Genomic DNA, 72,089 nt, shown 5'->3' with positions numbered 1-72,089 from the left:
AAATTACGGCTGGCACTCTGTTCAGAGGTGCTAAGTACCTTCGGCCGGCAAACGCTACCGGTGTGTCCGTGCTCAACCACAGCGCCGGCCAATACCTCATTGCAAGAAGACCATCAGCAATCACTACTACACTCAATGGTAGGTTGAAGTGGTTGAAGTGAATATAAATCAAATTACTCGTTCCCATGCCTCCTAGGGGACTTGTTGTCTAAAAATCCTACTGAGGGGATTTGAATATGAACAGAGCCTGAGGCAGTGGACAATGCACATGGTCAATTGCAATGCAGGCCAATATCCTCTTAGAGAGAGAGAGAGAGAGAGAGAGAGGGAGAGATACAGGATGAGGGGCTGCAATGTGTTATTTCACAGGGATTCCATCTACTCTGCAACTTGCAATTTAGTGAATTTCCCTCGGCATCAACAGCCACTGAAGTCACACACAAAGGAGCGGGGCCAAATTAGGAGCACAATGAGTCCACTGTGGGAGCTTCAGAGGAAATTAATGAATGCTGTTGATACACATTCTCACACTGTCAGTGTTCTCACCTCCCAGTCCCCCCATAGCCTCAGCTGAACCATTGCAAATCAACAGGAGAGTTCCATTCCATTGGTTTTCTTAGAACTCATCTATCACTGTAAGAAGGAAGGCTCAGCTACCACTGTGGTAGACCGTAAACAAAGCAAAAAAATTAGGCCTACCTTGGAGAGCGTCAACAATCTATTTCTGCATGAATGAGAATGATGCTACTCCTGTTAATGAAGGACTGTGCGATATGATATTATGAACATAAAAGACAATGACTGCAGCTTAACAGTCTCCAAGACAACATGGGGGCGACTGAGAGTCCTCTATCTATACTGTCTGTCCCATCTGTCACATCAAAGCCCTTAAGTCTGCTGGGAGCCTTTAAGAAGTATGTTGCTGAACCTGTGGCATTGGCGCCTAGCTAGCTCTCTCCTCCCAGGCAGGCATCCCCAGGGTGGCTGGGAACACAGATGGACAACACTTGGGACTGAGTCAGAGAGCCCAGTGGGACACAGGAATTACAGCCCAGTACAACTACTCCCAGTCCCAGTTCAGCCCTTCACATCGCACGGCACAGCAAAGCAAAGCACAGCACAACTTGCCCAGAGACTGAGACAAAGTAAAGATGATGGAGTCTATGAACTCCGAGTTTGTTTTGATATCCAAATGACACAGCATAATGGATGTTTTTGTTTATAAACTAAAGCTGAAAATCATCCACTGTCTGCTCACACAACTCTGAAACTCATTAGTAACAGCTGTACTGAGTTGCATACCCAGATGTCTTTAGCTGCAAAAAAAATAAACACCCCTAATCATTCAATACATCAGTCATCAATCTGAGGCATTTCTATAGGCTATTGGAGAATGCCTTTGTCTGACCAATCAATCAACAACAGACAAAACAATTTCATGTTTCCATCAAAACCAATCTACACAGGAAAATTCAAGTTGTCATTATAAACATGGATTTGTGATCAATAAGCCAATTAGTTAGTGGTTGAGAAACAAAGGAGCAGAATGTGGATCAATATACTTATACAGACAGCTGATAGTGACTTGGGTTGTCAACTCCTGTTGGAACTATCCAGCCCACCCCGAGCTGCGCTGACTGTAGGGAAATCCTTTCAGACTTATCTCCCTCTTATCACGTTGCACAAGTTGGTCAACTACTCTTTAATGCTGATAGCCTAGTAAACCGGGTCAGATCAACATTAATTGGGTCGAAACGTATTGTAAACATGACAATTTAAGATGCGCTTTGCGCGGAGAAAGCTCAGTGGGGGGACCAAACAGAATCAACAGGCATGGCAAAAGTTGTCATTTTAAAATGTAAGTTTTAACTCAAACAGAAAAAGGAATTCATATTTAAATAAAAACGTACCCATTTTTTTGTTTCCCAGTTTCCGAAGATGAGGTGTCTGTTGAAAGTTCAACTAACGGGCGATGTTGCGTCCGGAGATGCACAGCGAACGCCAGACTAGTCCACTGAGTTGCTGCTGCGCGGCGTCCCGTTTGGAGACAGGCTGAGTGACGTCACCACTGGAGGATTGGCGTGTAGGACTGGTTAGGACAGGTCAGTTTAGTTTAGTTTATTAGGATCTCCATTAGCTACTGCACATGCAGCAGGTACTCTTCCTGGGGTCCACATAAAACGTACTAAATACATGACGAAGTACAGAACAGTAATAGACAAGAACAATATAAGATATTAAATAAAACATATAAATAAAATAAGAGTTAAAAATAGGAAAGACACCAAGAGACAACAAAAATACTATTTATATATACATATTCATATCCTCGTATACAGTAAAGTTAAAGTAGTTCTTTAGAAAGAGGAGAGGCGCTGTGATACAATATGTTTTTTAAATCTGTTTTTTAGAGCCAGGACAGGACAGCAAAGCGTTTGGGCCCCTCACCTCGCCCCTCTTCAGAGGACAGAAAAGTTTGTTGGTCAATCAACCCTGGATACTTTATCTTGGTTAATGTTATACGCATTCTTCTGCTGGTCCAGATCAAAGACCACTGTCTAAACTTAGATCAGTGCAGGTTTGCCTTTGCCTGAGTGAAGACAAGATCTGGGTTAATCTATCCACATAATAGAGCCCCACAGTGGAGCTGTCATAATACCCATAAAACCTAGCGGTCAAACAAGGAAATGGTTCCAATCGTTTTTCCACCATTCATTTTTACCATAGGGAATTTTAGTAACACCTAAAATAAGGGCTGTGTTTTGTGTAATCTTACCCTGGCATGATGTTTTGATAACCATGTAAATCTCTCTCGGACAAGGTAACTTTTATCAATATACAGTAACCAGTCAAAAGTTTGGACACACCTACTCATTCAAGGGTTTTTCTTTATTTTTACGATTTTATATCTTGTCAAATAATAGTGAAGACATCAAAACTATGAAATAACACACATGGAATCATGTAGTAACCAAAAAAGTTTTAAACAAATCAAAATATATTTTATATTTGAGATTCTTCAACTAGCCACCCTTTGCCTTGATGACAGCTTTGCACACTCTTGACATTCTCTCAACCAGCTTCACCTGGAATGCTTTTCCAACAGTCTTGAAGGAGTTCCCACATATGATGAGCACTTGTTGGCTGCTTTTCCTGCACTCTGCGGTCCAACTCATCCCAAACCATCTCAATTGGGTTGAGGTCGGGTAATTGTGGAGGCCAGCTCATCTGATGCAGCGCTCCATCACTCTCCGTCTTGGTCAAATAACCCTTACACAGCCTGGAGGTGTGTTGGGTCATTGTCCTGTTGAAAAACAAATGATAGTCCCACTAAGTGCATACCAGATGGCGTATCGCTGCAGAATGCTGTGGCAGCCATGTTGGTTAAGTGTGCCTTGAATTCTAAATAAATCACAGACAGTGTCACCAGCAAATCACCCCACACCATCACACCTCCTACTCCATGCTTCACGGTGGGAACTACACATGCGGAGATCATCTATTCACCTACTCTGCGTCTCACAAAGACACAGCGGTTGGAACCAAAAATCTCAAATTTGGACTCATCAGACCAAAGGACAGATTTCCACTGGTCTAATGTCCATTGCTTGTGTTTCTTGGCCCAAGCAAGTCTCTTCTTTTTATTGGTGTCCTTTAGTAGTGGTTTCTTTGCAGCAATTGGACCATGAAGGCCTGATTCACACAGTCTCCTCTGAACAGTTGATTTTGAGATGTGTATGTTATTTGAACTCTGTGAAGCATTTATTTGGGCTGCAATTTCTGAGGCTGGTAACTCTAATGAACTTATCCTCTGCAGCAGAGGTAACTCTGGGTCATCCATTCCTGTGGCGGTCCTCTTGAGAGCCCGTTTCATCATAGCTCTTGATGGTTTTTGCGACTGCAAAAGTTCTTGAATTTTTCAGGATTGACTGACCTTCATGTCTTAAAGTAATGATGGACTGTCATTTCTCTTTGCTTATTTGAGCTGTTCTTGCCATAATATGGACTTGGTCTTTTACCAAATAGGGCTATCTTCTGTATACCCCCCCTACCTTGTCACAACACAACTGATTGGCTCAAACGCATTAAGAAGGAAAGAAATTACACAAATTAACTTTTAACAAGGCACACCTGTTTAATTGAAATGCATTCCAGGTGACTACCCCATGAAGCTGGTTGAGAGAATGCCAATAGTGTGCAAAGGTGTCATCAAGGCAGAGGGTGCATACCTTGAAGAATCTCAAATATGAAATATATTTTGATTTGTTTATCACTTTTTTGGTTCCTACATGATTCCATATGTGTTATTTCATGGTTTTTATGTCTTCACTATTATTCTACAATGTAGAAAATAGTAAAAAATTAAGAAAAACCCTGGAATGAGTAGGTGTGTCCAAACCTTTGACTGGTACTGTATATATTTTAAGTGTTTCTAAAATCACCTTTGGGAAAAAGAAATGGTGGAAAAATGATCGGAACCATTTCCTTGTTTGACCGCTAGGTTTTATGGGTGTTATGACTCATACTGTGCTCTATGCCTTAGCTAAGCTGTTTTGAGGGAAGTTAATACATTTGTATTCTCAGTGCTGTAGTATCCTGTCTACCCCTGAAGCTCCTAGTAATCCAATGTTTTGGATAAGGTGTTATCATGTCAGCTGGGCTATCCTGTGCAAGAAAGTCAACAACGACAAAGAACCAATGAGCGCTCACCACAGATCATAGGTTAGCCCCAGACATGCAGAGTCAGTGAATCCAACCTGCTGTCCAATAACTCAATATAGAAATCGAAAGAACTACAGAAAATACAATCCCCATAAAGAGAAAAGACTAAACATCAGAGGGCAATGGCTGTAGTCTCTAAGGGCTGGATTCAATCTGTATCACTGAAGTATCGCGGAAGATCCGAGTTAAAATAGTAAAGGTAATTTTTGATTGAGCCTACATCTGCACCGTGAATGCAGTTTCCGCTAACGCAGGAACATTGCCTTTAAATTTCAATCGAGCTATAACGTATATATCTTGCACGATACATCTGCGATACGGACTGAATCCCCAACTACATTCTATTATCTGCCTTTTTTAATCTTATACAGACAGTGTGGGTCCCCAACTACAATCAGCTGCGGGACGTTTTTTTGTTGAGCTGATGGTCAGTGGGCAGGAACATAATTACAAATACTATGTACATTGCAAATTGACCGCAATAAGCCCAAACAGATATAGAATTTGACAAAAACATAATAATTTCAAACCTTGATTACTTTGAGATAAGATCACAGAGTCTCTCTATTTAGCCTATGCTTGGGAACAGATTTCCTAAAATAAAATCCCTTGGAGCTGATTTCCTGGTGTTTTTACAGTGTTTGATGTCCAACCCAAAAAAATTATAATAATAATTGGTCATAAAACTTGGGGGCCAAATAAAATCACCAGAGGGGCCAATTCGGCCTGCAGGCCGCCAGTTGGGGAACCATATCGTCCCCCTGCTTCTAACTAAAGAGGGGCCGCTGTGGAGAAACACACAATGCCAATCAGCATCGATCCAGTGCATTGGTATCCGGTATCCAAGGAGGCCACAGTGTTCTGCATGACCAGTCTTTTCACTGTCGGCCAAATGGCCAACCCTCAATGGGCCACTTGATGGTCAAGCAGGGCTTCCGCCCAACATGGCAAGGACAACACATAGAGAAAGGAAGCTTTTGGTACCCCTACCAGCTACTGTATGTCTCACTGAGAGATAGAAGGAACATCTACTATTCTTAACTAAATATTATGAAAAATGAATTGATATGGTATTTAGGAGTAGTTGCTGTTTCAGAGTAAAGGATTGACATCAGGCACATTTTGCCATTAATATCAACAGGACTGCAATGCATAAAGAGTTCCCTTATGAATCATGAGCAAAACTTTTAGAACACAGTAGTCTGTGAGTGACAGCCTGTTGTTGTTCAGTAGTATGTGAGTGACCCTCTGTTGTGGTTCAGTAGTATGTGAGTGACCCTCTGTTGTGGTTCAGTAGTATGTGAGTGACCCTCTGTTGTTGTTCAGTAGTATGTGAGTGACCCTATGTTGTTGTTCAGTAGTATGTGAGTGACCCTCTGTTGTGGTTCAGTAGTATGTGAGTGACAGCCTGTTGTTGTTCAGTAGTATGTGAGTGACCCTATGTTGTTGTTCAGTAGTATGTGAGTGACCCTCTGTTGTTGTTCAGTAGTATGTGAGTGACAGCCTGTTGTTGTTCAGTAGTATGTGAGTGACAGCCTGTTGTTGTTCAGTAGTATGTGAGTGACAGCCTGTTGTTGTTCAGTAGTATGTGAGTGACCCTCTGTTGTTGTTCAGTAGTATGTGAGTGACAGCCTGTTGTTGTTCAGTAGTATGTGAGTGACAGCCTGTTGTTGTTCAGTAGTATGTGAGTGACCCTCTGTTGTTGTTTAGTAGTATGTGGTGACCCTCTGTTGTTGTTTAGTAGTATGTGGTGACCCTCTGTTGTGGTTCAGTAGTATGTGGTGACCCTCTGTTGTTGTTTAGTAGTATGTGGTGACCCTCTGTTGTTGTTCAGTAGTATGTGAGTGACCCTCTGTTGTTGTTCAGTAGTATGTGAGTGACCCTCTGTTGTTGTTTAGTAGTATGTGAGTGACAGCCTGTTGTTGTTCAGTGAACACTATATGTATCTATACCATTGGGTTGCACATGAAAATAACCTCTCGTAGCTGTTTTATAAGATTGGGTATCAACACCATTCCTCATTCCACTCTTATGATGTGAATCCAGAGAGCTGTGTGGATGTACATTCTGTCTGTCTGTCTGTGTGTCTGTCTGTGTGTCTGTGTATGTATGTATGTATGTATGTTCTTTATGTAGGCTACTGCATGTAGTACAGTAGAACAGCAGCTGACAGACAGACCAACAGAACGACAGACCAACAGAACGACAGACCAACAGAACGACAGATCAACAGAACGACAGACCAACAGACAGACAGAATGACAGACCAACAGGACAGACCAACAGAACAACAGACCAACAGAACGACAGACCAACAGGACAGACCAACAGAACGACAGATCAACAGACCAACAGGACAGACCAACAGAACAACAGACCGACAGAACGACAGACCAACAGAACAACAGACCGACAGAACGACAGACCAACAGAACAACAGACCGACAGAACGACAGATCAACAGAACGACAGACCGACAGAACGACAGACCAACAGGACAGACCAACAGAACAACAGACCAACAGAACGACAGACCAACAGAACGACAGACCAACAGAACGACAGACCAACAGAACAACAGAACGACAGACCAACAGAACGACAGACCAACAGAACGACAGACCAACAGGACAGACCAACAGGACAGACCAACAGGACAGACCAACAGGACAGACCAACAGAACGACAGACCAACAGAACGACAGACCAACAGAATGACAGACCAACAGAACGACAGACCAACAGAATGACAGACCAACAGAACGACAGACCAACAGAATGACAGACCAACAGGACAGACCAACAGAACGACAGACCAACAGAACGACAGACCAACAGAACGACAGACCAACAGAACGACAGAACGACAGACCTACAGAACGACAGACTGACAGAACGACAGCCCGACAGAACAACAGACCGACAGAACGACTGACCGACAGATCGACAGAACGACAGACTGACAGAATGACAGACTGACAGCCCGACAGCCCGACAGAACGACAGACCGACAGAACGACAGACAGACAGACCAACAGAACGACAGAACGACAGACCGACAGAACGACAGACCGACAGAACGACAGACCAACAGAACGACAGACCAACAGGACAGACCAACAGAACGACAGACCAACAGAACGACAGACCAACAGAACGACAGACCAACAGAACGACAGAACGACAGACCTACAGAACGACAGACTGACAGAACGACAGCCCGACAGAACAACAGACCGACAGAACGACTGACCGACAGATCGACAGAATGACAGACTGACAGAATGACAGACTGACAGCCCGACAGCCCGACAGAACGACAGACCGACAGAACGACAGACAGACAGACCAACAGAACGACAGAACGACAGACCGACAGAACGACAGACCGACAGAACGACAGACCAACAGAACGACAGACCAACAGAACGACTGATGTTAAAACAGTGGGGGGACCCTACTGTAACAACAACATACACATCAAATTCATCAATCAATCAATCAAATGTATTTCATAAAGTCCTTTTTACATCAGCAGTTGTCACAAAGCGCTTCACAGATACTCAGCCTAAAACCCCAAAGAGAAAGCAACGCAGAGTCAGAAGTTGCTTATAATGTCTAAAGACAGATAGTCAATAGTGATTTGTATTTGCATTCATTAAGGCACTTACAGTGCATTCAGAAAGTATTCAGACCCCATGACTTTTTCCACATGTTGTTACATTACAGCCTTATTCTAAAATTGATTAAATAGTTTTTTTCCCTCATCAATCTACACACAATACCCCATAATGGCAATGCAAAAACTGGTTTTAGGAATTTTGGGCAAATGTATTACAAATAAAAAATGGAAATATCAAATTTACATAAGTATTCAGACCCTTTACTCAGTACTTTGTTGAAGCACATTTGGCAACAATTACAGCCTTGAGTCTTCTTGGGTATGATGCTACAAGCTTGGCACACCTGTATTTGGGGAGTTTCTCCCATTCTTCTCTGCAGTTCCTCTCAAGCTCTGTCAGGTTGGATGGGGAGCGTCGCTGCATAGCTATTTTCAGGTCTCTCCAGAGATGTTAGATTGGGTTCAAGTCCGGGCTCTGGCTGGGCCACTCAAGGACATTCAGAGATTTGTCGTGAAGCCAGTCCTGCGTTGTCTTGGCTGTGTGCTTAGGGTCATTGTCCTGTTGGATGGTGAACCTTCGCCCCAGTCTAAGGTCCTGAGTGCTCTGGAGCAGGTTTTCATCAAGGATCTCTCTGTACTTTGCTATGTTCATCTTTCCCTCGATCCTGACTAGTCTACCAGTCCCTGCCGTTGAAAACATCCCCACAGCATGATGCTGCCACCACCATGCTTCACGGTAGGGATGGTGCCAGGTTTCCTCCAGACGTGACGCTTGGTATTCAGGCCAAAGAGTTCAATATTGGTTTCATAAGACCAGAGAATCTTGTTTCTCATGGTCTGAGAGTCCTTTGGGTACATTTTGGCAAACTCCAAGCGGGCTGTCATGTGCTTTTTACTGAGGAGTGGCTGCCTTCTGGCCACTCTACCATAAAGGCCTGATTTGTGAATGCACTGTACATCACAAATAAAACTTAAGATAAAACAATATATCATATAACATTATTACACCACTACATGTCTACAATACAAAATGTATAATACCACCAAACAACAATATTACAATGTGCATGTGTGTAGAGTGCATGTGCTGTTGTGTGTGTGCATATGTGTGTGTCTGTAACTGTGTGTGTGTCCCTTCACAGTCCCCGCTGTTCCATAAGGTGTATTTTTTATCTGTTATTTAAATCTAATTTTACTGCTTGCATGAGTTACTTGATGTGGAATAGAGTTCCATGTAGTCATGGCTCTATGTAGTACTGTGCGCCTCCCAAAGTCTGTTCTGGACTTGGGGACTATGAAGAGACCTCTGGTGGCATGTCTTGTAGGGTATGCATGGGTGTCCGAGCTGTGTGCTAGTAGTTTATGGACAGACTTCTCCCCATCATAGCTACTGTTGTATGAATATGTTTTGACCATGACAGTTTACAATCCAGGGTTACTCCAAGCAGTTTAGTCACCTCAACTTGCTCAATTTCCACATTATTCATTACAAGATTTTGTTGAGGTTGAGGGTTTAGTGAATGATTTGTCCCAAATACAATGCTTTTAGTTTATGAAATATTTAGGACTAACTGATTCCTTGCCACCCATTCTGAAACAAACTGCAGCTCTTTGTTAAGTGTTGCAGTAATTTCACTCGCTGTAGTAGCTGACGTGTATAGTGTAGAGTCATCCGCATACATAGACACACTGGCCTTCCTCAAAGCCAGTGGCATGTCATTAGTAAAGATTGAAAAAAGTAAGGGGCCTAGACAGCTGACCTGAGGAATTCCTGATTCTACCTGGATTATGTTGGAGAGGCTTCCATTAAAGAACTTCCTCTGTGTTCTGTTAATCAGGTAACTCTTTATCCACAATATAGCAGGGGGTGTAAAGCCATAACACATAGATTTTTCCAGCAGCAGACAATGAGCAATAATGTCAAAAGTCGCATTGAAGTCTAACAAAACAGCCAGTCTCTCAGCCAATCATCAGTCATTTGTGTAAGTGCTGTGCTTGTTGGATGTCCTTCCCTATAAGTGTGCTGAAAGTCTGTTGTCAATTTGTTTACTGTAAAATAGCATTGTATCTGGTCAAACACAATTATTTCCAAAAATGTACTAAGGGTTGGTAGCAGGCTGATTGGTTGGCTATTTGAGCCAGTAAAGGGGGCTTTACTATTCTTGGGTAGCGGAATGACTTTTGCTTCCCTCCAGGCCTGAGGGCACACACTTTCTAGTAGGCTTAGATTGAAGATAAAGTATAACAAATAGGAGTGGCAATATTGTCCGCTATTATCCTCAGTAATTTAAATCCACCGCAGACCTTCGAGGTATATGTCCTTTTACATATGTCAATTTAGGCTTATATAAGAGTTTGACCACTGAGAAGAGGTAGCAGGGTGCCCCATTTCACAGGGGCAGACACATTTAATTGTGCTGAATTCCTTCATTTGCTCAACAGCAGCAGCTTAGATCTTCACTTCCTGTGAAATTGTTTGTAAAAACCCATTTGTTGACCGGGGTTATATTGGGGAATCTGTGTGACTTGTAAGACTACAATCAGCAGCTTGTTGAGAGTGAGGAGAGAGAGAGAGAGGGGTTGCTAAGGGAGACAGTTTACATGGGAGGATAGTTGAGTAGCTCTCCAATGTCACTATGGAGATGAGAAGAGTCTATTTCAATCAGCCTCTCTGAGACTTTTTCTATGGAGTTACACAGCAAGAGATATCATGTAGGTCATCTGTTACTGTACACATTCGAACACTGTTATTACATGTTAAAATGTGCATAGGCTCATATTTTCATATTGGTCAAGTCTATTCATGTAAAAACATCTGTATTTAGATCATAGGACAGTTAATTAAGAATATTAGTGCAAAACCATGTGCTCCATATTTCTCAGAATATAATAATTAATTTCCCCCAATGGAACTATTAATGTTGGCCAGGGTTTCCCCCTAACCTGGAGGAGCGAGGAATGTATTAGGCAAAACATTCGAAGAAGATCATACTGCCAAACCTTCTTTTCACAACTGCACAGATCTCAAGAATCTAGTGCCTCTTTTACAGTTCTGTGACTCTGCAACGGTACCCCCCTGTATATATAGGGGTCCTCTGTAGCTCTGTAGTGGTCCTCTGTAGCTCAGCTGGTAGAGCACGGCGCTTGTAACGCCAAGGTAGTGGGTTCGATCCCCGGGACCACCCATACACAAATAATGTATGCACGCACGACTGTAAGTCGCTTTGGATAAAAGCGTCTGCTAAATGGCATATTATATAGCCTCCCTACTGTCACTTTATTTTACTTCTGCTCTTTTTTTTCTCAACACTTTTTTTGTTGTTGTTTTATTTTTACTTTTTTTGTTAAAAATAAATGCACTGTTGGTTAAGGGCTGTAAGTAAGCATTTCACTGTAATGTCTGCACCTGTTGTATTCGGCGCATGTGACCAATAACATTTGATTTGATTTGATTTGATTTGATCAATACCCAGCTAGCACATTTGGTTCCTTGGAAGTTGTGGGAACGTACGTTTTTGGTTTGCCATTGGTTCTGGGAACAAAGCCTTACATTTCCTGACCGGTAAAAAGGGAACGTTAAAAAAACACGAGGAGACATGCAGAAAACGTTATGCTGAAGTACTGAAATTCTCACGGAAGAACGTTGTTTCTTCACGTTCTCTGAACAATTTGAAACATTACTTTAAATAGAACCATGGAGAAAATGTAGGAAACGTTAAGCTGAAGTACTGAAATTCCCACCTAAGAAACATATGGTTCTCAGAACGTTGTGGGAAGGTTGTATGCAAAATAGCCATAGGACAACCAATCTCTCACCAAGCTCTAAGAAACATATGGTTCTCAGAACGTTATGTGCTAGCTGGGATGGTTCTCAGAACGTTATGCGCTAGCTGGGATGGTTCTCATAACGTTATGTGCTAGCTGGGATGGTTCTCATAACGTTATGTGCTAGCTGGGATGGTTCTCATAACGTTATGTGCTAGCAGGGATGGTTCTCAGAACGTTATGTGCTAGCTGGGATGGTTCTCAGAACGTTATGTGCTAGCTGGGATGGTTCTCAGAACGTTATGTGCTAGCTGGGATGGTTCTCAGAACGTTATGTGCTAGCTGGGCACATTGTATTAATCCGTCCACCATGTCCGCATTGTGACCAGATTAGCTGGCACCTCCCTGTATGCAAATGTTTTGACTGATATTCTTTCAAAATAATATGGATTTATTTATTTTAAGAACATTACTGATGCCATAAGTCAATGGAGCTATCTGACAACGATTTTAGAGGTCGGCATAATTATGATTGAAATGGTTTGACAATCCAGATCTGTCTACACTTGATTGATATCCAGACACAACGAAAGCCTGACTACCTCCAGAGGTAATCCGGAAGATCTAATCACAATCGGATCACAATGTGTTTTTTTAAAATCATCTCTACACCTCTACTCGTCTCCTCTGTAGCTCAGCTGGTAGAGCACGGCGCTTGTAACGCCAAGGTAGTGGGTTCGATCCCCGGGACCACCCATTCACAAAAATGTATGCACGCACGACTGTAAGTCGCTTTGGATAAAAGCGTCTGCTAAATGGCATATTATTATTATTATTAAAATGTGTGCCCCACCAGGTATAAACGGGGCTTCTGTGTTTGCCATGCGGTTGCCTTGATATGAATGTAAATGAAGGTCTAAATCTTCGGTTTTGGGTGACATAAAGGAGAAATAGCAGCTATAAACCTACATGCTATTCAGAGGTTTACATGAAGCAGACAGTGCCCCCTCTAATTGATTCCCCATTCTCAAGTAGAGACACGGCTCATGGACAACATCAATAAGACATTTGTCAAAGGGGTCACCATGAACAATAACTCAATCCAGGTTACTTAGTATGCCGGGCAGCACCCCGTCTGAAAGGAGGAGACCAAGGACCAAGTTGCCATTAATTGAAACACTTTGCTCATTCACCAAGTTTGTGGTCCATGCAAATCATCTATCCAAAAGTCTGTTAGTGGGTAAGTATCATAACAAACATGATAACCATTTATATTCTAAAGTAGACCAAAATAATCATTTAATTTGTTGAGACGTCTAGTGACGTTGTTTCTGAAAAGCCATATAATAACTACCCTCACTCTCCAACGAGGAACTATGAAACTTTATCACTGTTACCAATGAACCATTTTCAACCTTTTTCATTTCCTCAGCTCTGTATCCTCCTGTATTACAGTATTCCTCTAAAATAAACAAATCAAAGTGTGAAGGAGGAGAGGGAGTGTGAGAGGGGTGAGGTAATCATGCACATTTTAATTGGAAATAAAAGCCTCTTGGAACACAGCACCAAACACAATCACTGTCATGGTTACTGAGCCACAGGGAAAATGGCAGGAAAAGAGTACGGTCACACTGGCCTGGCACAAGCCTAAGAGGCACAGGCACTAGAACACACAGTGTTGTAGGACCTGAGTCAAACTTCTGTCCATATTAAACAATACTTGTTCTTGGAGTCAGACTTGACAGTGCATAACTCTGCTAGTTTGGACAAATGTGAAGAAGTGATTGAAGAATGAGACGAATACGAATTTAGATAGAACATAGATATGAATTCATTAAATTACATAACGACTGTACATTCAAAACTCTTTGTCAAGGATGAGTATTTAGTTTAAACACAGTCCCAGAGACAACAGATGTCCTCCCTTTCTATTATCAATGGATGAAAAGATGTGTTCTATTCTATGACTCAAATATAATGGATCTCAGAAAGATCTGTTGTTATTTCATTGTTTTATTGTTACTTTTTTAAACTTAACTCTATTTTCTTTAAACTGCATTGTTGGTTAAGGGTTTTGTAAGTAAGCATTTCACGGTAAGGTCTATACCTGTATTCGGCACATGTGACAAATACAATTTGATTTGATTTTCAATTTCATTAATTTCATTATGTCCAATATTTCTGTGAATTCTTTGGCTGCGCCAACAGACGCTGAGGTTACAACATGAACCACATGACAGATCACATTGTGATGAAGTATAACCCACTGGGCACAGACGTCAGGTCAACGTTTAGTTTAGATTTACATTTGGCTGAGTTGTCAACTAACCTGAATTCAATGTGAAATCAACAAAAAGTGTTACCATGTCATTGGATTCCGTCTGACCTTTCTAGGAGGGTTCTACATCCTTCTGACCTTTCTAGGAGGGTTCTACATCCTTCTGACCATTCTAGGAGGGTTCTACATCTTTCTGACCATTCTAGGAGGGTTCTACATCCTTCTGACCTTTCTAGGAGGATTCTACATCCTTCTGACCTTTCTAGGATGGTTCTACATCCTTCTGACCTTTCTAGGAGGGTTCTACATCCTTCTGACCATTCTAGGAGGGTTCTACATCTTTCTGACCTTTCTAGGAAGGTTCTACATCCCAATATATGTACAGCATGCTATAGCAGCCGGCTGGTGAGCGAAACGCTTTTCTTTCTCTCTGGAACACATTTCAATTTGGGGTTAAATCACAACAGCAATTTGAAGATGGGTAGCTCATTCCGATCCATCCTACATCACTTCGATCCAATACACTGAAATGTAATCTGAAATTCAGTCAAAATCAATTAATGTTTATCTGTATAAAAAACGACAACTGATTTAATAGAAAACAAAGAAGGGTTGGAATAATTATGGTAAAATATAGAGATACAACTATTAGTTAGTTAGTTTGGCCCATGTACACTTGTAAATTCCTACAGAAATGTCACTTTGAGAATGCCTTTGACCTAGTTTTTAAAGTCATGGAACACTGACATCTGTTTTAACGTTATAGAACTTGTGGAAAAGGAGGTTTCACTGCCATCTGAAACCAGATACAGAGGACCTCATTGTCTACCACGTACCACAAGAACATGCCATGTGCTTATCCCTTTTAAAAATGCCTAAAACTAAACATTGCACTGTGATGATTAGTTAACACCTCTCTAGTTAATACTACTAAAAAATAGTTCCAACAAATACCATTTAAATGCATTTATACTTGTTTGACCACCAGGCTTCAGAGTAATCTGCCTGCTTAACAAGAAATGAGAGAGTGCGATACATATGATTACGGTCAGAATTGGATCCCATTGGACATTCAAAAGGACCAAGCAGTAGGTCCTATACAGTGATGTTGGAGTGGAAGTCCAACTGCAGGAGAATCAGACCAACCGTATGCTGTTGATTGACTACAGCTCAGCGTTCAACACCGTAGTGGCCACAAAGTTCATCACTAAGCTAAGGACCCTGGGGACTAAACACCTCCATCTGCAACTGGATCCTGGACTTCCTGACGGGCCGCCCCCAGGTGGTGAGGGTAGGCAACAACACATCTGCCACGCTGATCCTCAACGCTGGGGCCCCACAGTGGGTGCATGCTTAGTCCCCTCCTGTGCTCCCTGTTTACCCACGACTGAATGGCCAAACACGACTCCAACACCATCATTAAGTTTGCTGACGACACAACAGTGGTTGGCCTGATCACCGACAACGATGAGACAGCCTACAGGGAGGAAGTCAGAGACCTGGCAGTGTGGTGCCAGGACAACAACCTCTCCCTCAATGTGAGCAAGACAAAAGAGCTGATCGTGGACAACAGGAAAAAACGGGCCGAACAGGCCCCCATTAACATCGACGGGGCTGTAGTGGAGCAGGTTGAGAGTTTCAAGTTCCTTGGTGTCCACATCACCAACGAACTATCATGGTCCAAACACACCAAGACAGTCGTTAAGAGGGCACGACAACACCTTATCCCCCTCAGGAGACTGAAAAGATTTGGCATGGGTCCCCAGATCCTCAAAAAGTCATACAACTGCACCATCGAGAGCATCCTGACCGGTTGCATCACTACCTGGTATGGCAACTGCTCGGCATCTGACCGTAAGGCGCTACAGAGGGTAGTGCGTACGGCCCAGTACATCACTGGGGCCAAGCTTCCTGCCATCCAGGACCTACAGTACCAGTCAAAAGTTTGGACACACCCACTCATTCAAGGGTTTTTCTTAATTTTTACATTGTAGAATAATAGTGAAGACATCAAAACTATGAAATAACAGATATGGAATCATGTAGTAACCAAAAAAGTGTTAAACAAATCACAATTTATTTTATTATTTGAGATTTCCACCGGTCTAATGTCCATTGCTCGTGTTTCTTGGCCCAAGACAGGTCTCTTCTTATTATTGGTGTCCTTTAGTAGTGGTTTCTTTGCAGCAATTTGACCATGAAGGCCTGATTCACAGTCCCCTCTGAACAGTTGACATTGAAATGTGTCTGTTACTTGAACTCTGTGAACAATTTATTTGGGATGCAATTTCAGAGGCTGGTAACTCTAATGAAATTATCCTCTATAGCAGAGGTAACTCTGGGTCTTCCATTCCTGTGGCTGTCCTCATGAGAGCCAGTTTCATCATGGCGCTTGATGGTTTTTACGACTGCACTTGGAGAAACTAAAAAAGTTATTGCATTTTTCAGGATTGACTGACCTTCATGTCTTAAAGTAATGATGGACTGTCATTTCTCTTTGCTTATTTGAGCTGTTCTTGCCATAATATGGACTTGGTCTTTTACCAAATAGGGCAATATTCTGTATACCCCCCTACCTTGTCACAACATAACTAATTATCTCAAACGCATTAAGAAGGAAAGAAATTCCACAAATTCACTTTTAAGAAGGCATACCTGTTAATTGAAATGCATTCCAATTGACTACCTCATGAAGCTGGTTGAGAGAATGCCAAGAGTGTGCAAAACTGTCATCAAGGCAACGGGTGGCTATTTGAAGAATCTCAAATATAAAATATATTTTGATTTTTGTTAAACACTTTTCTGGTTACTACATGATTCCATATGTGTTATTTCATAGTTTTGATGTCTTCACTATTATTCTACAATGTAAAAAATAGTAAAAATAAATTAAAACCCTTGAATGAGTAGGTGTGTCCAAACCTTTGACTGGTAGTGTATATACTAGGCGGTGTCAGAGGAAGGCCCATCAAATTGTCAAAGACTCCAGTCACCCAAGTCATAGACTGTTCTCTCTGGTACCGCACGGCAAGCGGTACCAGAGCGACAAGTCTAAACCAAAAGGCTCCTTAACAGCTTCTACCCCCAAGCCATAAGTCTGCTGAAAAATTAATCAAATGCCCCCCCAGCCCCTGAGAGTGGAGTTAACCTCAGCCCCTGAGAGTGGAGTTAACATCAGCCCCTGAGAGAGGTGTTAACCTCAGCCCCTGAGAGTGGAGTTAACCTCAGCCCCTGAGAGTGGAGTTAACCTCAGCCCCTGAGAGAGGTGTTAACCTCAGCCCCTGAGAGTGGAGTTAACCTCAGCCCCTGAGAGTGGAGTTAACCTCAGCCCCTGAGAGAGGTGTTAACCTCAGCCCCTGAGAGATGAGTTAACTAACCTCAGCCACTGAGAGATGAGTTAACCTCAGCCACTGAGAGATGAGTTAACCTCCGCCCCTGAGAGATGAGTTAACCTCCGACCCTGAGAGAGGTGTTAACCTCCGCCCCTGAGAGAGGTGTTAACCTCAGCCCCTGAGAGTGGAGTTAACATCAGCCCCTGAGAGTGGAGTTAACCTCAGGAAAACAAGGAATCCTCCGATGTTCATTTTGATATTCTTTCAAATGACTAGAGGGATTCAAGAGTTGTCCTACAGATGTTAAAAATCCGTCAGGGATGTGAGGAGAAACATAACATGACATGAATATCGGAATCATGTAATTTATTCACCAGGGCGCAGAGGGACACTACATTCGGAGGAACGCTATGAAACAGACAGCCTTTATATGAACATCAAAGCAGACAGTTGTGAGGGGGCGGCCATGTTGACCTACTCAGGAAGGTCAGGGGAAGTGGCCATGTGTGTGTGTGTGTGTGTGTGTGTGTGTGTGTTCATGCGTGCATGTGTGCTGAACTGAGCTCATGTAATTTATCACCCATATGGCCCCAGGGAGAGGGCACTCAGAAAACAGATCAACTTTGGGGGCTTGGGAAGGTAGGAGGAAGTTATATCTACAACTATCTCTTTGATGCCCCATGGAACCGAGAATAAACGAAGAAAAATTTGTTATAAACCGCAGGGATGAAAATGAGATGAAACTGTGAGAACATGCTGGAAATCAGTGTTGCTGTGACTGCTGGGGTAACTTTTAGATGTCTCTTTTCTTTACAGCTGTTGGTTGGTATCTGTACATTTAGACACATTTAAAGAGAAAGACTTTGAATAAGTCTAAAGGAGAAGAGCCGAGTGGTAAGCAACGTGACAGAGGCACAAGTCCTGTCACATCTGCTGCCTCTGGTTAGCGGCAGAGTTCGGAGGGGGGGGGGGGGGGGAGCCACGAAGCGGCCGGATCCAGAATCAGAATCAGATCCAGAATCAGAATCAGATCCAGAATCAGAGTCAGACGGCCTTGTTCGGAGAAGAGGAAAACAAAGGGTAAGCGGACCCTTTGTGCATCCAAAGATAATTGGGTCACTGAAACTCTCCCAATATCCCTAGAGGAGACACAGCATAAAGGAGGCATTTATCTAGTAGAGTCCTTAGAGAGGGCGACTGCCTTCAGTCAAAAGGAAAAGTAGAAGGAAAACTCTGATGTAGGCGGTACTGATAGACAACCTAAACATTCGCTCCAACAAAATATGCCGGCCAAACGAGTATGGATCGGAAGCAGAAAGACAAATCAGGCTAGCGTGGGTAGCTTGCTCAGGCAGCCCAAAGATCGACCTGGTTTTAAATCAAACACGTGCTGAATACATTACTGTGTTGTAACCTTTCATTTGGCAGAGATGGCAACCTGACAATGTACCCAGCTAGCACATTTGGTTCTCATCCAAACAATTGTCCTGCACCATTCCCATAAAGTTGTGAGTAGGTTGTATGCTAAATAACCACAGGACAACCACGCTCTCACCAAGCTCTATGAAACATATGGTTCCCTTGTACATTATGTGACAGCTGGGTAGTCTATTCTAATTGATGTTATGTGATTGAGTTTCACAGGGGCAGGCAGCTACGCTATTGATCTGTTACAAACTGCAGAAATGAATGACGTTATGTTAACATTACTGGTGTTAGGAATAGGTCATAGAAAACCACTGTAAATCTAAATCACTCCTAATCTAACTAGCATTTCATTGCATTATAGCCTGGTGATCCCCACTGTAACAGACCTGAAGTATATCTAGAGTCCTTTATTGAGCATCAGAGACAGACAGACAGACAGACTGTCCTTTCCTACATACATAATCAGAACTAATTAATCACTTCCTTTGTCCAAAGACGTTCCACATCACATACCACATGCTGACTAGAGTCTCACACATTAGTCATCATGGCCCACCTCAAGGGTTCTAAAAGGTTGACATTTTCTAGTTAAAATGGAAAGTATGTCACAAAAACAAATGTTTATACTGCAAATGCCGGTAGTTATTCACCTTCTTGCTGCATTTCTTTTAGACTAACCCCGAGATTAACCCCGAGATTAACCCCGAGATTAACCCCGAGACTAACCCCGAGACTAACCCCGAGATTAAGTTTCACCCCAAGCTAATTTCCAGGATTGTGGCGTCCAGATTATTTGTGAGAAATCCTAAACTGGGGATGCATTTCAACTGAGGATTCACCGCAATATCCTTTATGAGTGGTCTACGAGCAATGAGGATATTCTTCTCCTATATACATACGGTAGCATTCTTATTAACAACATGGAATAGCATTGCCAAAGTGGACAAATTCATGTGGGAATATGTTACATTATTTCAGCGCAACCCAATGTCTTTCTGTGAACAGTTCAGAGAAGTGGTCGTCATTATAATATTCTAACTGGAAAAAAGGTCATGAAAAACAACTGAACAGAAGTTATTAGCCCTTCAGAGGGCAAAATGGATTTCTGGTCCACACGTCTATACTGCCACCTGGGGGTTCATTCCATAGAGCAAATTATATATTTGAAATGTTTTTTTTGTCAGTTAACGTTGTCATTGTAATGATGCTGAACCTCTGATGTGACCCATTAACAAATACATCTACATGCAATGTACAGAATAGAGTTTGAAAACATATGTCAGTTTTAGGACAAGGTGATTCATCTTCAAGTATCAAATATATTGAATACATCTAGAATAATTATCTCTTATTTGAATTACAAACCCATTACTTTAACCTTTCCTATTAATAATTTCCTACAACAGCAAATTACAGAAGCAATATTGAAAATAAAAATGTGAATGACACTACAAAACAAGGTGATTATAATACAGGTATAGAAAATGTGTATACCATTTTCAATAATGAAAAAATCTAAATAATTTGTACATTTCAGGATAATATCACATAATCTGAAACAATATAACAGAAGAAAGAACACTGTTTCCTGGGATTTAATCAAATTGGTTCTCAATAGTAACAATTGTGTACAACACCATAAGACTGGAGCTCAGACTAGTTCTGAGAAAATAACATTTAGGAAACATTTTGGGGGAAAACAAAACCTGGTGAGTGTAATGAGTGTAGGGACAGCAGTCTTTCCACTAGATGGCCCTTACACCAAGTAAAAACATTGCTTGTGAAACTATGGTGAAACTTAAGTTTAGTCTACAACTTCTGGTCCCATAGGGCGGCGCACAATTGGCCCAGCGTCGTCCGGGTTTGGCCGGTGTAGGCCGTCATTGTAAATAAGAATTTCTTCTTAACTGACTTGCCTAGTTAAATAAAGGTTAAATAAATAAACAATAAAATGGCACGGAGAACACCAGTAACCGCACTCACCTGAAAATAAAAAGCAATGAGTGCTCTAAACAGCTGACAGACAAAAGCAAACAATGATAGATCAACAGATAAATCTAATGCATTGGAATAAAGGTAAAGGCTACTTTTATCAAGGACCCATGGCAAACAAATGGCCAAAATGAGGAAGTACAAATCTATGCATGAAGGAGCTCAGCTGAGGCCAAAATTCAACACTACTGAGTGGACAGCACTGCCACATATAAATAAATGGTTTAAACAGAGAGGTCAACATTAATGTAGAAGTGTTTAGAAACATATTCTATTCTTATTTACAATAAAAGTGACTCCAAAATGACGCAATACATTATTTACCATTCATTTCTATTGCTCACAAAATAATCTGAAACACAACCAAAACAATCAGCAAAAGCATTCAACAAGTTTGTAGAGTCACAAGATTTTAGTTAATCATTGCGCGCTAGGAATATGTGACCAAATGCTAAACCTTTGACTACTTTAATACACATAAGTGAATTTGTCCCAATACTTTTGGTCCACTAAAATGGGGGGACTATGTACCAAAAATGCTGTAATGTTTAAACGGTTCACCCGATATGGATGAAAAAACCCTCAAATTAAAGCTGACAGTCTGCACTTCAAATCCAAAGTTCTGGAGTACAGAGCCAAAGTTCTGGAGTACAGAGCCAAAGTTCTGGAGTACAGAGCCAAAGTTCTGGAGTACAGAGCCAAAGCAACAAGAAATGTGTCACTGTCCCAAAATCATTTGGAGCTCACTGTATATGCCTAAATAGTATCCTTGAAGATATATTACTTATAAAATATGGTTACATTTAATTTGCTCTGTTAAACCTACCCTTTGGAATTACTTCAATAGCAACAGTAAACATGTTTAGTTATTAAGAGATCTCTGAATAATTATTCTCACAATAGCACATTTATTGCAATCAGTGGCAAATATCAAAGACATTTCGTTTAAAATATACTTAAGTATCAAAAGTAAATTGAATTACTAAAATATACTTAAGTATCAAAAGTAAAAGTATAAATCATTTAAAATTCCTTATATTAAGCAAACCAGACGGCACCATTTTTGTTTTTGTATTTTTTATTTACGGATAGCCAGGGGCACACTCCAACACTCAGACATCGTTTACAAATGAAGCATGTGTGTTTAGTGAGTCCGCCAGATCAGAGGCAGTAGGGATGACCAGGGATGTTCTGTTGATAAGTGCGTGACTTGGACCATTTTCCTGTCCTGCTAAGCATTCAAAATGTAACTACTTTTGGGTGTCAAGGAAAATGTATGGAGTAAATGTACAATATTTTCTAAAGGAATGTAGTGAAAAGTAAAAGTAGTCAAAAATATAAATAGTAAAGTACAGATACCCAAATGAACTACTTAAGTAGTACTTTAAAGTATTTTTACTTAAGTACTTTACACCACTGAAGCGTGGAAATTTGGTTACCATGATGACAATCCTTTAGTTGAAATGACACCCTCAAAACAACAGTTTAACTTTTTTTAAATCCAATGTATTTTCCACGTAGATTCCAGGTTACAATACGTTGACACATTACGCTGAAACAACGTTGATTCAACCAGTTTGTGCCCAGCGATCCTGTTCCAGACTAACTACATTGCAGACGCCTGCCTGCACATTTGTAAGATTACAAGTTGTGACAGGTTTTTAATTAGCAATCACCAACTGCACAGCTCAGGTTAATCTGTAACGGATTATAAAACAAGAAAAGAAAAGCGGGCAGGATAACATAACAGACCCTCACCCACACTACCTGCCAAGGATAACATACCCACACCCACACTCACTGCCAAGGATAACATACCCCCACCCACACTCACTGCCAAGGATAACATACCCACACTCACTGCCAAGGATAACATACCCACACCCACACTCACTGCCAAGGATAACATACCCACACCCACACTCACTGCCAAGGATAACATACCCACACTCACTGCCAAGGATAACATACCCCCACCCACACTCACTGCCAAGGATAACATACCCACACCCACACTCACTGCCAAGGATAACATACCCCCACCCACACTCACTGCCAAGGATAACATACCCCCACCCACACTCACTGCCAAGGATAACATACCCACACCCACACTCACTGCCAAGGATAACATACCCACACCCACACTCACTGCCAAGGATAACATACCCCCACCCACACTCACTGCCAAGGATAACATACCCCCACCCACACTCACTGCCAAGGATAACATACCCACACCCACACTCACTGCCAAGGATAACATACCCACACCCACACTCACTGCCAAGGATAACATACCCACACCCACACTCACTGCCAAGGATAACATACCCACACCCACACTCACTGCCAAGGATAACATACCCCCACCCACACTCACTGCCAAGGATAACATACCCACACCCACACTCACTGCCAAGGATAACATACCCACACCCACACTCACTGCCAAGGATAACATACCCACACTCACACTCACTGCCAAGGATAACATACCCACACCCACACTCACTGCCAAGGATAACATACCCACACCCACACTCACTGCCAAGGATAACATATGAACATATGAACTGACACGCAAAACGATACCGGATTCAAAAATTAGAATCTTTCAATTTAAATTATTATATAAAATTCTTGCTACCAATAGAATGTTATTTATATGGGGATATAATCTTCTCAGCTCTGCAGATTTTGCTGTGAAGAGACAGAATCATTAGATCATTTGTTTTGGTTCTGTCCATTTGTAGCTTGTTTTCGGACACAGGTCCAGGAATAGCTGAAGGATTGCAATATTTACCTGGAGCTAACCTTGCAGATAGCATTACTGGGTGACCTGAAAAGTCATAGTCAATCGATCAATAATATAATAATACTTTTAGCAAAAATGTTTATTTTTTATTCACAATCTGTAGAAACAATGAGAATAGAAAGGTTCAGAACTTTTGTAAAACATCACAGTACGGTTGAAATATATATGGCAAATAGAAATCCTATATGGATGGTGTTAAGAGATAGATGGGAGGTATTGAATGGAGTTGAAGGATGGGACTAATAACAAATAACAACAAATAATAACAAGATAACTAATAATGTAAACATACTGTGTCCATAATAAGTATATAGGTTGTATGTTGGGAGCTTTTGGGAAAGAGCACAGTTAGAAAGATATGGCATATAGAAGCAAACCGGATGGACATCATGAAAATGATCGGAGAGGTTGAGAGTAGAAGAAGTTCAGGAGCAAAAACAAAAAAAACAAATAAAATAGAATTATTGTAAAATTGACTGTGTCCATAAGGTATAGATAGTAAGTATATGCTGGAAGTAGAGGCCTGGGCATTGTTGTTCACTAATTTACCCCAAGTAGGGAAAGGATGGCGGGGTTGAAAAGTAATAAAGGGGAGTATATATAAAAAAAAACAAAAAAATAAAAAAATCTTTGTCCAGTTCGAGGTGAGTACTCGCTGTTCTGATATCCAGAAGCTCTTTTCAGTCATAAGAGACGGTAGCAGAAACATTATGTACGAAATAAGTTTCAAACAACGCTGATTTTTGTTACATTTTTTGCACAATTGGTTAGGAGCCCATAAAACGGCAGCCATTCCCTCCGCGCCATTGTATTGATTGTGTTTTTTGGATCATTGTTTTGCTGCATGACCCAACTGCACTTCAGCTTCAGCTCACAGACGGATGGCCTGACATTCTCCTGTACAAGGTGATTAATCTTCAAGTATTGAATACATCTAGCATAATTATATCTTATTTGAATTACAAACCCATTACTTTAACCTTTCCTTTTAATCAATTCCTCCGTAAATAGAAAACAAATTGTGCAGGCTACTTTTATGTCCGTTTTAGATTAAGGTGATATTATCTATATGCATGCATCGGCAAACACATTAAAACCACTGGATGCTATTTACCATTGTGCACTCAGGTTTATCACGGGTGATAGTTACAAAACTCATCACTGTATCCTATATCAACATGTGGGTTGGGCCTCTCTATCTGTGAGGCGAGAGCAACATGCTCTCTTGTTTATTTATAAAGCACTTCTTTTAAAACTACCTCCATATATATCATCATTAATTTCCACTAGATATACTAATTTTAAAACCAGATCACAGATGTGGATTACATTAGAGACTTCTGTGGTCTCCACAGAGTTGGGTAGGACTGCCTTCAGTTCCTTTGCACCTTATTTATGGAACAAACTGCAGATCCAACTTAAGTTAGACACTCTGGTGTCCCTTGCCCATTTTAAAAATGTTATGGAGGATCAATATGATGTTGTCTGTGATTGTTTCTGTTGAATTGTGTTTTTGTTTTGTACGTTTGAAATGTTCTTGTCTGTATGTCTAAAACTGTACATGTCAACATGTTTACACAGGGCACAGCCGTAAAAGAGATCCAGGTCTCAGTCTGTTTTTCCCTGTTAAAATAAAGATAAAAAAAAGAATAAAAAGAAGCAATATTAATAATAAAATTGTGAATGACACTACAAAACAAGGCGATTATAATGCAGGTATAGAAAATGTGTATACCATTTTCAATAATGAAAAAATCTAAATAATTTGTACATTTCAGGATAATATCACATAATCTGAAACAATATAACAGAAGAAAGAACACTGTTTCCTGGGATTTAATCAAATTGGTTCTCAATAGTAACAATTGTGTACAACACCATAAGACTGGAGCTCAGACTAGTTCTGAGAAAATAACATTTAGGAAACATTTTTGGGGAAAACAAAACCTGGTATGTGTAATGAGTGTAGGGACAGCAGTCTTTCCACTAGATGGCCCTTACACCAAGTAAAAACATTGCATGTGAAACTATGGTGAAACGTACGTTTAGTCTACAACTTCTGGTCCCATAGGGCGGCGCACAATTGGCCCAGCGTCGTCCGGGTTTGGCCGGTGTAGGCCGTCATTGTAAATAAGAATTTCTTCTTTACTGACTTGCCTAGTTAAATAAAGGTTAAATAAATAAAAAATAAAATGGCACAGAGAACACCAGTATCCGCACGCACCTGAAAATAAAAAAGCAATGAGTGCTCTAAACAGCTGACAGACAAAAGCAAACAATGACAGATCAACAGATAAATCTAATGCATTGGAATAAAGGTAAAGGCTACTTTTATCAAGGACCCATGGCAAACAAATGGCCAAAATGAGGAAGTACAAATCTATGCATGAAGGAGCTCAGCTGAGGCCAAAATTCAACACTACTGAGTGGACAGCACTGCCACATATAAATAAATGGTTTAAACAGAGAGGTCAACATTAATGTAGAAGTGTTTAGAAACATATTCTATTCTTATTTACAATAAAAGTGACTCCAAAATGACGCAATACATTATTTACCATTCATTTCTATTGCTCACAAAATAATCTGAAACACAACCAAAACAAACAGCAAAAGCATTCAACAAGTTTGTAGAGTCACAAGATTTGAGTTAATCATTGCACGCTAGGAATATGTGACCAAATGCTAAACCTTTGACTACTTTAATACACATATAAGTGAATTTGTCCCAATACTTTTGGTCCACTAAAATGGGGGGACTATGTACCAAAAGTGCTGTAATGTCTAAACGGTTCACCCGATATGGATGAAAATACCCTCAAATTAAAGCTGACAGTCTGCACTTCAAATCCAAAGTTCTGGAGTACAGAGCCAAAGTTCTGGAGTACAGAGCCAAAGTTCTGGAGTACAGAACCAAAGTTCTGGAGTACAGAGCCAAAGTTCTGGAGTACAGAGCCAAAGCAACAAGAAATGTGTCACTGTCCCAAAATCATTTTGAGCTCACTATATATATCTACAGTGGGGAAAAAAAGTATTTAGTCAGCCACCAATTGTGCAAGTTCTCCCACTTAAAAAGATGAGAGAGGCCTGTAATTTTCATAATAGGTACACGTCAACTATGACAGACAAAATGAGAAAAATAAATCCAGAAAATCACATTGTAGGATTTTTAATGAATTTATTTGCAAATTATGGTGGAAAATAAGTATTTGGTCAATAACAAAAGTTTCTCAATACTTTGTTATATACCCTTTGTTGGCAATGACACAGGTCAAACGTTTTCTGTAAGTCTTCACAAGGTTTTCACACACTGTTGCTGGTATTTTGGCCCATTCCTCCATGCAGATCTCCTCTAGAGAAGTGATGTTTTGGGGCTGTCGCTGGGCAACACAGACTTTCAACTCCCTCCAAAGATTTTCTATGGGGTTGAGATCTGGAGACTGGCTAGGCCACTCCAGGACCTTGAAATGCTTCTTACGAAGCCACTCCTTCGTTGCCCGGGCGTTGTGTTTGGGATCATTGTCATGCTGAAAGACCCAGCCACGTTTCATCTTCAATGCCCTTGCTGATGGAAGGAGGTTTTCACTCAAAATCTCACGATACATGGCCCCATTCATTCTTTCCTTTACACGGATCAGTCGTCCTGGTCCCTTTGCAGAAAAACAGCCCCAAAGCATGATGTTTCCACCCCCATGCTTCACAGTAGGTATGGTGTTCTATGGATGCAACTCAGCATTCTTTGTCCTCCAAACACGACGAGTTGAGTTTTTACCAAAAAGTTATATTTTGGTTTCATCTGACCATATGACATTCTCCCAATCCTCTTCTGGATCATCCAAATGTACTCTAGCAAACTTCAGACGGGCCTGGACATGTACTGGCTTAAGCAGGGGGACACGTCTGGCACTGCAGGATTTGAGTCCCTGGCGGCGTAGTGTGTTACTGATGGTAGGCTTTGTTACTTTGGTCCCAGCTCTCTGCAGGTCATTCACTGGTGCAGGTCTACAATTTTGTTTCTGGTGTCCTTTGACAGCTCTTTGGTCTTGGCCATAGTGGAGTTTGGAGTATGACTGTTTGAGGTTGTGGACAGGTGTCTTTTATACTGATAACAAGTTCAAACAGGTGCCATTAATACAGGTAACGAGTGGAGGACAGAGGAGCCTCTTAAAGAAGAAGTTACAGGTCTGTGAGAGCCAGAAATCTTGCTTGTTTGTAGGTGACCAAATACTTATTTTCCACCATAATTTGCAAATAAATTCATTAAAAATCCTACAATGTGATTATCTGGAAACAAAAATCTCAATTTGTCTGTCATAGTTGACGTGTACCTATGATGAAAATTACAGGTCTCTCGCACCTTTTTAAGTGGGAGAACTTTCACAATTGGTGGCTGACTAAATACTTTTTTTCCCCACTGTAAATAGTATCCTTGAAGATATATTACTTATAAGATATGGTTACATTTAATTTGCTCTGTTAAACCTACCCTTTGGAATTACTTCAATAGCAACAGTAAACATGTTTAGTTATTAAGAGATCTCTGAATAATTATTCTCACAATAGCACATTTATTGCAATCAGTGGCAAATATCAAAGACATTTTGTTTAAAATATACTTAAGTATCAAAAGTAAATTGAATTACTAAAATATACTTAAGTATCAAAAGTAAAAGTATAAATCATTTAAAATTCCTTATATTAAGCAAACCAGACGGCACCATTTTTGTTTTTGTATTTTTTATTTACGGATAGCCAGGGGCACACTCCAACACTCAGACATCGTTTACAAATGAAGCATGTGTGTTTAGTGAGTCCGCCAGATCAGAGGCAGTAGGGATGACCAGGGATGTTCTGTTGATAGGTGCGTGACTTGGACCATTTTCCTGTCCTGCTAAGCATTCAAAATGTAACTACTTTTGGGTGTCAAGGAAAATGTATGGAGTAAATGTACAATATTTTCTAAAGGAATGTAGTGAAAAGTAAAAGTAGTCAAAAATATAAATAGTAAAGTACAGATACCCAAATGAACTACTTAAGTAGTACTTTAAAGTATTTTTACTTAAGTACTTTACACCACTGAAGCGTGGAAATTTGGTTACCATGATGACAATCCTTTAGTTGAAATGACACCCTCAAAACAACAGTTTAACTTTTTTTAAATCCAATGTATTTTCCACGTAGATTCCAGGTTACAATACGTTGACACATTACGCTGAAACAACGTGGATTCAACCAGTTTGTGCCCAGCGATCCTGTTCCAGACTAACTACATTGCAGACGCCTGCCTGCACATTTGTAAGATTACAAGTTGTGACAGGTTTTTAATTAGCAATCACCAACTGCACAGCTCAGGTTAATCTGTAACGGATTATAAAACAAGAAAAGAAAAGAGGGCAGGATAACATAACAGACCCTCACCCACACTCACTGCCAAGGATAACATACCCACACCCACACTCACTGCCAAGGATAACATACCCCCACCCACACTCACTGCCAAGGATAACATACCCACACTCACTGCCAAGGATAACATACCCACACCCACACTCACTGCCAAGGATAACATACCCACACCCACACTCACTGCCAAGGATAACATACCCACACTCACTGCCAAGGATAACATACCCCCACCCACACTCACTGCCAAGGATAACATACCCACACCCACACTCACTGCCAAGGATAACATACCCCCACCCACACTCACTGCCAAGGATAACATACCCCCACCCACACTCACTGCCAAGGATAACATACCCACACCCACACTCACTGCCAAGGATAACATACCCACACCCACACTCACTGCCAAGGATAACATACCCACACCCACACTCACTGCCAAGGATAACATACCCACACCCACACTCACTGCCAAGGATAACATACCCCCACCCACACTCACTGCCAAGGATAACATACCCACACCCACACTCACTGCCAAGGATAACATACCCACACCCACACTCACTGCCAAGGATAACATACCCACACCCACACTCACTGCCAAGGATAACATACCCACACCCACACTCACTGCCAAGGATAACATACCCACACCCACACTCACTGCCAAGGATAACATACCCACACCCACACTCACTGCCAAGGATAACATACCCCCACCCACACTCACTGCCAAGGATAACATACCCACACCCACACTCACTGCCAAGGATAACATACCCACACCCACACTCACTGCCAAGGATAACATACCCACACCCACACTCACTGCCAAGGATAACATACCCACACCCACACTCACTGCCAAGGATAACATACCCACACCCACACTCACTGCCAAGGATAACATACCACACCCACACTCACTGCCAAGGATAACATACCCACACCCACACTCACTGCCAAGGATAACATACCCCCACCCACACTCACTGCCAAGGATAACATACCCACACCCACACTCACTGGAATGTCAGTTTCACTCTATTAAAAGAGCATGATGATGTGACCACTTTATACATTCCTGCTAGGCTCCACAGTGTGTCCCACCTACACGTCTTTCATGCACGCCGTGGTGACTTGCGTGTGCGTGTGCGTGTAGACACAGGGCTGTGGGTTGCAGCAGAGCAAAGGGACTATTCTCTTATCAGTCCAAGCGTATGTGAAGCACAGGGAGACAGGTAGTGCGTCAGAGATTAGTCATTTTGCAGTTTCAGTATTGTGTTGAAATGATGTACATGTGACATGTCAATGGACCACAATGGAGGGTCAGACTTGCCAAATGGAGGGCGAGGGTGAGCTTTGTACGCGTCTCTGTGTGTGGAGTAAAGGTGGTCTAGAGTTTTATTTCCTCTGGTTGCACATGTTACATGCTGGTAGAAATTAGGTAAAACGGATGTAAGTTTTCCTGCATTAAAGTCCCCGGCCACTAGGAGCGCCACCTCTGGATGAGCATTTTCTTGTTTGCTTATGGCCTTATACAGCTCGTTGAGTGCGGTCTTAGTGCCAGCATCGGTTTGTGATGGTATATAGACAGCTACGAAAAATATAGATGAAAACTCTCTTGGTAAATAGTGTGGTCTATAGCTTATCATGTACTCTACCTCAGGCGAGCAATACCTCTAGACTTCATTAATATTAGATTTCGCACACCAGCTGTTATTGACAAATAGACACAGACCACCACCCCTTGTCTTACCGGAGGTAGCTGTTCTGTCTTGCCGATGCACGGAAAACCCAGCCAACTGTATATTATCCATGTCGTCGTTCAGCCACGACTCTGTGAAACATAAGATAGTACAGTTTTTAATGTCCCGTTGATAGGATAGTCTCGAACGGAGCTCATCCAGTTTATTCTCCAATGATTACACGTTGGCCAATAGGACGGATGGTAGAGGCAGGTTACCCACTCGCCGACGAATTCTCACAAGGCACCCGGACCTGCGTCCCCTGTATCGGCATCTCTTCTTCATGCAAATGACGGGGATTTGGGCCTGGTCCGGTAGCAGCAGTAAATCCTTTGCGTCTGACTCATTAAAGAAAAAATCTTTGTCCAGTTCGAGGTGAGTAATCGCTGTTCGGATATCCAGAAGCTCTTTTCAGTCATAAGAGACGGTAGCAGAAACATTATGTACAAAATAAGTTTCAAACAACGCAGAAAAAAACACAAAAATAGCACAATTGGTTAGGAGCCCGTAAAACGGCAGCCATTCCCTTCGCGCCATTGTATTGATTGTGTTTTTTGGATCATTGTCTTGCTGCATGACCCAACTGCACTTCAGCTTCAGCTCACAGACCGATGTCCTGACATTCTCCTGTAGAATTCTCTGATACAGAGCAGAATTCATGGTTCCTTCTATTAAGGCAAGTCGTCCAGGTCCTGAGGCAGCAACGCATCCCCAAACCATCACGCTACCACCACCATGCTTGACAGTTGGTATGAGGTTTTTACTGTGGAATGCAGTTTGGTTTTCGTCAGACATAATGGGACCCATCTCATCCAAAAAGTGGACTCAAGTTTGCCAAAAAGCAACTGGAAGATCATCAATACTCTTCGAAGAATGTTCTATGGACAGATGAGTCAAAATTATAACTTTTTGGACAACATGGGTCCCATTATGCCTGGCAAAAACCAAACACTGCATTCCACAGTAAGAACCTTATACCAATGACCAAGCATATTTGTTCACTCAGGTTCCCTTTATTAGGTTTTGTTGAAGATCTGATAACATTCAGTAACAAAAATATGCAAAAATAGAGAAAATCAGAAAGGGGGCAGATACTTTTTCACGGCACTGTATGTGTTGTGTAAAACCTTTTGTTTCCCAGAACAGCACTTAGCAGTGACGTGAAACTTTCCTCTCCTCTCAAGTTTTTCAAAAACGTTCAAAGGGTAACTGAGTTTAAATGGCTACACATGAATAAGGACACTGAGATGGTTTTGAGAGTTGAAGGTTTGAGAGTATGAGCTGGAATATGCTGTAGAATCTGAATAACACTTCAGAAGCACTGCAGCGGCAGAATTTCCAACTCTTGTTGCAAATGTCATTTTTAGGTAGTTTTTTTTGCGAGGAGATGAAAGATAATTGTGCAGGCTGAATTGTCTTTTCAATACTTTCACCCTCAGACACTTTTACTGTTGTGTTGGAAGAACGAGACTTTGTTCTTTATCAACGACACAAGTTTATTTGCTATCACTCTAACATGCCCACTTTCCTGAGCTCGCAAAACAACAACGTTTTGCCAAAGTACCATGGCCCTTCAGGATCACAACACGGTGAGTCAAAAGACCCACACAACAAACTCACAGGAGCTAAATAACTCTTTGGAGTTTTCTGAAAGCGAAACTAAAACAGTATTTCTTATGAACACAAAACGTTTGACGAGACCTTATCTAGTCAGGTTGTTATCTTGATTTCGAGAGAGCATCTGCAGCCCTACCACAGTTGTTTTGGCTCGTCAAGCTAAAGTTCCCAGAACTATGTGGTATCCACAAAAAAAAATGTTTTATTTGAGTTCAACTGAGTAAAAAAAAAGAAAAAAGCACCAATTCTTTGGGGGAAAAGGACAGCCCCATGAAAAGTAATCCACCATCAGATCAAACAAAAAAAGAGTTTAATGTTCATGTGCTGTATAACAAATTAAATATATGTGCATTTTACATTTACTGTACTTTTCGCAGCAATCTGAAAATATTCTGGATACATTCAGTAACATAAAAATATTTGTGGAAAATGTGGGGTAGGTGCAAAATAAGACAGAAAAATGACAAGGGTTTGAGTGAGAGGACTAACTGGTGTGTCCAAGTGGCCACACCTCTCCAAAGTATGCACAGTTCCTAAGCAATTTCAATGCACTTTTATGACTCAAAGAAGAGCCTTCAACTATAAGGGGGCTTTTTTCAGCTGTCCTAAATGTAGCTGTGCCGTTGAGGAACTAGAGCAAGCACACTTGTCGTTGTTTTGTTTGGAACACAGCCCTGCATCCCCGCCATCACACAATTACCGTTGTTCTTTACGCAAGCCAGAAACAGTCCATTCTTAAATCGCAATCTGGGTCAGACGGGAATAATTTGAAAGCTTTTTCTATTGCCAAGATGACTAGCTAAGTTATAAAATACGATCTTAAGAGTGTTAGGTTTTCAGAGGGCAATTCAGAGAAACAGAAGGTAATTACAGTATGTCGCGCATAGAAAGGAGTCATGCGTTCTTTCAGCTGCGTGTTCTGCTGCGTATCTCCTTCACAATAAACAAACACAGGCTCATTATGTTCAGAACAACTCAGTGTATGACGCCATGCCATCTTGTAACTTTACATCAAACATAGTGATCATAAACGTTGACACTGCATATGACATGAGTTTTATGATATGGAAATGTGAAGTGCACATGTGGACTCAAAAGGTGCTTGGCTTGCTTATATGACATCAAAGCGGTATTCATTATAATCATCAAAGTCTCGTCTTTCAAAATACATCGAGTCATCTTAATTTACAGCATTTCCCCTCACTCAGACAACAAAACATTTGCAAAAGTAGCCCAATTAGAGGGAGGGATGGGGGCAACTTCTTTTCACGTGTGGTGCTCTAGTTCAGATCAGCTGTCAGTCAGAACCCATACAGAGCTGTGAAGCACAGAGTCTGAGCTCTGACGTCATGTATAGCATGTTACTGTACAGCCACTGAGCTCTGACGTCATGTATAGCATGTTACTGTCCAGCCACTGAGCTCTGACATCAGGTATAGCACGTTAATGTCCAGCCACTGTGTTCCAATTTAGGCGAGACATGGTAAGTGGAAAATCATTTAAATGTATATTTTTAGCGAAGTGTCCCTTTAACTATTGCATGAAAATGGATAACAGAATCTATCAGTGTAACTGAAAGAAGAGGTAATCATTTTAAAACACCAATACAATTAGTGAGACAGCTTAACCGGTACATGACTGAAAGATGAATATGAGAGGGAAACCTGACAAAAAACGTCAAACTTTAAAAACTGCTTGATCTAAAGCGACATTACTCACGCGTTTTCTAAACAAACATGTACATCACATCATAGTCATTCATGGGAGAATATGAGAAATGTAAAAATAAAAATAAAAAATCTGATGGAAATTTTAGAATCAAGCAGTACTACATATCTGTTTGAGGTCATCTTGAGGGGAACTAAGACTATGGCTAACGCTAGTCAACAGGAAATAGAACTACTGCAGTGATCAGGATCCCCACAACTGGGACAACTAGACATTAACACTGGGTTTCTCAACAACAGATTGTCGGTATTGCTCTACATATACACACTTGGTATTGTACTAGTTAAATATACACACTTGGTATTGTACTAGTTAAAGTGAAAAGGTGGGATGGTAAACCCTGTTATTACGGTTTTGTAGTTTAGTTTTAGTAAGATAGAGTACGTCAACATCTCCATTTATATGGCCTCTGAGGCCATTGTCATAAAGATAACTACTTGTGCTTATTCTTGATGGCTATAATACACACCCGACATTATCACAGAAAATTGTCTTGCAGGAATATACAAATATTGTACTTTGTCGTCCCATATGTTGTTGTCCCATATATTGTTGTCCCATATATTGTTGTCCCATATATTGTCGTCCCATATATTGTTGTCCCATATGTTGTTGTCCCATATATTGTCGTCCCATATATTGTCGTCCCATATGTTGTCGTCCCATATGTTGTCGTCCCATATGTTGTTGTCCCATATATTGTCGTCCCATATATTGTCGTCCCATATGTTGTCGTCCCATATGTTGTCGTCCCATATGTTGTTGTCCCATATATTGTCGTCCCATATGTTGTTGTCCCATATATCCCATATGTTGTTGTCCCATATATTGTCGTCCCATATATTGTTGTCCCATATATCCCATATGTTGTCGTCCCATATATTGTTGTCCCATATATCCCATATGTTGTTGTCCCATATATTGTTGTCCCATATATTGTTGTCCCATATGTTGTTGTCCCATATGTTGTTGTCCCATATATTGTCGTCCCATATATTGTCGTCCCATATGTTGTCGTCCCATATGTTGTTGTCCCATATATTGTTGTCCCATATGTTGTCGTCCCATATATTGTCGTCCCATATGTTGTCGTCCCATATATTGTCGTCCCATATATTGTCGTCCCATATGTTGTCGTCGTCCCCGCTGACACGGTCTCCAGTTGTACAGCGTTTCCTCCAACACATTGGTGCCGCTGGCTTCCGGGTTAAGCGAGCAGTGTGTCAAGAAGCAGTGCGGCTTGGCGGGGTCGTGTTTCGGAGGACGCATGGCTCTCGACCTTCGCCTCTCCCGAGTCCTTACGGGAGTTTGCAGCGATGGGACCAGACTGTAACAACCAATTGGATATCACAACATTTTATAAAAATATATAAGAAATTATGTATGTACAGATATGACCTCTACAGACCCCTCGCCGTCAGTATTGAAAGTAAGAAAGGAAAACTATTGAGTGGGGAAGGGAGGGGGATTCAACAGTCAGTGAAAACACAAAACAATAGGCTTCTATGAGTAGAGAAATAAAGGCTCTAGGTACTTTGGCAAAAAAAGAAAGGAAAAGTAAAATCCCTTCTCTAGAGGCAACATTGGTCGTTAAGGCTCTAACGCAGCTGTGCTTGTTTAGTATTGACCAACGACGACTGTGTTGTGAAAGAGGGATGAGCAAGGAGGAAGAGGAGAAGAGGTGCTATCTGGAATCCTCTGGCTCTGATTTGATGGTCTTCTTGTCAGAAAGGCTGAGAGCCCCTTGGCAGAAGTCGGCCCTGTTCCCATTTTCTGGAATTAAAAAGAGAACATAAATAAATAAATAGGAGGAGTTAGATTATTTTCAAATGATTCAGTATGCGAGAACTATGACAAAGAATCAACAAACTGATTCAGTATCAAAGGATTCAGAATGAAATATGAATATGATAGAATCTTTGAGCTGATTCAGTATCAAATTATGCATTGTAAATTAACTACAGTGCATTCGGAAAGTATTCAGATCTTTTTCCACATTTTTTTTACGTTACAGCCTTATTCTAAATTTGATTGAATTGTTTTTATTTCCCTCATCAATCTACACACAATCCCACATAATGACAAAGCAAAAAAAGGTTTTTAGATATTTTGGAAATGTATTTAACATAAAAAAACTGAAATATGACATTTACATACAGTTGAAGTCGGATGTTTACATACACCTTAGCCAAATACACTGCTCAAAAAAATAAAGGGAACACTAAAATAACACATCCTAGATCTGAATGAATGAAATAATCTTAGTTGAATGTGCTGACAACAAAATCACACAAAAATTATCAATGGAAATCAAATGTATCAACCCATGGAGGTCTGGATTTGGAGTCACCCTCAAAATTAAAAAGTGGAAAACCACACTACAGGCTGATCCAACTTTGATGTAATGTCCTTAAAACAAGTCAAAATGAGGCTCAGTAGTGTGTGTGGCCTCCACGTGCCTGTATGTATGACCTCCCTACAACGCCTGGGCATGCTCCTGATGAGGTGGCGGATGGTCTCCTGAGGGATCTCCTCCCAGACCTGGACTAAAGCATCCGCCAACTCCTGGACAGTCTGTGGTGCAACGTGGCGTTGGTGGATGGAGCGAGACATGATGTCCCAGATGTGCTCAATTGGATTCAGGTCTGGGGAACGGGCGGGCCAGTCCATAGCATCAATGCCTTCCTCTTGCAGGAACTGCTGACACACTCCAGCCACATGAGGTCTAGCACTGTCTTGCATTAGGAGGAACCCAGGGCCAACCGCACCAGCATATGGTCTCACAAGGGGTCTGAGGATCTCATCTCGGTACCTAATGGCAGTCAGGCTACCTCTGGCGAGCACATGGAAAGAAATGCCACCCCACACCATGACTGACCCACCGCCATGCCGGTCATGCTGGAGGATGTTGCAGGCAGCAGAACGTTCTCCACAGCGTCTCCAGACTCTGTCATGTCTGTCACATGTGCTCAGTGTGAACCTGCTTTCATCTGTGAAGAACACAGGGCGCCAGTGGCGAATTTGCCAATCTTGGTGTTCTCTGGCAAATGCCAAACGTCCTGCACGGTGTTGGGCTGTAAGCACAACCCCCACCTGTGGACGTCGGGCCCTCATACCACCCTCATGGAGTCTGTTTCTGACCGTTTGAGCAGACACATGCACATTTGTGGCCTGCTGGAGGTCATTTTGCAGGGCTCTGGCAGTGCTCCTCCTGCTCCTCCTTGCACAAAGGCGGAGGTAGCAGTCCTGCTGCTGGGTTGTTGCCCTCCTACGGCCTCCTCCACGTCTCCTGATGTACTGGTCTGTCTCCTGGTAGCGCCTCCATGCTCTGGACACTACGCTGACAGACACAGCAAACCTTCTTGCCACAGCTCGCATTGATGTGCCATCCTGGATGAGCTGCACTACCTGAGCCACTTGTGTGGGTTGTAGACTCCATCTCATGCTACCACTAGAGTGAAAGCACCACCAGCATTCAAAAGTGATCAAAACATTAGCCAGGAAGCATAGGAACTGAGAAGTGGTCTGTGGTCACCACCTGCAAAACCAGTCCTTTATTGGAGGTGTCTTGCTAATTGCCTATAATTTCCACCTGTTGTCTATTCCATTTGCACAACAGCATGTGACATGTATTGTCAATCAGTGTTGCTTCCTAAGTGGACAGTTTGATTTCACAGAAGTGTGATTGACTTGGAGTTACATTGTGTTGTTTAAGTGTTCCCTTTATTTTTTTGAGCAGTGTACATTTAAACTCAGTTTTCCACAATTCCTGACATTTAATCCTAGTAAAAATTCCCTGTCTTAGGTCAGTTAGGATCACCACTTTATTTTAAGAATGTGAAATGTTAGAATAATAGTAGAGAGAATGATTTATTTCAGCTTTTATTTATTTCATCACATTCCCAGTGGGTCAGAAGTTTACATACACTCAATTAGTATTTGGCAGCATTGCCTTTAAATTGTTTAACTTGGGTCAAACGTTTTGGGTAGACTTCCACAAGCTTCCCACAATAAGTTGGGTGAATTTTGGCACATTCCTCATGACAGAGCTGGTGTAATTGAGTCAGGTTTGTAGGCATCCTTGCTCGCATATGCTTTTTCAGTTCTGCCCACACATTTTCTATAGGATTGAGGTCAGGGCTTTGTGATGGCCACTCCAATACCTTGACTTTGTCATTGTCCATTTGGAAGACCCATTTGCGACCAAGCTTTTAACTTCCTGACTGATATCTTGAGATGTTGCTTCAATATATCCACATCATTTTCCTTCCTCATGATGCCATCTATTTTGTGAAGTGCACCAGTCCCTCCTGCAGCAAAGCACCCCCACAGCATGATGCTGCCACCCCCGTGCTTCACGGTTGGGATGGTGTTCTTCGGCTTGCAAGCGACCCCCTTTTTCCTCCAAACATAACGATGGTCATTATGGCCAAACAGTTCTATTTTTGTTTCATCAGACCAGAGGACATTTCTCCAAAAAGTACGATCTTTGTCCCAATGTGCAGTTGCAAACCGTAGTCTGGCTTTTTTATGGCGGTTTTGGAGCAGTGGCTTCTTCCTTGCTGAGCGGCCTTTCAGGTTATGTCGATATAGGACTTGTTTTACTGTGGATATAGATACTTTTGTACCCGTTTCCTCCAGCATCTTCACAAGGTCCTTTGCTGTTGTTCTGGGATTGATTTGCACTTTTCGCACCGAAGTACGTTAATCTCTAGGAGACAGAACGCGTCTCCTTCCTGAGCGGTATGACGGCTGTGTGGTCCCATGGTGTTTATACTTGTGTACTATTGTTTGTACAGATGAACGTGGTACCTTCAGACGTTTGGAAATTGCTCCCAAGGATGAACCAGACTTGTGGAGGTCTACCATTTTTTTTCCCTGAGGTCTTGGCTGATTTATTTTGATTTTCCCATGATGTCAAGCAAAGAGGCACTGAGTTTGAAGGTAGGCCTTGAAATACATCCACAGGTACACCTCCAATTGACACAAATGATGTCAATTAGCCTATCAGAAGCTTCTAAAGCCATGACATCATTTTCTGGAATTTTCCAAGCTGTTTAAAGGCACAGTCAACTTAGTGTATGTAAACTTCTGACCCACTGGAATTGTGATACAGTGAATTATAAGTGAAATAATCTGTCTGTAAACAATTGTTGGCGTATATTACTTGTGTCATGCACAAAGTAGATGTCCTAACTGACTTGCCCAAACTATAGTTTGTTAACGGGCAGACATATCAGTATGGATGACGGATCACCACCTCAAGCTGAACCCTGGCAAGACGGAGCTGCTCTTCCTCCCGGGGAAGGACTGCCCGTTCCATGATCTCGCCATCACGGTTGACAACTCCGCTGTGTCCTCCTCCCAGAGTGCGAAGAGCCTAGGCGTGACCCTGGACAACACCCTGTCGTTCTCCGCCAACATCAAGGCGGTGACCCGCTCCTGCAGGTTCATGCTCTACAACATTCGGAGAGTACGACCCTGCCTTACACAGGAAGCGGCACAGGTCCTAATCCAGGCACTTGTCATCTCCCGTCTGGACTACTGCAACTCGCTGTTGGCTGGCCTCCCTGCCTGTGCCATTAAACCCCTACAACTCATCCAGAATGCCGCAGCCCGTCTGGTGTTCAACCTTCCCAAGTTCTCTCACGTCACCCCCCTCCTCCGCACACTCCACTGGCTTCCAGTTGAAGCTCGCATCCGCTACAAGACCATGGTGCTTGCCTATGGAGCAGTGAGGGGAACGGCACCTCTGTACCTTCAGGCTCTGATCAGTCCCTACACCCAAACGAGGGCATTGCGTTCATCCACCTCTGGCCTGCTGGCTCCCCTTCCTCTGCGGAAGCATAGCTCCCGCTCAGCCCAGTCAAAACTGTTCGCTGCTCTGGCACCCCAATGGTGGAACAAGCTCCCTCACGACGCCAGGACAGCGGAGTCACTCACCACCTTCCGGAGACATTTGAAACCCCACCTCTTTAAGGAATACCTGGGATAGGATAAAGTGTTCCTTCTAACCCCCCCCCCCCCAAATTGTAAAGTGGTTATCCCACTGGCTATAGGGTGAACGCACCAATTTGCGAGTCGCTCTGGCTAAGAGCGTCTGCTAAATGACGTTAATGTGCCCTTGAGCAAGGCACTTAACCCTAATTGCTCCTGTAAGTCGCTCTGGATAAGAGCGTCTGCTAAATGACTAAAATGTAAAATGTAAATGTTAACAAGAAATTTGTGGAGTGGTTGAAAAACTAGTTTTAATGACTCCAACTTAAGTGTATGTAAACTTCCGACTTCAACTGTAAGTATTCAGACCCTTTACTCAGTACTTTGTTGAAGCACCTTTGGCAGTGATTACAGCCTCGAGTCTTCTTGGGTATGACGCTACAAGCTTGGCACACCTGTATTTGGGGAGTTTCTCTTATTCTTCTCTGCAGTTCCTCTCAAGCTCTGTCAGGTTGGATGGGGAGCGTCGCTGCACAGCTATTTTCAGGTCTCTCCAGAGATGTTCGATCGGCTTCAAGTCCGGGCTCTGGCCGGGCCACTCAAGGACATTCAGAGATTTGACGCAAAGCCACTCCTGCGTTTTCTTGGCTGTGTGCCGAGGGTCATTGTCCTGTTGGAAGGTGAACCTTCGCCCCCAGTCTGAGGTCCTGAGCGCTCTGGAGCAGGTTTTCATCAAGGATCTCTCTGTACTTAACTCCGTTCATCTTTCCCTCGATCCTGACTAGTCTCCCAGTCCCTGCTGCTGAAAAACATCCCCACAGCATGATGCTGCCACCACCATGCTTCACCGTAGGGATGGTGCCAGGTTTCCTCCAGACGTAACACTTGGCATTCAGGCCAAAGAGTTCAATCTTGGTTTCATCAGACCAGAGAATCTTGTTTCTCATGGTCTCAGAGTCCTTTACGGGCCTTTTGGCAAACTCCAAGCAGGCTGTCATGTGCCTTTTACTGAGGAGTGGTTTCCGTCTGGCCACCCTACCATAAAGGCCTGATTGGTGGAGTGCTTCAGAGATGGTTGTCCTTCTGGAAGTTCTCCCATCTCCACAGAGGAACTCTGGAGCTCTGTCAGAGTGACCATCAGGTTCTTGGTCACCTCCTTGACCAAAGCCCTTCTCCCCCGATTGCACAGTTTGGCCAGGCGGCCAGCTCTAGGAAGAGTCTTGGTGGTTCCAAACTTCATCCATTTAAGAATGATGGAGGCCACTGTGTTCTTGGGGACCTTCAATGCTGCAGACATTTTTTGGTAACCTACCCCAGATCTGTGCCTCGACACGATTCTATCTCGGAGCTCTACGGACACTTCCTTCGACCTCAAGGCTTGGTTTTTGCTCTGACATGCACTGTCAACTGTGGGACCTTATATAGACAGGTGTGTGCCTTTCCAAATCATGTCCAATCAATTGAATTTACCATAGGTGGACTCCAATCAAGTTGTAGAAACATCTGAAGGATGATCAATGGAAACAGGATGCACCTGAGCTCAATTTCGAGTCTCATAGCAAAGGGTCTGAATACTTATGTAAATAAGGTATTTCTGTTTTTTATTTGTAAAACATTTGCCCAAAAATCTGAAAACCTGTTTTCGCTTGATCATTGTGGGGTACTATGTGTAGATTGATGAGGGAAATTTTTTGTTGTCCATTTTAGAATAAAGCTGTAACGTAACAAAATGTGGAAAACGTCAAGGGGTCTGAATACTTTCCGAATGCACTGTATAATAGAGACTCTAAGGGCAGACCTATGGCCAGAGTTTTGCCCTCGACATTGCCATGGTGACTCGTTGCCAGGGCCTTTCCCTCCCCGTTGCCGTGATGCCTCTTCAGCTCATTGGCTAGCTGTTTCCCCAGGGGTGTGCCTCCTTCCGACCTTTGACCCGCCACCCGCGGGATCAGTGGCCTCTCCCCTGCAGGAACACACAGCTAGGTAAGGCCAAAGACAGGATACAGACAATATAAACCACCACTGTTATTTAAAGGGAAACTTCAGGATTTTGGCAATGAGGCCCTTTATCTCCTTCCCCAGAGTCAGATGAAGCCGTGGATACCATTTTATGTCTCTGTGTCCAGTATGAAGGAAGTTAAAGGTAGTTTTGCGAGCCAATGCTAACTAGCATTAGCATAATGACTGGAAGTCTACGGATATCTGCTAGTCTATGAGTATTCGCTAGACATGAAAATGGTATCCACAAGTTCATCTGACTCTGGGGAAATACTGTAGATAAAGGGCCTCATTGCCAAAATCCCAGTGTCCCTTTAACCTGTAATTAGACAAGGAGCTGTTATTTAACCTGTATTTAGGCAGGGAGTCCCTGTTCTGAACAGAATACTCATTTCTGATATAACAGAATGATAATAAAGTACTCTAGTATTCTAGCACTCAAATCAACTCACAAAAAGTCATTGAAACACCCCTTCTTTAAAATAATGCTCTCTCTGTCACGAATAGAGGCTGTTAAATGAAAGAGCGGTGTGTGTGCTGTGTATGAAATGAAAAGGTGTTAGTCACATTGCTGTCAATGAAGACCCATTAGATCAGCCCAGAGGTAGAGCACTAAGGAAGATAACACAGTCTGTATACATGTGAGTTAATGTGTGTAAGTGTGTGTGTGTGTTTTTTAGTGTGTTATGTCTGTGTGTGTGTGTGTGTGTGTGTGTGTGTGTGTTGGTTAGCATGAAGGGAAACAGAGGAAGCAGGTGAAAGTGTTAATACTGCGGTGTCATGCTGTTGACTGCGTGAGGTTGAGGGTGTGAAAGTAGAGAGGTGTCGTCATGCTCCACACTCAAAGGGATCGTTCACCCAAATTACAAAATTAGATATTGGTTTCCCAAAGGCGTCCGCATGCTTCCCAGCCGAAACAGTTCGGAAGAGTTTGTGGGTATATTATGACGACATTTTGTTAAGTTTTTGTTCGTTTTGGACTTCAGTTAGTTTTTTTTTGGCTGTTTGGGCACACAAAATGTTTTCTGGATCAAAGCTGAAGTTCAGAGCCCAAGTCTACGCCCCTTTGTGGGTGATTGGTCAACAGTAGGGATTATTCAATAAAAATTATTTGTTGTCATTCAACGAGAGACGATTCGTTTTCAAGCAAATGTTTCAATTGACAAATACTACCAAACATCTTAGTTAGATGTAAAATTGCGCGACTAAGATCTCCTCTGCAAAAATGTCTTAAGGGAGTATGCGAGCGCACTCGTTCGGTTCGGTTAGCCAAGTTCGACTGGGTGCTAGCCAAACTGAAGCATGCTGATGCCTTAACCCTGTAAGCAGTCTGTGGAAGGTATGACGGCAATCCATGCTTTGGTTTAGCTTCCCTGGCACCGTTTTCGACATGCTAACGTTTTAGCATTTGTGTCACAAATCCCCTTCAAGTCATGGAACCGATATTAGCATTTTTACGCGCATCATGTTCAAAACATCTATAAAAGTGACATTGTTGAGCTTCACAATCAATTTCAGATACTTTTGGATGATTTGGACAAATGCTAATATCAGTCCCATGACTTGAACGGGATTTGCGCTACAAATGTTAAAGCGTTAGCATGTGGAAACGGTGCCAGGGAAACTAAACCAAAGCATGGATTGCTGTCATACCTTGTCCACAGACTGCTTACAGGGTAAGGAAACCAATGTGTAAAATTGTAATTTGGGTGAACTAACCCTTTAAGAGGGCTTCAGGGCAATACAATAGCTGCCTAATGGTACTCAAAGCAACCTTAAAAACAACTCAGAGCACTTATAATGGTTATATAAGTCTAGATAGGACCTAGATAGTTTGTGTGTATGTATTGATATGTAGGCTACGTGTGCCTTTTCTATTGTATGTAGTTCTGTCCTTGAGCTGTTCTTGTCTATTAATGTTCTGTATTATGTCATGTTTCATGTTTTGTGTGGACCCCAGGAAGAGTAGCTTCTTTTTTTTTTTATTTTTTTTTTTGTATTTCACCTTTATTTAACCAGGTAAGCCAGTTGAGAACAGGTTCTCATTTACAACTGCGACCTGGCCAAGATAAAGCAAAGTAGTGCAATAAAAACAACAGAGTTACATATGGGGTAAAAAAAAACATAAAGTCAGAAATACAACAGAAAATATATATACAGTGTGTGCAAATGTAGCAAGTTATGTAGGTAAGGCAATAAATAGGCTATAGTGCAGAATAATTACAATAGTATTAACACTGGAATGCTAGATGTGCAAGAGATTATGTGCAAATAGAGATACTGGGGTGCAAAAGAGCAAAATAAATAACAATATAGGGATGAGGTAGTTGGGTGGGCTAATTTCGGATGGGCTGTGTACAGGTGCAGTGATCGGTAAGGTGCTCTGACAACTGATGCTTAAAGTTATTGAGGGAGATAAGAGTCTCCAGCTTCAGAGATTTTTGCAATTCGTTCCAGTCATTGGCAGCAGAGAACTGGAAGGAATGGCGGCCAAAGGAGGTGTTGGCTTTGGGAATGACCAGTGAGATATACCTGCTGGAGCGCAGACTACGGGTGGGTGCTGCTATGGTGACCAATGAGCTAAGATAAGGCGGGGATTTACCTAGCAGTGATTTATAGATGGCCTGGAGCCAGTGGGTTTGACGACGAACATGTAGTGAGGACCAGCCAACAAGAGCGTACAGGTCACAGTGGTGGGTAGTGTATGGGGCTTTGGAGACAAAACGGATGGCACTGTGATAGACTACATCCAATTTGCTGAGTAGAGTGTTGGAGGCTATTTTGTAAATTACATCGCCGAAGTCAAGGATCGGTAGGATAGTCAGTTTTACGAGGGCATGTTTGGCAGCATGAGTGAAGGAGGCTTTATTGCGAAATAGGAAGCCGATTCTAGATTTAACTTTGGATTGGAGATTCTTTATGTGAGTCTGGAAGTTGAGTTTACAGTCTAACCAGACACCTAGGTATTTGTAGTTGTCCACATACTCTAGGTCAGACCCGTCGAGAGTGGTGATTCTAGTCGGGTGGGCGGGTGCCAGCAGCGTTCGATTGAAAAGCATGCATTTAGTTTTACTAGTGTTTAAGAGCAGTTGGAGGCTACTGAAGGATTGTTGTATGGCATTGAAGCTCGTTTGGAGGTTTGTTAACACAGTGTCCAATGAAGGGCCAGATGTATACAAAATGGTGTCGTCTGCGTAGAGGTGGATCTGAGAGTCACCAGCAGCAAGAGCGACATCATTGATATACACGGAGAAAAGTGTCGGCCCAAGAATTGAACCCTGTGGCACCCCCATAGAGACTGCCATAGGTCCAGACAACAGGCCCTCCGATTTGACACACTGAACTCTATCTGAGAAGTAGTTGGTGAACCAGGCGAGGCAGTCATTTGAGAAACCAAGGCTATTTAGTCTGCCAATAAGAATGCGGTGGTTGACAGAGTCGAAAGCCTTGGCCAGGTCGATGAAGACGGCTGCACAGTACTGTCTATTATCAATCGCGGTTATAATATCGTTTAGGACCTTGAGCGTGGCTGAAGTGCACCCGTGACCAGCTCGGAAACCGGATTGCATAGCGGAGAAGGTACGGTGGTATTCGAAATGGTCGATGATCTGTTTGTTAACTTGGCTTTCGAATACTTTCGAAAGGCAGGGCAGGATGGATATAGGTCTGTAGCAGTTTGGATCTAGAGTGTCACCCCCTTTGAAGAGGGGGATGACCGCGGCAGCTTTCCAATCTCTGGGGATCTCAGACGTTATGAAAGAGAGGTTAAACAGACTAGTAATAGGGGTAGCGACAATTTCAGCGGCTAGTTTTAGAAAGAAAGGGTCCAGATTGTCTAGCCCAGCTGATTTGTAGGGGTCCAGATTTTGCAGCGCTTTCAAAACATCAGCTGTCTGAATGTGTGAAGGAGAAGCGGGGGGGGCATGGGCAAGTTGCAGCAGAGGGTGCAGAGTTGGTGGCCGGGTTAGTGGTAGCCAGATGGAAAGCATGGCCAGCTTCTGCTTTCACAACAGCTAATTGGGATCCTAATAAAATACCAAAAGACACACACACACACACACACACACACACACCTGGACCCATCCTGGAACTCCCCAAAACCCCCACAAACAGCTGCCAAATGATTGGAAGAAATGAAAGTGACTACGAAACGAAACATAAAGGCAGTGTATATTTAACCAGCAGAAATAGAATGGCGGCGGAAAGCGGTATGGCTGACCCAATGTTAACTTTCTATTCTTTCTCCTAACCCCAACCTTAACCTCATTGAAACTACACCTAACCTTAACCTAACCCTGGTCCCTAAACCTAACACTTAATTAATTCAACCGTACGTTTTCGTTCTGCCGGTCTAATATACACTTCCTAACATAAATGTCTAATGATTGACCTGGTAGTAGACTGGTGCTGTCAGTGGAGCCTCCGTTGGCATGGTGGCGGTGCTCTGGGTCAGTGTTGTGTCTCAACTTGAAGCCCCCCAGAGGGACCTTCCACTCCAGGGCCTGCAGTCTGTCCTGGGCCTGCAGTCTGTCCTGGGCCTGCAGTCTGTCCTGGGCCTGCAGTCTGTCCTGGGCCTGGGCTTCGTGATGGATCTCCATCTGTCTGGTCAGCAGACGCCCCAGCTGCAGCCATGGACAGACAGACACACACACACACACACACACACACACACACACACACACACACACACACAGATGCAGGCATGCAGAGTTAGAGAAATTACACCCAATACAAATGCAGTTTGTTTTTCACATTAGAAAACACATAACACAAAAAAAACTGAGCCTGCAGTTCTATCAAAGACCATCTAAATGGGCAGCACAAGTCTATTCTCCGGTCTAGAGACTTGTTAATACATGTATCTGTCAGCCATTTCCTGCCTCGTCTGTCTCTCCAAAAGACAGAAAAGAAACCTGTAATTTGACGAGGGATAATTAGGAGGGGTGTTATAAAGGGATACTTTGGGATTTTGGCAACTCTACTTCCCCAGAGTCAGATCAACTCGTGGATACCATTTTTTTTTTGTCTCTGTGTCCAGTATGAAGGAAGTTAGAGGTAGTTTCGTGAGCCAATGCTAACTAGCATTAGTGCAGTGACTGGAAGCAGATACCCATAGACTTCCAGTCACTGCACTAAGGCTATTTAGCAATTGCGCTAGCACTAGTTAGCAACTTCCTTCAAACTGCACACATAAAAATGGTATCTACGAGTTCATCTGACTGGGGAAGTAGATAAAAAGGGCTTCACTGCCAAAATCCCGAAGTATCGCTTTAAGCATGGTGATGATGTCTTAACAGATCTGGAGGAAGGCATGGACGAGTGAAGTATCGCTTTAAGCATGGTGATGATGTCTTAACAGATGTGGAGGAAGGCATGGACGAGTGAAGTATCGCTTTAAGCATGGTGATGATGTCTTAACAGATGTGGAGGAAGGCATGGACGAGTGAAGTATCGCTTTAAGCATGGTGATGATGTCTTAACAGATGTGGAGGAAGGCATGGACGAGTGAAGTATCGCTTTAAGCATGGTGATGATGTCTTAACAGATGTGGAGGAAGGACGAGTGACTGCTTTCATTATTCCGTTTTTTCCTCAACTAAAAACCAGATGAGATGAGGAGTTATCCTTCTAACTGGTGAGAGGAAACAAACTGTATTATAAAACTAAATAACTTTGCTGATTATATGCAGGTGAATCTTCACTTCCTCACTTAATTTCTTCTCATTTGTAATACCCAGCCCATGCACCCACCGTCAGACTGTATGTCAGACACACAGCCAGTCAGCCAGCCAGCCAGCCAGCCAGCCAGCAAGCCAGTCAGTCAGTCAGTCAGTCCGCAAGCCAGTCAGCCAGCCAGCCAGTCAGCCAGCTTGCCAGTCAGCCGTCAGTCCGTCAGACAGCCAGTCAGTCAGTGAGTGGTAGTGTAGTCACCTGGACGTTGCGCCCCGTGGTCTCCTCCCCTTTAGACTTGGCTGTGGCCAGCTGCTCTCTCAGGGCCTCCCTTCTCATGTGGATGGCCTGCAGGTCTTCCTGGAGGTCGAAGAAGCCTTCCTGACACAATAAAGAGACAGAGAGAGTCAGCGAGGAACGTCACATTGAGACCACGGTCCAATTCTGATTCTCATCCTCTTTTCTACTCTAGAGGAGAGTGGGGTAAGTTGAGCCACCCTTGTTTCTAGGAAACCACACAACATTTATCATTTGACCAAATATTTTATCATTTCATGGAGTCTGTGAAGGAAGAAACCACATGGAAAAAGTGATAAGCAAGTCAGGTCCAAAAAACGGATTTTCACCAAGTTGAATTAATGTATTGTCTTTGAGATTTCCTCATTCTTGTATCTAAACCAAAGTAGATAATTTAAAAATTGTTCTATACATCAGTTAGGATCTCAATAAGCTTCAATATGAGGTCCTAAAACCTAGCATGAAGGTGGATCCTTCCTGCTGTACTGGGGTTAGTGGAGGAGGAAGGTTAACACATGTCTGAGCTAACCCTACCACTATACCTTATGATGTATCACTCCTTTACAGAACCCACAGAAGGTGTCGAGTCAGACTGTGTGTGTGTGTATATATATGTGAGAGAGAGAGAGAGAGAGAGAGAGAGAGAGAGAGAGAGAGAGAGAGAGAGAGAGAGAGACAGAGAGAGAGAGAGAGGGACAGAGACAGACAGAGAGAGAGAGAGAGAAAGAGAGACAGAGACAGACAGAGAGAGAGACAAAGAGAGACAGAGAGATAGAGAGACCGAGAGACAGAGAGAGACAGAGAGAGACAAAGACAGAGACAGAGAGAGAGACAGAGACAGAGAGAGAGACAGAGACAGAGAGAGAGACAGAGACAGAGAGAGACAGAGACAGAGAGAGAGACAGAGAGACAGACAGACAGAGAGACAGACATACAGAGAGACAGACATACAGAGAGACAGAGAGACACAGAGACAAAGAGTATATGACTGTATGTGCTTGTGTATGCATGCAGACACCTCAACTGTACAAGTGTATGGGTGTGGGTGATTCCAAGCGCACCCACATGTTGATGTCATGTGAAACTCAGGACTATGGGTAGGCGCGACTAAGCTCATTTGGGCTTTTCTGTTGTCCACATGGGCGTGTGGCTGGCACTTAATGGGAGGTTGGCAGTAGTGTGTGTCTGTGTGTGTGTGGTAGGGGGAGGACTGAAACAGCAGGGGAAAGGCAGGTGGGTGGGGATTCGTTTTAGAACTCTGTCGTTAAGTCCTTTGTGGTGGTAAATATGTTAACTTCATCTCAAGAAGGACACACAGTCGTTCGTGTACAGTCAAAAGAAAACCACCAGGTCGTGAGAACAATTCGCCCATAGCAAGAGAAAAGTGCCACAAACTGAAACTCTTTGAAAAACAGAGTGTAGGTTGGCACTTCTGTTAGAAGGATATTTCCTACAACTCCAAAAGTTGTTGAAATAGCGTTGTTTTAGGAATATGTGTGTAACAAACTGGCTCAAATTAAGATCCTACATCTGTAAGTATCTTCAGTAGCTTCCAATAAGTTCCAGAAAATATATTTTCTATGAAAATAATCCACTCCAACACATTCATTAATTCATTCAAACAAATAACTCTGTATATGAAGGTCTGCAATGTGACTGCCCCAAAGGATTGAGAAACAGATGGAAGGAGATGGGGGAGTGTGTCTACCAGCTAGCTGGGCCCCACCCCGGCCCACCCCTGTCCCACCCCTGGCCCACTCCTGGCCCACCCCTGTCCTGTGGAGGCGTAGAGTAAGATCACTCACATCAGAGGTTTGGACCACCATCAAACGTACCACTGGAGAGAGATGACTGGACAGCTGCCACAATCTCACACAGTTCACTACACATAGCCACTCTTTACTCAACAGCTCAGAACAATTCAGAGGCGTTTCTGGGGAAACTCTTTAAATCAACAGCTGCAATGCACTATGAAGAATGGAAATATAGAGGCACTGGCACACTGACAGACAAAGCCCATACTACGCCGTGTCTGACGCACTTCAAAAGACAAGGAGAGGATGAAAGGAGGTGTGTCAGTCGCTCAATGTGGGTTCTTAGGGCGTGACTTAAAGGGCGGAGGAGGTGACCTGATTCCACAGAGGAAGTTTTTATTCCGATGAACTTTGAACTTTCCCCTACATTATGACACCCAGTATTCCTGAGGGACACGCCCCCTCTCCTTCGAGCCCCGCCCACACAGCCAAGCCGGCTGACAGGCACCTATGTAAACAATAGGTGCTGAACACACCCAGCCAGAACCATGCACTGTCTGTCTGGGGGAATCAGATTGGTAAGGGATTAACCCTTTCTAATATAATAACACACAATGTGATGTAGGAATGACCTTTATATTATATATATAGCCAAACGCTGTGCTCATCAGAAAGGAAAGAGATGAGCTCACCTCTGTTTTGATCCTCTTGGGAGAAGGCTCATCTCTGTCACCACATCGAGACCTACGAGAGAGAGAGAGAGAGAGAGAGAGAGAGAGAGAGAGAGAGAGAGAGAGAGAGAGAGAGAGAGAGAGAGAGAGAGAGAGAGAACATTTTAAGGAGCATAACCCTTCTAATAGTGAACAGGATAACAGTATATTGATCTATAATCCCTAAAGGATCTATAATCCCTAAAGGATCTATAATGCTGTCACGAGTGTCAGTGTAATGCGGTGGATCGAAGTCAGGCGCAGGACACAGAACTCAATGAAAACGTACTTTACTGAATAAGTAAAGAAACCAATACAAAATACCTCCACACAGGGAGGAACAAACCCGCTCACCAAACGACACACGAAACGAAAAAACAAACACGCACAAAACACAAAATGGGAGCCACCGGGTTAAATAGGGAAGGAGTAATCACATAATGGGAAAGAGGTGTGAGACAATCAGACAACAACAGGTAGAACATAGATCGGCAGTAGCTAGTATTCCGGTGACGACGAACGCCGAAGCCTGCCCGAGCAAGGAGGAGGGGCAGCCTCGGCAGAATCCATGACAAATGCCTAAAGGATCTATAATGCCTAAAGGATCTATAATGCCTAAAGGATCTATAATGCCTAAAGGATCTATAATGCCTAAAGGATCTATAAACCCTAAAGGATCTATAATGCCTAAAGGATCTATAATCCCTAAAGGATCTATAATGCCTAAAGGATCTATAATGCCTAAAGGATCTATAATGCCTAAAGGATCTATAATCCCTAAAGGATCTATAATCCCTAAAGGATCTATAATGCCTAAAGGATCTATAATGCCTAAAGGATCTATAATGCCTAAAGGATCTATAATGCCTAAAGGATCTATAATGCCTAAAGGATCTATAATCCCTAAAGGATCTATAATGCCTAAAGGATCTATAATGCCTAAAGGATCTATAATGCCTAAAGGATCTATAATGCCTAAAGGATCTATAATCCCTAAAGGATCTATAAACCCTAAAGGATCTATAATGCCTAAAGGATCTATAATGCCTAAAGGATCTATAATCCCTAAAGGATATATAATGCCTAAAGGATCTATAATGCCTAAAGGATCTATAATGCCTAAAGGATCTATAATGCCTAAAGGATCTATAATCCCTAAAGGATCTATAATGCCTAAAGGATCTATAATGCCTAAAGGATCTATAATGCCTAAAGGATCTATAATGCCTAAAGGATCTATAATCCCTAAAGGATCTATAATGCCTAAAGGATCTATAATGCCTAAAGGATCTATAATCCCTAAAGGATCTATAATGCCTAAAGGATCTATAATGCCTAAAGGATCTATAATGCCTAAAGGATCTATAATCCCTAAAGGATATATAATGCCTAAAGGATCTATAATCCCTAAAGGAAAAAAGGCACATATGAAAACTCCTGTAAAATATTGTCGAATGCTGATTAATTTCCCTTTAATTTATGGTGCAACACCAATGACACAATGCCGGCAAGGTGGAAAAATCTGCCGTTCTGCACTTGAGCAAGGCAGTTAACCCCCAACAACAACTGCTCCCCGGGCGCCCATGACGTGGACATCAATTAAGGCAGCACCCCGCACCTCTCTGATTCAGAGGGGTTGGGTTAAATGTGGAAGACACATTTGGGTTGAACGCATTCAGTTTTGCAGCTGATTAGGTACCCCTTACCCTTCGTTCCTTCCTTTCCCTTGAAGCCAACTTCAAACTAACTGCTTTCAGTGTGTGTGCATGCGAGTGTGTTCTCACTTGCTGGTCCTGTAGGTGTATTTGTAGGTGACCTCCCGAGAGACCTGTCTAGCCAGGCTAAACAGCTCCTCTCTCCTGGTCAGCAGGGACACCTCCTTTATACACAACTGAGCTGCTGCCTCATTCACTGTCAGCTAACGACAGAGAGGGGGGAGGAGGAGAGGAGAGGAGAAAAAGAGATGGAAGAAGGAGAAGAGGTAGAGGGGGGAGGAGAGGGAAAGAGAGGGGGAAGAGAGGAAGAGAGCGGAGGTGGAGGGTTATTGTTATAACGAGTTATGAAGCAGGTTCTCAATTTCTTGAAAGCTGAATAACAACAATCAAGTTCCCAAATATCTGAAAATCTTATACTTTTTGCACACTGATGCCACAAACACAAACACACACACTCTCTTTCCCCCTTTACCTCATGCAGCGTGAGGTGCTTGCCGTCCTTCCTCTTGGAGTCAAAGCGTCCATAGATGGCGCTGTACTTGCGTATCTCTTCTGCCCTCCTCGGGTCCTCCTCCTCCATGTCCAGGATGTGGCAGATCATCTTGGACAGCTTCTTGTTGCCCCTCAGCCCCTCCTTCACCTCAGACGGGTCGCTCCGGGGCAGCGCCTGGGCCAGCCGCTCCACGCACTCCGCCACCGATCTCAACGCTGCGGCGTCTAGTACCTCCTCGCCGCGGGGGGACGATGGCAAGGGAGAACCAAGACCCATGGTCAACTCTGCAGGGGACAGGCTGTGTTCGCTCTCCAGTCCCCCTCCCCCGCCGTGATAGGACAATGAGGCACAGAAGCGAGGCTCGCTGCCAGTCTGCAGTGGAGACCCAGAGGCCGAACCCCCTCCTCCATCGCCCCCCACCCCTGACGACACTGCCTCACCCCTCCTGGGCTCCCCACCGCACACCGCCACCAGCAGCTTGGGTACTTTGACATGGGCGCTAGCATTAGAATTACCGCTACCTTCCAGCTTGTAGACGGGGATGCTGCAGACAGGGAGAGGGGCCAGGCGCTGGTTGAACAGGGCCGGGTTGGTGACCCAGTCTCGCAGGCCCTTCTGGAGCCTCCTAACGTGGAGGGGCTTGCTGGCCATGCCCACCAGGGACATGATCTCCAGGAACTCCTCCTCGGCCGCCTCGCACAGCTGCTGGACGTCGTCTCCGCCCTGCTGGATGAAGGCCTCGTAGTAGGACAGCAGGTTGGCCCTCTGGAGGATCCTATAGAGCTGTAGCTCCCCAAGGGTCCTGGGCAACACCGCCGCCATACCTGACAGAAACACACTCACAACTTAGTTTCAATGCAGCCCACATACCTGAGAGAACACGCACAGTAATGTCATATACTCTAACCGTCATAAAAACTATGACATAACATGGTATAGTTGAAGTCGGAAGTTTACATACACTTAGGTTGGAGTCATTAAAACTCATTTTTCAACCACTCCACACATTTCTTGTTAACAAACTATAGTTTTGGCAAGTCAGTTAGGACATCTACGTAATTTTTCCAACAATTGTTTACAGACAGATTATTTCACTTATAATTCACTGTATCACAATTCCAGTGGGTCAGAAGTTTACATACACTAAGTTGACTGTGCCTTTAAACAGCTTGGACAATTCCAGAAAATGATGTTATGGCTTTAGAAGCTTCTGATAGGCTAATTGACATCATTTGAGTCAATTGGAGGTGTACCTGTGAATGTATTTCAAGGCCTACCTTCAAACTCAGTGCCTCTTTGCTTGACATCATGGGCAAATCAAAAGAAAATCAGCCAAGACCTCAGAAAAACATTTGTAGACCTCCACAAGTCTGGTTAATCCCTGGGAGCAATGTCCAAGCGCCTGAAGGTACCACGTTCGTCTGTACAAACAATAGTACGCAAGTATAAACACCATGGGACCACGCAGACGTCATACGCGAAGGAGACGCATTCTGTCTCCTAGAGATGAACGTACTTTGGTGCGAAAAGTGCAAATCAATCCCAGAACAACAGCAAAGGACCTTGTGAAGATACTGGAGGAAACAGGTACAAAAGTATCTATATCCACAGTATAACGAGTCCTATATCGACATAACCTGAAAGTCCACTCAGCAAGGAAGAAGCCACTGCTCCAAAACCGCCATTAAAAAAGCCAGACTACGGTTTGCAACTGCACATGGGGACAAAGATCGTACTTTCTGGAGAAATGTCCTCTGGTTTCAAGAAACAAAAATAGAACTGTGTGGATATATTGAAGCAACATCCCAAGACATCAGTCAGGAAGTTAAAGCTTGGTCGCAAATGGGTCTTCCAAATGGACAATGACCACAAGCATACTTCCAAAGTTGTGGCAAAATGGCTTAAGGACAACAAAGTCAAGGTATTGGAGTGGCCATCACAAAGCCCTGACCTCAATCCTATAGAAAATGTGTGGGCAGAACTGAAAAAGTGTTTGCGAGCAAGGAGGCCTATAAACCTGACTCAGTTACACCAGCTCTGTCAGGAGGAATGGGCCAAAATTCACCCAACTTATTGTGGGAAGCTTGTGGAAGTCTACCCGAAATCATTCTCTCTACTATTATTCTGACATTTCACATTCTCAAAATAAAGTGGTGATCCTAACTGACCTAAAATAGGGAATTTTTACTAGGATTAAATGTCAGGAATTGTGAAAAACTGAGTTTAAATGTATTTGGCTAAGGTGTATGTAATCTTCCGACTTCAACTGTATGTCAAGTCTGAGAAGGGATAGTCTTCACACTTTGTGAACCACTCTGAAATACTATAACCAGCCAAATGTATATATACACACACAAAATAATTTTCATATTCAAACTCCAGAAATACAAAGTAAAGTTCAGCCCTGAAAGACCTGAACAATAAATAATCTATGAATATAAAAACACAGCAAAAATATACCAGATATATACTTCTAATGTCTATGCATTCTCATCGACGGGGCTGTAGTGGAACAGGTTGAGAGCTTCAAGTTCCTTGGTGTCCACATCACCAACGAACTATCATGGTCCAAACACACCAAGACAGTCGTGAAGAGGGCACGACAAAGCCTATTCCACCTCAGGAGACTGAAAATATTTGGCATGGGTCCTCAGATCCTCAAAAAATTCTACAGCTGCACCATCGAGAGCATCCTGACTGGTTGCATCACCGCCTGGTATGGCAACTGCTTGGCCTCTGACCGCAAGGCACTACAGAGGGTAGTGCGTACGGCCCAGTACATCACTGGGGCCAAGCTTTCTGCCATCCAGGACCTCTATACCAGGCGGTGTCAGAGGAAGGCCCTCAAAATTGTCAAAGACTCCAGCCACCCTAGTCATAGACTGTTCTCTCTGCTACCGCACGGCAAGCGGTACCGGAGTGCCAAGTCTAGGTCCAAAATACTTCTCAACAGCTTCTACCCCCAAGCCATAAGACTCCTGAACAGCTAATCATGGCTACCCGGACTATTTGCACTGCCCCCCGACCCCATCTTTTTACGCTGCTGCTACTCTGTTAATTATTTATGCAAAGTCACTTTAACTCTACCCACATGTACATATTACTTCAACTACCTCAACTAGCCGGTGCCCCCGCACATTGACTCTGCACCGGTACCCCCATGTATATATAGCCTCCCTACTGTTATTTTATTTTACTTCTGCTCTTTTTTTCTCAACACTTATTTGTTGTTGTTTTATTTTACTTTTTTATTAAAAATAAATGCACTGTTGGTTAAGGGCTGTAAGTAAGCATTTCACTGTAATGTCTGCACCTGTTGTATTCGGCGCATGTGGCCAATAAAATTTGATTTGATTTGAATAAGATTAGAGTACTGTAGATTAGAGGAATACAGAATATGCATGCAGTCACAGAGAGGTAGATCTGAACACAGCCTAGCCTGCCACACTCCTGGAGACCAGGGAGAGTCACATACCATACATACTCTGCAGCACGCGTAGTTGCTCTGTGATGCGTGATTTGAAGGAGTCAGGCACAGGAGGGTAAATCACAGTATACAGAGTTTATTCCGTAATCCAGCGTAACCAGTCCAGTGCGCAAAACAGGCGCACTGGAACAAGCATGCACACAGGGAAAATACCCCGGCAATACAAAATACTGAGCTCAACCGAGCTACTAATCCTCACAATGAACAATCACCCACAAGGACAAGGGGGGCAGAGGGAACACTTAAACACGTACTAATGAGGGGAATATGAACCAGGTGTGTGGAATTGACAAGACAAAACAAATGGAATGATGAGATGTGGAGCGGCAGTGGCTAGACGGCCGGTGACGACGAACGCCGAAGCCTGCCCGAACAAGGAGAGGAGGCAGCTTCAGAGGAAGTCGTGACATGCTCTCTCTCTCCCCTGAGATCCTTTACAGATACTGTTCACTATATAGATTATAGATCAAGATACTGTTCACTATATAGATCAAGATACTGTTCACTATATAGATCAAGATACTGTTCACTATATAGATCAAGATACTGTTCACTATATATATTATAGATCAAGATACTGTTCACTATATAGATCAAGATACTGTTCACTATATAGATCAAGATACTGTTCACTATATAGATCAAGATACTGTTCACTATATAGATCAAGATACTGTTCACTATATAGATTAGATTATGATATAGATTATAGATCAAGATACTGTTCACTATATAAATCAAGATACTGTTCACTATATAGATTATAGATCAAGATACTGTTCAGTATATAGATTATAGATCAAGATACTGTTCAGTATATAGATTATTATATAGATTATAGATCAAGATACTGTTCACTATTGGAAGGTTTATGCTCTTGTACTCTAATGGTCTAATTGTGTTGCTGTCCTGGACCAGCTTGCTTAGGGGACTCTTCTCCAGGTTCATCTCTCTGTAGGTGATGGCTTTGTTATGGAAGGTTTGGGAATCGCTTCCTTTTAGGTGGTTGTAGAATTTAACAGCTCTTTTCTGGATTTTGATAATTAGCGGGTATTGGCCTAATTCTGCTCTGCATGCATTATTTGGTGTTTTACGTTGTACACGGTGGATATTTTTGCAGAAGTCTGCATGCAGAGTCTCAATTTGGTGTTTGTCCCATTTTGTGAATTCTTGGTTGGTGAGCGGACCCCAGACCTCACAACCATAAAGAGCAATGGGTTCTATAACTGATTCATGTATTTTTAGCCAGATCCTAATTGGTATGTTGAATTTTATGTTCCTTTTGATGGTATAGAAGGCCCTTCTTGCCTTGTCTCTCAGATCGTTCACAGCTTTGTGGAAGTTACCTGTGGCGCTGATGTTTAGGCCGAGGTATGTATAGTTTTTTGTGTGCTCTAGGGCAACAGTGTCTAGATGGAATTTGTATTTGTGGTCCTGGCAACTGGACCTTTTTTGGAACACCATTACTTTTGTCTTACTGAGATTTACTGTCAGGGCCCAGGTCTGACAGAATCTGTGCAGAAGATCTAGGTGCTGCTGTAGGCCCTCCTTGGTTGGTGACAGAAGCACCAGATCATCAGCAAACAGTAGACATTTTACTTCAGATTCTAGTAGTCTCTCTCTCTCTCTCTCTCTCTCTCTCAGCATGGAGTCAACCACTGTGTGTATGTGTGTTGTATGTGTGCATTCTTCCCCCACTCCCTGTCCCCAGTTCAACTTATAGCTACCCAACAGAGCCAGTGAGAAGAGTGACAGGTTGCTGTCTATCACAGTGGCCCTTTTAGATTAGACTGCACTGCATCTGAACACAAGTGTGGGTTTTGCACTGAGAATTTCACACGCACGCACGCACGCACGCACACACTTTAGCCAATCCCGATGTGCAATTATAATCAACTCTATCCGAGACATATGTTTGTATATACAGTGGCTTCAGAAAGTATTCATACCCCTTGACTTATTCCACATTTTGTTGTGTTACAGCCTGGATTCAAAATTGATCAAATTGATTTTTTTTTCTCTCACCAATATACGCACAATACTCCATCATCACAAAGTGAAAATGTGCTTTTAGAAAGTTTTGCAAATGTATTGAAAATGAAATACAGAAATATCACATTTACATAAGTATTCACAGCCCTGAGTCAATACATTTTAAAATCACCTTTAGCAGCGATTACAGAGTCTTTATGGGCAAGTCTCTAAGAGCCTTGCATACCTGGATTGTACAATATTTGCACTTTATTATTTTTTTAATTCTTCAAGCTCTGTCAAGTTGGTTGTTGATCATTGCTAGACAAGTCTTGCCATAGATCTTCAAGCTGATTTAAGTCAAAATTGTAACTAGGCCACTCAGGAACATTCAATGTTGTCTTGGAAAGCAACTCCAGTGTATATTTGGCCTTGTGTTTTAGGTTATTGTCCTGTTGAAAGGTGAATGTGTCTCCCAGTGTCTGTTGGAAAGCAGACTGAACCAGGTTTTCCTCAAAGATTTAGCCTGTGCTTAGATCTATTCTGTTTCGTTTTATCCTAAAAAAAAACTCCCTAGTCCTTGCCAATGACAAGCATACCCATAACATGATGCAGCCATCACCATACTTGAAAATATGAAGCGTTGTACTCAGTGAGGTGTTGTGTTGGATTGGCCCCAAACATAACGCTTTGTATTCAGAACATAAAGTTAAATTCTTTGCCACATTTTTTGCAGTTTTACTTTAGTGCCTTATTGCAAACAGGATGCATGTTTTGGAATAATTGTATTATGTACAGGCTTCCTTCTTTTCACTCTGTCAATTACGTTAGTATTGTGGAGTGATAATAATGTTGTTGATCCATCCTCAGTTTTCTCCTTTCACAGCCATTCAACTCTGTAACTATTTTAAAGTCACCATTGGCCTCATGGTGAAATCCCTGAGTGGTTTCCTTCCTCTCCGGCAACTGAGTTAGGAAGGATGCCTGTATCTTAGTGACTAATCAAAACAAATCCATCTAGCTAGCTTTCAGCTGACTGGTGTTACCTAGCTAGAAAGGCTAGCTGCTGGACTTTGGACAAGCAACCTAACATTAGCTAACGTTAGCTAGCTAGCTGGCTACCTAGCTAATCAAAATATCTGTTTGCATTTATTGGTTATTCTCAGCTTGAATACCACCATATACAGTGATTTCAGAAAGTATTCACACTCCTTAAAATGTATTACATTTTCTGTCACTGATCTACACACAATACCCCATAATGTCAAAGTGGAATTTTGTTTGTAGAACATTTTTTAAATTAATAAAACATTAAAAGCTGAAATGTCTTGAGTCAATAAGTATTCAACCCCTTAGTTATGGCCAGCCTAAATAAGTTCAGGAGTAAAAATATGCTTAACAAATCGCATAATAAGTTGCATGGACTAATTCCGTGTTCAATAATAGTGGTTAACATGATTTTTGAATGACTACCCAATCTCTGTACCTCACACATACAATTATCTGTAAGGTCCCTCAATCGAGTAGTGAATTTCAAAACACAGATTCAACCACAAAGCAGTTTCATTCCTCTCCGGCAACTGAGTTAGGAAAGACGCCTGTATCAGGGAGCTTTTCCAATGCCTCGCAAAGAACGGCACTGATTGGTAGATGGGTAAAAAATAAAAAGCAGACGCTGAACATCCCTTTGAGCATGGTGAAGTTATTAATTACACTTTGGATGGTGTATCAATACACCCAGTCACTACAAAGATACAGGCATCTTTCCTAACTCAGTTGCCGGAGAGGAATGAAACTGCTCAGGGATTCCACCATGAGGCCAATGGTGATTTTAGTTGAGATATGATTAAACTGAAAATGGATCAACAACATTGTAGTTACTCCACAATACTAACCTAAATGATAGAGTGAAAAAAAAAGGAAGTCTGTACAGAATAAAAATACTCCAAAACATGCATCCTGTTTGCAACAAGGCACTTAAAGCTGCAATATGTAACTTTTTGGGCGACCCGACCAAATTCACATAGACATGTGTGTTATAGAACTAATTCTCATTGAAAGCAAGTCTAATAAGTGGTAGATCTGTTCTATGTGCTTTATTTCTATGTTTCCCGTTCTTAAATTTCATTTTTGTGTCTTTTACTTTCGGTTTTGTACACTATCTTCAAACAGCTGAAAATACAATATTTTGGGTTATAGAAAATATATTTCACAGCGGTTTAGATGGTACAATGATTCTTTACACTACGCTTGCTTGTTTTGTTTCAAAAATTAAGCAAACTATTATAATTTTTGCAAGCAAGAAATGGCGGCGTTATTTCTGCATAGTGCATCTATAAGTAATACTGCAAAAGAAGTGGCAAAGAAATTCACTTTTTGTATTACTTTCTTTATTCGATATTTCTGTATTTCATTTTAAATTAATTTGCAAAAATTTCTAAAAACATGTTTTGACTTTGTCATTATGGGGTACTGTGTGTAGATGGGTGAGAAAAAAATATTTAATCAATTTTGAATTCAGGCTGTAACACAACAAAATGTGGAATAAGTCAAGGGGTATGAATACTTTCTGAAAGCACTGTAGCTAGCTCTCTACAGTATCCTAGGTTTGTTCGTGTACGCTTCTCATGACTGGCAGCCTGGTGCGAGCAGCTGTGTTGTTGCCGAGCAACCGATCCAGTGTTAGAACTCTGAGCTTCGGCAAAAAAAATAGATGTTAGCATTGTCAAAATGCTCCAAAAATGTAGCAAAACTGTTGCCCCTATTAACGTATTTAGTCCGAAAGGTGGCAAGTCTAATGATCACTTTATGAACGTCGAGATATTGAGCTACACTACCAGTCAAAAGTTTGGACACATCTACTCATTCAAGGGTTTTTCTTTATTATAGGTTTACAGAAGATAGCCCTATTTGGTAAAAGACCAAGTCCATATTATGGCAAGAACAGCTGAAATAAGCAAAGAGAAACGACAGTCCATCATTACTTTAAGACATGAAGGTCAGTCAATACGGAACATTTCAAGAACTTTGAAAGTTTCTTCAACTGCAGTCGCAAAAACCATCAAGCGCTATGATGAAACTGGCTCTCATGAGGACTGCCACAGGAATGGAAGACCCAGAGATACCTCTGCCGCAGAGGATAAGTTATTTAGAGTTACCAGCCTCAGAAATTGCAGCCCAAATAAATGTTCAAGACACAGACACATCAACATCAACTGTTCAGAAGGGACTGTGTGAATCAGGCCTTCATGGTTGAATTGCTGCAAAGAAACCACTACTAAAGGACACCAATAAGAAAAAAATAAAATAAGAAGACTAGACCTGCTTGGGCCAAGAAACACAAGCAATGGACATTCGACCGGTGGAAATGTGTCCTTTGGTCTGGAGTCCAAATTTGAGATTTGTGGTTCCAACCGCTGTGTCTTTGTGAGACATCATTTGTTTTTCAACAGGACAATGACCCAACACAACTCCAGGCTGTGTAAGGGCTATTTTACCAAGAGAGTGATGGAATGCTGCATCAGATGACCTGGCCTCCACAATCCCCCAACCTCAACCCAATTGAGCTGGTTTGGGATGAGTCGGACGGCAGAGTGCTCAGCATATGTGGGAACTCCTTCAAGACTGTTGGAAAAACATTCCAGGTGAAGCTGGTTGAGAGAATGCCAAGAGTGTGCAAAGCTGTCATAAAGGGTGTCTATTTGAAGAATCTCAAATATAAAGTATATTTCGATTTGTTTAACAGTATTTTGGTTACTACATGATTCCATGTGTGTTATTTCATAGTTTGATGCCTTCACTATTATTCTACAATGTAGAAAACAGTAAAAATAAAGAAAAACCCTTGAATGAGTAGGGGTGTCCAAACTTTTGACTGGTACTGTAGGTCGGGGCAAGAAGTTGTATTTTTTTCCTTATGCCGGACGGCTCATGACGAGAGGCAGGGAGTGTGTTGGCTACCTCCAATCAAGTTGATTTGTGAAGTTTCATCAACGTTGGTGTCATATTGGCTTTGATATGATGGTAGGGAGATTTGTATGTAGCATTGAGCTTCAATCAATCCCTACTATAGTCGTGCCGAACGGCGCGACTATAATGGATGAGTCCCACTACTCTGTGGCTGAGTCCCACTACTCTGTGGCTGAGTCCCACTACTCTGTGGCTGAGTCCCACTACTCTGTGGCTGAGTCCCACTACTCTGTGGCTGAGTCCCACTACTCTGTGGCTGAGTCCCACTACTCTGTGGCTGAGCCCCAGTACTCCTAAATGGAGTCAGTTAACATCTCAATTAAAAATCAATTACAATTGGACAGGGTGAGAAGGCTAGAGGAGGATGATAGCAGCTAGCATGGTGGTAATGTCAGTATCTGACGTCGCTGCAGGATCTGAGATACTCTCTACTCAGTCTGTCTGTTTTTCAAATACTCTCTTCTTTCTCTGTCACTTACTATCCCACATATCCTCCCTCTCTCCTTCTCTCCTTCTCTCTCCATCTCTCTTTCCTTCTCTCTCTCTCTCTCTCTCTCTCTCTCCTTCTCTCCTCTCCTTCTCTCTCTGTGAGTCAGCCTTATCCAGACAGACATGTGCTGCATGGGCTTCCTTTTTCCCCGTCCAAAGTCAGACACGGTTTAGCAAGCTTTACACCTAGCCTACCTGCACACACCCTTACCCAGCACACTACAGAGACACACGCTTACCCAGCACACTACAGAGACACACCCTTACCCAGCACACTACAGAGACACACCCTTACCCAGCACACTACAGAGACACACCCTTACCCAGCACACTACAGAGACACACCCTTACCCAGCACACTACAGAGACACACGCTTACCCAGCACACTACAGAGACACACCCTTACCCAGCACACTACAGAGACACACCCTTACCCAGCACACTACAGAGACACACCCTTACCCAGCACACTACAGAGACACACCCTTACCCAGCACACTACAGAGACACACGCTTACCCAGCACACTACAGAGACACACCCTTACCCAGCACACTACAGAGACACACCCTTACCCAGCACACTACAGAGACACACCCTTACCCAGCACACTACAGAGACACACCCTTACCCAGCACACTACAGAGACACACGCTTACCCAGCACACTACAGAGACACACCCTTACCCAGCACACTACAGACACACACCCTTACCCAGCACACTACAGACACACACCCTTACCCAGCACACTACAGACACACACCTAGTCTACCTACACACACCCTTACACAGCTCAAATAAGCAAAGAGAAACGACAGTCCATCATTACTTTAAAGACATGAAGTTCAGTCAATACGGAACATTTCAAGAACATTGAAAGTTTCTTCAAGTGCAGTCGCAAAAACCATCAAGCGCTATGATGAAACTGGCTCTCATGAGGACTGCCACAGGAATGGAAGACCCAGAGTTACCTCTGCTGCAGAGGATAAGTTCATTAGAGTTACCAGCCTCAGAAATTGTAGCCCAAGTAAATGCTTCACAGAATTCAAGTCAAAGACATCTCAACATCAACTGTTCAGAGGGGACTGTGTGAATCAGGCCTTCATGGTTGAATTGCTGCAAAGAAACCACTAGTAAAGGACACCAATAAGAAGAAGAGACCTGCTTGGGCCAAGAAACACAAGCAATGGACATTAGACTGGTGGAAATTTGTCCTGTATTGAGATTTTTGGTTCCAACCACAGTGTCTTTGTGAGATGCGGTGTGGGTGAACGGATGATCTCCGCATGTGAAGTTCCCACCGAAAAGCATGGATGAGGAGGTGTTATGGTGTGGGGGTGCTTTGCTGGTGACACTGTCTGTGATTTATTTAGAATTCAAGGCACACTTAACCAGCATGGCTACCACAGCATTCTGCAGCGATATGCCATCCCATCTGGTTTGGGCTTAGTGGGACTATCATTTGTTTTTCAACAGGACAATGACCCAACACACCTCCAGGCTGTGTAAGGGCTATTTTACCAATAAGGAGAGTGATGGAGTGCTGCATCAGATGACCTGGCCTCCACAATCACCCAACCTCAACCCAATTGAGATGGTTTGGGATGAGTTGGACCACAGAGTGAAGGAAAAGCAGCCAACAAGTGCTCAGCATATGTGGGAACTCCTTCAAGACTGTTGGAAAAGCATTACACATGAAGCTGGTTGAGAGAATGCCAAGAGTGTGCAAAGCTGTCATCAAGGCAAAGGGTTGCTACTTTGAAGAATCTAAAATCTAAAATATATATTTGTTTAGCACTTTTTTGGTTACCACATGATTCCATATGTGTTATTTCATAGTTTTGATGTCTTCACTATTATTCTACAATGTAGAAAATAGTAAAAATAAAGAAAAACGCTTGAATGAGTAGGTGTCCAAAATTTTCACTGGTACTAATAGTGAGGGAAAAAAGTATTTGATCCCCTGCTGATTTTGTACATTTGCCCACTGACAAAGAAATGATCAGTCTATAATTTTAATGGTAGGTTTATTTGAACAGTGAGAGACAGAATAACAACAAAATAATCCAGAAAAACGCATGTCAAAAATGTTATAAATTGATTTGCATTTTAATTGTTTACAGACAGATTATTTCACTTATAATTCACTGTATCACAATTCCAGTGGGTCAGAAGATTACATATACTAAGTTGACTGTGCCTTTAAACAGCTTGGAAAATTCCAGAAAATGATATCATGGCTTTAGAAGCTTCTGATAGGCTAATTGACATCATTTTAGTCAATTGGAGGTGTACCTGTGGATGTATTTCAAGGCCTACCTTCAAACTCAGTGCCTCTTTGCTTGACATCATGGGAAAATCAAAAGAAATCAGCCAAGACCTCAGAAAGAAAATTGTAGACCTACACAAGTCTGGTTCATCCTTGGGAGCAATTTCCAAACACCTGAAGGTACCACGTTCATCTGTACAAACAATAGTACACAAGTATAAACACCATGGGACCACGCAGCCGTCATACCGCTCAGGAAGGAGACGCATTCTGTCTCCTAGAGATTAACGTACTTTGGTGCGAAAAGTGCAAATCAATCCCAGAACAACAGCAAAGGACCTTGTGAAGATGCTGTAGGAAACAGGTACAAAAGTATCTATATCCACAATAAAACGAGTCCTATATCGACATAACCTGAAAGGCCGCTCAGCTAGGAAGAAACCACTGCTCCAAAACTGCCATAAAAAAAGCCAGACTACGGTTTACAACTGCACATGGGGACAAAGATCATACTTTTTGGAGAAATGTCCTCTGGTCTGATGAAACAAAAATAGAACTGTTTGGCCATAATGACCATCGTTATGTTTGGAGGAAAAAGGGGGTCGCTTGCAAGCTGAAGAACACCATCCCAACCGTGAAGCACGGGGGTGGCAGCATCATGCTGTGGGGGTGCTTTGTTGCAGAAGGGACTGGTGCACTTCGCAAAATAGATGGCATAATGAGGAAGGAAAATTATGTGGATATATTGAAGCAACATCTCAAGACATCAGTCAGGAAGTTAAAGTTTGGTTGCAAGTGGGTCTTCCAAATGGACAATGACATTTACATTACATTTTAGTCATTTAGCAGACGCTCTTATCCAGAGCGACTTACAGTTAGTGAATGCATACATTTTTTCATTTTTGTATTTATTTTTTTCATTTTATTTTTTTCATACTGGCCCCCCGTGGGAAACGAACCCACATCCCTGCCGGCCAAACCCTCCCCTACCTTGGACGACGCTGGACCAATTGTGCGCCGCCCATGACCCCAAGCATACTTCCAAAGTTGTGGCAAAATGGCTTAAGGACAGCAAAGTCAAGGTATTGGAGTGGCCATCACAAAGCCCTGACCTCAATACTAGAGAAAATGTGTGGGCAGAACTGAAAAAGCGTGTGTGAGCAAGGAGGCCTACAAACCTGACTCAGTTACACCAGCTCTGTCAGGAGGAATGGGCCAAAATTCAGCCAACTTATTGTTGGAAGCTTGTGGAAGTCTACCCGAAACGTTTGACCCAAGTTAAACAATTTAAAGGCAATGCTACCAAATATTAATTGAGTGTATGTCAACTTCTGACCAACTGGGAATGTGATGAAAGAAATAAAAGCTGAAATAAAAAAATCATTCTCTCTACTATTACTCTGACGTTTCACATTCTTAAAATAAAGTGGTGATCCTAACTGACCTAAGACAGGGAATTTTTACTAGGATTAAATGTCAGGAATTGTGAAAAACTGAGTTTAAATGTATTTGGCTAAGGTGTATGTAAACTTCCGACTTCAACTGTATATACTACCGTTCAAAGGTTTGGGGTCAATTTTTATCTCAGACTGGCCAATAAAAAGAAAAGATTAAGATGGGCAGTCTGAGATATGGCTTTTTCTTTGCAACTCTGCCTAGAAGGTCAGCATCCGGAGTCGCGTCTTCACTGTTTACGTTGAGACTGGTGTTTTGTGTTTTGTGGTCCTCTGTAGCTCAGCTGGTAGAGCACGGCACTTGTAACGCCAGGGTAGTGGGTTCGATCCCCGGGACCACCCATACACAAACATGTATGCACGCATGACTGTAAGTCGCTTTGGATAAAAGCGTCTGCTAAATGGCATATTATTATTATTATTATTATTATTATTATTGTGGGTACTATTTAATGAAGCTGCCAGTTGAGGACCTGTGAGGCGTCTGTTTCTCAAACTAGACACTAATGTATTTGTCCTCTTGCTCAGTTGTGCACCGGGGCCTCCCACTCCTCTTTCTATTCTGGTTAGAGCCAGTTTGCGCTGTTCTGTGAAGGGAGTAGTACACAGCGTTGTACAAGATCTTCAGTTTCTTGGCAATTTCTCGCATGGAATAGCTTTCATTACTCAGAACAAGAATAGACTGACGAGTATCAGAAGAAAGTTATTTGTTTTTGGCCATTTTGAGCCTGTAATCGAACCCACAATTGCTGATGCTCCAGATACTCAACTAGTCTCAAGAAGGCCAGTTTTATTGCTTCTTTAAATCAGCACAACAGTTTTCAGCTGTGCTAATATAATTGCAAAAGGGTTTTCTAATGATCAATTAGCCTTTTAAAATGATAAACTTGGATTAGCAAACACAACGTGCCATTGGAACACAGGACTGATGGTTGCTGATAATGGGCCTCTGTACGCCAATGTAGATATTCCATTAACAAAATCAGCTGTTTCCAGCTACAATAGCCATTTACAACATTAACAATGTCTACAGTCGTGGTTAAAAGTTTTGAGAATGACACAAATATTAAACTGCTGCCTCAGTTTTTATGATGTCAATTTGCATATACTCCAGAATGTTATGAAGAGTGATCAGATTAATTGCAAAGTCCCTCTTTGCCATGAAAATGAACTTAATCCCCCAAAAACATTTCCACTGCATTTCAGCCCTGCCACAAAAGGACCAGCTGACATCATGTCAGTGATTCTCTCGTTAACATAGGTGAGAGTGTTGACGAGGACAAGGCTGGAGATCACTCTGTCATGCTGATCGAGTTAGAATAACAGACTGGAAGCTTTAAAAGGAGGGTGGTGCTTGAAATCATTGTTCGTCCTCTTAACCATGGTTACCTGCAAGGAAACACGTGCCGTCATCATTGCTTTGCACAAAAAGTGCTTCACAGGCAAGGATATTGCTGCTAGTAAGATTGCACCTAAATCAACCATTTATCGGATCATCAAGAACTTCAAGGAGAGAGGTTCAATTGTTGTGAAGAAGGCTTCAGGGCGCCCAAGAAAGTCCAGCAAGCACCAGGACTGTCTCCTAAAGTTGATTCAGCTGCGGGATCGGGGCACCACCAGTGCAGAGCTTGCTCAGGAATGGCAGCAGGCAGGTGTGAGTGCATCTGCACGCACAGTGAGGCGAAGACTTTTGGAGGATGGCCTGGTGTCAAGAAGGGCAGCGAGGAAGCCACTTCTCTCCAGGAAAAACATCAGGGACAGACTGATATTCTGCAAAAGGTACAGGGATTGGACTGCTGAGGACTGGGGTAAAGTCATTTTCTCTGATGAATCCCCTTTCCGATTGTCTGGGGCATCCGGAAAAAAGCTTGTCCGGAGAAGACAAGGTACCATCAGTCCTGTGTCATGCCAACAGTAAAGCATCCTGAGACCATTCATGTGTGGTGTTGCTTCTCAGCCAAGGGAGTGGGCTCACTCACAATTTTGCCTAAGAACACAGCCATGAATAAAGAATGGTACCAACACATCCTCCGAGAGCAACTTCTCCCAACCATCGAAGAACAGTTTGGTGACGAACAATGCCTTTTCCAGCATGATGGAGCACCTTGCCATAAGGCAAAAGTGATAACTAAGTGGCTCAGGGAACAAAATATCAACATTTTGGGTCCATGGCCAGGAAACTCCCCAGACCTTAATCCCATTGAGAACTTGTGGTCAAGAGGCGGGTGGACAAACAAAAACCCACAAATTCTGACAAACTCCAAGCATTGATTATGCAAGAATGGGCTGCCATCAGTCAGGATGTGGCCCAGAAGTTAATTGACAGCATGCCAGGGCGGATTGCAGAGGTCTTGAAAAAGAAGGGTCAACACTGCAAATATTGACTCTTTGCATAAACTTTATGTAATTGTCAATAAAAGCCTTTGACACTTATGGAATGCTTGTAATTATACTTCAGTGTACCATAGTAACATCTGACAAAAATATCTAAAAACACTGAAGCAGCAAACGTTGTGAAGACCAATACTTGTGTCATTCTCAACTTTTGACCACGACTGTACACTGTATTTCTAATCAATTTTATGTTATTTTAATGGCCAAAAAAATTGCTTTTCTTTGGAAAACAAGGACATTTCTAAGTGACCCCAAACTTTTGAACGGTAGTGTGTGTATATATATATATATATATATATATATATATATATATATATATATATATATATATATATATATATATATATATATTTAAATTGTTTTAATTTAGTCATATTTTCGTAACTTTCTTTTCTTAAAACTGCATTGTTGGTTAAGGGCTTGTAAGTAAGCATTTCACGGTAAGGTCTACACCTGTTGTATTCAGCGCATGTGACAAATAAAATGTGATTTGTTTCAAATAAACGCCTGGTCTAAATGAATTGTTTACGAGGTTACCATTAATTATTTACGAGGTTTAATGTTTGATTAAATAATTCAGTAATCACTCAAAAATTATGGCAATCATCCTCTATTATCGCCAGTAAGAAACTGCTAACCATTGACTGGTAACAGCTGAGAACCGCTAACTAATCAGCAAGCACAAAAACAGTCAACAACTTTGAGAGTACAGACCCACAGAAATCGTCTGATCGCCCTCTATTGGCGAAAGTAAGAACTGACGAAAATGCACAGTTCTGTTAAGGAAAAGTAGTTTTATAGAGGCATACTAAGACAACAGAAACATGACAGTGTGTGAATGATAACACATTAGTGCAGGAAATTAAGAAATTGATTAAAATGCTGGAAGTGAATGCTGGAATTAAACAATTAACTATGCAAATTAGCAAAAGCTGTATGCATTAAGGAAAAAAAACGGATATCTCTAGCTTAAATTGAAGGATTTTGATGGGGATTTTTGTATGAGGACTGGAGTTGTCCATCCTTTATCGGTTTTAGTAATGACTCCAAAGTCATTTTAAGTAACTGTACTCAGATATATTAAGTGCAACAGGTTTCATCCAATTCCTCGAATGTTTTGAGTAATGACAGCACATTGGGGTAGTGAAGACGCCCAAATGTAGACGCCCGCCGGCTGTGTACCTGCGACCGGGAAAAATCGGTTTGAGTCTCCCACTCATACAGTAGCCTAAAAACCCCGTCCCGCTTCTACTGTCAGTGTTGCCCAATGCACAGCAGTGCACAACTCTACTCTCCGCATACAAAAGTCATACAAAACGTTACTTTATGTGCCAACAGAATGAATGAATGAATGAGGCTTACAGTAGGATGGATGTGCACTTCAGCAACAATAGGTTGGCTATCAATATTAGGCTATCAACAAATAGTCTTATGCCTCTCAGTCTCTTCTTTACGATATTGGTAATGCCATTTAATGTCTACAAAATTATTTAGCCTATTAAAGTCCAACCTAGATCGTCTATGGGATGCGTCTCAAGTTTGCGCCCTGCTAGAAAACGAAAGAAAACATCCACTGCGGGCGCTCTATAGCCTACCTGCAGAACTCTTCGCGCCGCTCAACCAACCTCTCGTTCCGTTCTTCACTTCTCCGTCCTCTCACGGCGAGAAAACAAATGATGAGTATGTGAAATAGAGGTTTAGTGTCAAGGACCTGCTAACTATTGGTTCCGCCCAACTCCCCTACTGTTCGAGTCGGGTTGCTGCTCTGTTGCTACTTTGCTCTCTCACTCCCACGCCGCTGCGTGACGCTGATCACCACGTGGGAGGCTGCTGTATGGAATACCAAGCATCCTATCACACTAGGCAGCTATCGCGGCCAGCGGGAGGGAGAGGTTTGAGTTCATTTTTGAAAAGCCAATTGTAGCATTCTGAAAATAGGCCTACAAGCAACTGTCAATTAACATTGTCAACCAAATAGGCACGGGTTCCCCAAGCATTATGTAGGCTATTCTACTGTCTTGGGGACAACCTCTCCACTATTTTTTGTAGCGATTCAAGTGTATTCCATTGCCACCTTCCTTTAACTTATTTGTTTCAGTCCCACAGTAACAGAACAGTAAAAACAACAACATTCTGATAACAATTCCTGTGATTGGTTACATGAAGTGCCATCAAGAAGCTGTAAAAAAAATACAGGGGACCCTTACCTTACACTAAACTGAGCCATTCTGATAATAGACAGTGTCCCCTGACAAAAGCTTTCCCCAGAAAGCGAGAGATATCTGAGAGAGATGGAAGGAGAGAGGATAAAGGAGAAGAGAAAGAGAGAGAGAGAGAGAGAGAGAGAGAGAGAAGACTCCTCCCGAGTGGCACAGTGGTCTAAGGCACTGCATCGCAGTGCTAGCTGTGCCACTAGAGATCCTGGTTCGTATCCAGGCTCTGTCGTTGCCGGCCGCGACTGGGAGACCCATGGGGCGGCGCACAATTGGCCCAGCGTCGTCCAGGGTAGTGGAGGGAATGGCCGGCAGGGATGTAGCTCAGTTGGTAGAGCATGGCGTTTGCAACGCCAGGGTTGTGGGTTCGATTCCCACGGGGAGCCAGTATGAAAAATAATGCACTAACTGTAAGTCGCTCTGGATAAGAGCGTCTGCTAAATGACTAAAATGTAAATGAAAGAGAGATAAAGAGAGAAGTGGAGGGAACGAGACAGAGGTAGGAGGAGAGAGGTGTAGAGGGAGAGAAAGGGCCGGGGAAAGGGACTGGTGCTGGCGGACTGAGAGGAGGAAGAGAGATGAACTACAGGAGATGGAGAAAGAGTGGCAGAGCGGGAGAGAAGGAAGGAAGAAAGGGAGGGGAGAGAATAAGGTCAGCAGGCACTACCATGCAGGTCCCACATGCAGCAGGCACTACAGGATATTTACACTCCCACGCTGAGTGATTCAGCTAGCAGGCAAGCAGCCTGTCCAAACACACACACACACACACTACTTCACTAGCAGACACCAGGGATGGGCTCCAC

The 72,089-nt window shown here is 42.6% G+C and overlaps 1 protein-coding gene across 1 annotated transcript; it reads right to left on the bottom strand.

Moving 5' to 3' along the window:
• Positions 1-36,146: 36,146 nt before the first annotated feature.
• LOC311143853 (NGFI-A-binding protein 1-like) lies at positions 36,147-53,857 on the bottom strand (the record flags this gene model as incomplete). Its single annotated transcript, XM_084179729.1, has 7 exons — positions 36,147-36,235; positions 42,198-42,362; positions 46,788-47,019; positions 48,328-48,447; positions 50,810-50,861; positions 52,612-52,745; positions 53,015-53,857. The coding sequence occupies 7 exons, from the start codon at positions 53,855-53,857 to the stop codon at positions 36,147-36,149; spliced, it is 1,635 nt and encodes a 544-aa protein (XP_084035855.1).
• Between the last annotated feature and the right edge of the window lie 18,232 nt (positions 53,858-72,089).

Source organism: Coregonus lavaretus (genome assembly GCF_964263955.1).
Source record: "Coregonus lavaretus genome assembly, chromosome: 16".
Taxonomy (NCBI): domain Eukaryota; kingdom Metazoa; phylum Chordata; class Actinopteri; order Salmoniformes; family Salmonidae; genus Coregonus; species Coregonus lavaretus.
Note: the sequence above shows the minus strand (reverse complement) of the source record. Positions and strands in the feature narration are given on the sequence as shown.